The 72089-nt window shown below is 37.8% G+C and overlaps 1 protein-coding gene and 1 long non-coding RNA gene across 5 annotated transcripts; one reads left to right on the top strand and one right to left on the bottom strand.

Moving 5' to 3' along the window:
- Window positions 1–36072: 36072 nt before the first annotated feature.
- On the top strand, window positions 36073–38102 carry LOC145014964 (uncharacterized). Its single transcript, XM_078973411.1, has 3 exons — window positions 36073–36204; window positions 36531–36783; window positions 37617–38102. Exons 1-3 carry the CDS (start codon window positions 36118–36120, stop codon window positions 37781–37783), a joined length of 507 nt encoding a protein of 168 aa, XP_078829537.1. The 5' UTR covers window positions 36073–36117; the 3' UTR covers window positions 37784–38102.
- A 139-nt stretch (window positions 38103–38241) lies between these two features.
- LOC145014965 (uncharacterized) lies at window positions 38242–40960 on the bottom strand. 4 transcript variants are annotated; one of them, XR_013665686.1, is made up of 5 exons: window positions 40318–40960; window positions 40001–40175; window positions 39439–39554; window positions 39118–39175; window positions 38242–39003 (listed from the first exon to the last, which is right to left on the bottom strand). It is a non-coding gene; the product is annotated as an uncharacterized LOC145014965 (long non-coding RNA). The 4 variants fall into 4 exon arrangements; XR_013665684.1 differs by having other exon boundaries at window positions 40051–40175; window positions 40318–40957; XR_013665687.1 differs by lacking the exon at window positions 39439–39554 and having other exon boundaries at window positions 40318–40959.
- Between the last annotated feature and the right edge of the window lie 31129 nt (window positions 40961–72089).

Here is a 72089-nt window from a genome sequence, read left to right as displayed (position 1 = left end):
AACCACAACCGGTATCGAGGACCCAAGAAATAGCATGAGATGAATCATCATATTTAATTGTATAAATACCTGCGAAAGACGGCTTGATCTTTCCTTCCTTGATAGCTTGCAGGTACTCTGGGTATCTTCTCTTCCAATGCCCTATTTTGTGGCAATGGTGGCACTCTGCCTCCTTTGGGTTAGGGTTAGGCTTAGCGGGATCAACTTTGGTCCCACTAGAGGAGGAACCATCTCGGGACTTTCCCTTGCGGTGGATCTTAGACAAAGCCTTCCTCTTCTTGCCTCTTCTTTGCCCAATGGCCAAAACAGGAGCAGCGGGTGGATTGGGAGCTGGTGCAACAGACTTGTCCTTGAGGTTGCTCTCAGCAACCCTAAGGAGACCTTGGAGATTACTTAGGGTGACCTCTTCTTTGTTCATGTGGTAGGTCATCCTAAATTGGTTGTAACACGGAGGCAAGAAGTGAAGCACCATGTCGATCGCTAAGTCTTCCCCAAAGTCAACTTTCAACTTGCGAAGACGATCGACATACCTTTGCATCTTTTGCAGGTGCACGGTTAGAGATTCACCATGACCCATTTTGGCGGAGATCATGTTAGTGAAGATCTCGTAACGTTCCTGCCTCGCGTTTTGGTGGTATCTCTCCAACAAGTCTTGGTGCATTTTGTACAGATACATGTCCTCGTAGGGCTTTTGGAATTCGGAGTTCATAGTGGCTATCATGATGCAGTGAACCTTCGTTGCATCACGCTCATGAGTTTCAAAAGCGGTGATTTCATCCGGAGTAGCGATTTTTGGATTGATCTTCTCGAGCTTCTCATCGAGGACATACTCCTTGTCCTCGTAGCGAGCAATTGTGCGAATGTATCTTATCCATTCGCTAAATTTCGTCCCATCGGAAGTCACCTTTTGGCAAAGGCTCATCAATGTGAACAAGCTAGCAGCAGCGTTGTTCGCGTTCGACATCTACAAATAGAAAGGACAAAGATAGATTAGAATTTAAATCCCTAATTATTACCCAAGAAAAATTAGGGCTAGGATCCAACAACAATATTTACATATTAGAAAAGGGATGCTGTAATCTAACATGCAAACAATTTGAAGGTAAGTGAATGACGATTCACTAATTCTCCACCATAAAACATAACTTTAAGTCTAAATGTATTGAGAATTCCTAGGTTTAGATGAGATTCATTGAAACTTTTTAATGGCATGCTTAAATATCGATATGCCCCTCTCGTTTGTGATTGGGACACCGAGGATCACAAAGTGGGTGTGAATTACCATGCAAATTCACATGGTGCCTTCATTGTAACAATCATCTATTCGATGTGCCGGTAAACGACACACGCTCCATCGAACTATGATAAACAATGAATCACCCTTTGCCACCTTTGCTTAGAACCAATTAGTGTGTCGGAGTGTGCCGGTAAACCACACACGCTCCACTAACTTCTTAGCAAGGGTGCAAATTGTAATTTCATGGGATTGCATCAATTCACTTTTCCTAAAGTAACTAGGATTGGGAATTTTGAAAAACATGTAGTTACTTTGTATTTCATATTATACTTTTAATGAGGAGATGAGGTTGACCTATCCTACCCGTTCAGCTAACGACCCTCCACCGATCAAGCAAGCGGTGGGTGTGAGTGTACACCCATTAAGCGCCATTTTATAGGCAGCAACCTTATACCCACTTTATAGATCGGCTTCATGAATGAAGCCTACTAACGGTAAGACTAGCATTTTAATTATATATATATATATATATATATATATATATATATATATATATATATATATATATATTTATATATTAATCTTGTAATATTATATTAGTATAGGGTTGAATTTTAAACTTGTAAAATTCTAGGGTTTGAAATTTAAATTGTCTAAATTAAACTTTTAATCACAAAACATAAATTTCAAAACTTGAGGGCAAGTTTTAAACTTTTCAAAACATAGGGGATCAAATAACAAATAATCTAAATTAACATTTAATCACTTAATTATTCATATTTGATTTATTTAATTATTTCTTGCAAAACAATTTACCAATTTAACTAAAATAATTAATCAATTATCATAAGGAAACTAATATTTAATTAATTGATAAATATCTTCAATTAGGTCAAGAATATACTCAAATATATCTTAAAATCGGATTAATATTGACCTAAAATGATTAAGGTAAGTATCTAAAGGATAAACAACAAGAAGTCCCAAAATTAGCTATTTCTGACGCTCGAACTCACCGAGTACCACAATGGACTCGCCGAGTTGAGGCCTACTTGCCGAGTCCACTATGGAACTCCCGAGTTCATCAGGCAGGGTGACAAAATTCGAATTTTGCAAGCATCAAACAAGCAACCAATACATCAATTCAATAGAAACTAATCTAGGCTTTGATACCACTGATGGATTTTAGCCATATGAACATTCTTATGTGCACATACAAACCCTAATGCTTGGATCTAGGTTTCTCTAATTGAACATGCATTGAATCTAAGACTTTTGAACAATAGATCTAGGTAATAACATAAGAAAAACAGATCTAGAAGACTACCTTATGTTGCTTGCTTGAATCTTCTTGTCCTTGGAGCTTAGAGTCACAATTGTCACTCCTCTAATGGCTTACAAACACCAACTAGCAAGAGGATGATTATAGAGAGAGGAGAGGGGAGGAAGAAATCGGCCAGGGTTCCTTTAGTCACAAGGGTCCTGATTTTACATGACCCCTAGGGTCTATTTATACTTGTAAGGCTCCTAGGGTTTCACCCTTAAACCCTAATTGGATAACTTAGGCCCTAAGCAATCCAATACCCTAATGATAAGCCTTGGACGATTTCAAGGTCTATCCAAAGCCCCAAAACCGTCCACCCCTTATCCATAAGGGATTACAGCCCAAAGTACAACTATCATACACTTGACAGTTTATGCCCTTCTATTTAATTAATCTCTTTAAGTCACCAAATTAATTCCTAATTAATTTATTATTTATATTAATCAAATAACAATATTATTATTCCTTATAATATTTCTTCTCTCATTGTAAATCATCCTGCCAAGTTGTTATGGTGAAGGCAACCCAAAAGGACCATGCTCAATCGGGTCAAGTACTTACCAAATATAGTTGCAGCCTTAGACACTATTCCAACAAATAATATTGGTAGATGCACCAAATAGAGAATGTCATAATACTAGCAGACGCACTTCTAGGATAATCCTGGCAGATGCGCTTATAGGATAATGTCGGCAGATGCGCCCAAAAGAGAATGTCATAAACCTGGCAGTTGCGCCTCATAGTATATGACGTAATCCTGGCAGAGGCGCTTAAAGGATGATGTTGGTAGATGCGCCTTATGTAGCAATGGAATTTGTGTCAATCCTTAGGAACGAATGAATGAATGACAGTTGAATTCTTATGGTAAAACCTTGAGAAATAAAGAAGATAATGGGGATGGGTAATTGGGTTGATTGTTTGATGGTTGAATATAATAATTATATTATTGTGGGTCGAAAGCCCTATATGCTCACAAGACTCCCAAGCCTGACCCACTCAGTTTTCTTTGTATCACAGGTATCAATACGAAGACATATTTCACTGAGAGATTAAAGGAGATGTAAATCATTAGTGTAAATAAATGTAAGTTCTGTTTATGCTTATGTGTATCAGAACATGACATCCCGAGATTTTGTTATATAATGAAAATACTTTTCTTTAAGAAATGCTTTGATAAATTCTTATCATATTTTGTTTTGGAAACAAATTCCGCAACAATTTTCTTTAAACGATTACTCTGATTTTAAAAACAAAGCATAAACAAATCGGTCTTTTCTGGCCGTGAAATTGGGGATGTCACACATATGGGTAAGGGTTTAAAGGTTAAAGTATTAAGACACATGGGTTAAGGTTTAAGGATAAGTTACATGGGTTAGGGTATAAAGGGTATGACATTAATTCATATAGGCTAGGGTTTAAGGGTTAAGGCATTAAGTCACATGGGTTAGGGTTTAAGGATAAGTTACATGGGTTATGGCATAAGGGTTATAACATTAAGTCATATGGGTTAAGGTTTAAGGGTTAAGGGAGAAAGTCACATGGGTTAGGGTTTAAGGGTAAGTTACATGGGTTAGGGTATAAGGGTTATGATGTTAAGTCATATAGGCTAGGGTTTAAGGGTTAAGGAATTAAGTCACATAGGTTAGGGTTTATAGGTAAGTTACATGGGTTCTATGACATTAAGTCATATGGGTTAGGGTTTAAGGGTAATGGCATTAAATTTATAATCATATGTTAAATTTTAATTTTATGTTTTTCCACGTAATTAATAATTATAATAATTAGAAGTTCCCCCCATTAATTTCACCAATTTTGATTTCCCTCCTTTAATTTCAGCGATCTTGATTTCCTCACCACTCAAAGTAATCTACTTCTCTTTTTCTATCTTTCTTTAAAAAAAAATATTTTACTTTTACTTATCTTAACCTAATAGATTTTCCTCTTGGACTATTTGCTATATACAAACAGTGGATGACCCTTCTCCACGTCGTGTCTGTCAACAATATTTCAGCTCCAATCGGCGCCACCGTGTTTCTTAAATAGTAATTTCAATTTTCCTAATTTCTAATTTGTCTTTGACCTTCATTATTTCAGTATAAATCAAAATTGACTACTCTGTCATCTCGTCTCCTTTAATTCTCTGTAATATATATCTATGCTCAGGCTTCTATTCTAAGGATTTTGCTTCTATGAACATCGGAAAAAAAAAGGATTAAAATGGATAGACATCAAAAGTAATTTGTATTGATCTTATATGACCTTATTATAACTCATCACCTTGTTATGACCTACAATACCGACCTTAATATACTTCTAATTTAAAATGTTTATCTCTATCCACAAATTTTCTCCCAAATTATTCCCGCAATTTACGTGGATATCCTTCACCATTCTCCCCACATTCCCCATATTTCTAGGGTTGTTCACTATTCGGATAAAACCAAATTATCCAATTGGACAATTTGGATTGGACTATTTGGTTCGGATATTCGGATTTTTGGATTGGTTTTCAACAAAACCGAATTATTATTTTGGATTTCGGATTGGTTTTGGTTTATAAAATAAGAACCGAATAGTCCAAAAAACCGAATAAAGATTTATTTATTTATAATATATATATATATATATATATATATATATATATATATATATATATATATATATATATATATATATATATATATAGTTATTTATTAATTTTGTAATTTGTTTTTTCAAATAGGTTCAAAACGTTTCACCCGATAAAAAAACATTAATATGCATTTTCTCTCAAAAGTTTTGTATCTATAAATATTTAACTATAATATATCTTTTTATTAGTTGTTTATAAATTTCAAATCACAACTAAATTATTTGTTTTTTACTTCTTGTGTAAAGTTGGGTAATATTATAATTATATGTCGTTTTGAAATTTTTCTGTTTTGAAAACCGAATTGTAATTGGATCGGATCGGATCGGATTTGAATTTAGTTTGGACAATTCGGATCCATGTTTTGAAAACCGAAATCAAATTGGATTTACTTGATTGGATCAGATCAAACAAATCCATCCAAACGAACACCCCTACATATTTCTACTCTTTTCCTAAAGGGATAACTACAGTAAAGTCCTAATATTTTTGAAAAAGTTTAAATATGTTTTTATATGTATAAATATATTTTCAAAGTGTAAATATTTTTTCTATATAAAGTACAAAAAAAAAAAAAATTAAGGTCTAAAAACATATAAATATGTTTTTATATGTATTTATTACATTTATACGCATCTTTTATGTATAAATATGTTTTTAAACGTGTTTTTTTTTTTTAATTTACATATGTGTTTATTTAATAATATTCCTTAAAATGAATTTAATATATATATATATATATATATAATTTTGTTTTTAATGGTAACAATAATAGTAATAATAGTATTAAATCCTCGGAACGCTATACAATAATTACAATAGTAAATGACAAACATATGAAAATGCATCTAGATGAATCGGTAGGCTTTAGATTTTGGATGGTAAGGTCGTAAGTTCGACCCTTCCTAAGGTCATTCGGATCCTATTCGAAATCTTATTTTTATTAAGCAAAGAATTTTGGTATTATATATAATTGTTCAGCAAGAAAAACGTTAACAACTTTTAACCTAGTTGGTGAATACTTAAGTTTGGAATATTGAGGTCATGAGTTTGAACCCCGTCTAATCATTTTCTCAAAAATCCCATTTTTTAAGTATGCATGCATTTTGGCTGACATGACATGCCACATCAGCTGCCATGTAGCAATCCCTTCCAACTTGGTATGCTACATAGGTGTTTATTGCTAAAAAGGTTAAAAAAAAAAAAAAAAAAAAAAAAAAAAAAGAAAAAAAAAAAAAAGGGACTAAATTGAAGAAATTAACAGGTTTTCTGGATTTTTTTATATTTTTTTAAAAAAAAATTAGGACTTTTTTAAGTCATTTTAATAAACAATCATTATTCTATAAACATCAATTACACCCTTTACACTTGCATGAATAACTTTACTTAAGAATATAATCGTACTTTAAGTGGTTAAGTTATGTATATCGACTAATATCAAATTTAATGATAACTGGTTTTGCCCATTTTTGCTCTAAGTAATAGTCACATGAATATTTCACGATGTGACTATTATAAATATAATGGACATATATAACCACCAAAATTGTTAGTGATATGACTCTCCAAAATTGAAAACATTTTTACTTTAAAAAGTAGTTTTTTGCCGATACATATTTATACTCTTTCCCATATTATGTAGCTTTTTGCCGATAAATGTTTATACTTTTGCTCATATTATATTTTTCACACAAATATAAATGTAATTACCTGTATATGTACTTATATATGTACTGAATGTATGGTGGTTATTGTCCACATATAAGAAAGTTTTCACCAACGAATGTAGTAGTTTTTTTTTATTTGAACATAATATTCTTCAACAACACATATTTTACAATTCCGTAGCACAATTCCGTGGGTAAATAGCTATGCATGCTACTTCCAAAGCAAAGCAACTATGGAATGTTTTTCCGTTGAAACATTTCGTTGCAGATTAACAACGATTTTTAATTCCGCAGTAGAATTACGAAGGAAAGTATTTTCGTAACAAATTTCGTTGCAAAATTGCTATGAATGGTTTTTCCATAGAAATATTGGTAGCAATATAGCAACCGATTTCAAGGTGGTAACAGTTTCCGTAGCAATTCACATGTTTGCTATGGAAAATTAATTACGTAGAAATTGTGGTAGCAAATTAGCTATGGAACGACATTCCATAGCACGAACCATTGTAGAATAACAACGGAAATACGTTCCATAGAGCCCTTCCCTAGCAAACTCGTGTTTTTCTTGTAGTGACACAAACACATCCACTCCAATAGGTTTTGCGGGATACGAGGGCTACATGAACCTTCTCAACTCACAAAATTCACCACAACTTCCATATTCCGGCAATTTTTTCAGTCTCGCCTCACCCCCAATACAATTCTCTACCTCGCCTTGTATGCAACAAAATGCAAACATTCAACAAATCCTTTTTAACACATTTGGTCACATACAACAAACAATCACACAACTCCCACCCACACAAGAAACGGTTGTCGAGACGCAAGCCGGGGATAGTCAGAAAGCATCGGGAAAAAAAGGGAGATCAAAAAAGAAAGGGAAAGAGGTTGTGGTCGGGGCGGAGCGGAGCAAACGGAAGCACTCCAACATGGTGGACATCGGAGGAAGAGCATGCGTTGGCGGTGGCTTGGTGCGAGATTTCAAAACAACCAACTTTGGGGAACGATATGAGGAGAGTTGCTTTTTGGGAAGCCGTAACAAGAGTGAACATATCGCAATCATGATATGCTTAGTGGAAAATGGACTCAAATTAGCCGGAAGTGCACCAAATTCAATTTCATCTACAACAAACTTTCTTCGCAATGTCAAAGTAGTGCGAATGAATTTGATGTGTTCAAAGTTGCGAGGGAGGAATATCACGTGCAAATGGGTCACGTATTTGAGCACGAAAAAGTTTGGGAGATCACGAGGAAAGATCCAAAATGAATAAAAACACCAACATCATCTGAACAACAATCAAAGAGGTCTCATGGTTCGGATTCAGTTGACGTTTCCGACGAACACACGAACATCGACCTCAACGTGGACACCGATGAGCTCCCGGACGAGTTTGATGGCATCGAGGAAATCTCTCCGCCATGACAATCGATGGGGGGGGGGGGGGGGGAGGGGACAAAGCGAAGCGCGCTCAACGACATGCGAATGAGAATGAAAGTCGGCTTCGGGAGCACAGGGAAATGAAAAAAAATCAACGTTCACACGGAAATCGCAAATAAAAGATATGAATTGCAACGGGAGCATTTGGAGTTCCTTCGTCAAGAAGCCGAACAAGATCGCATATCAAAGAATTTTGGCAATTCTTACGACAAACGAAGAAAATATGTCATCGAGACGAGCTGAAGTGATATCGAATATGAAGGAAAAGATCAACACCAAACACTTGGACAATGAATAGTTTATCGGTGTTTTTTGTTAAATTATCGTGTGTTTTTAGGACTATTATGTGCTTTTTGGTCATTTTTTTGTAATGTTTTTTTTTTAAGTTTGTATGATATTTTTAATTTACTAGTTTAATGAAATTATGTTTTGTTAATCTGTATGTTTTTTTAGATATATGACATAAATAAAAAAATAAAACAAATTATAAATATATGAAGTAAAAAAATTAGAATAATGGAAATTAAAAACATACAAAAAAGAAAAAAAAGAAATAGAAAATAGTAGGTGTTATCACATGTTATTTGGTGTTGCCCATTTCTACATTGGGTATTATAACACCGAATTGTGATTAGGATGCTGAGGTTGACAATTTTGGTGTGATAACATGTAATAACATATTACCTACACCTAGTAGTCTTATATATGTAAAGTATCAAATGCAATAAATATTATACTAAATTACAATTAATATGCTTCTTCATTCCTTATTTCAAAATTTTATTTTAAAAAATAGAGTAAATTACATGAATGGTCCTTATGGTTTGGGGTAATTTGCACGTTTGGTCTCTAACTAATTTTTTTAACTCGGAAGGTCCCTATTGTTTGTTTTTGTTACGCGCTTGGTCCATACTATTTATTTTTGTTACACGTTTGATCTTTATGTTACCTAAAAAGACTATTATTTAAATAAGAAAAAATGGTGAGGTATGTAAGGTAAGGTGAGGGAGTTGGGATTGAGGGTGTGTTTATTTAAATAAATAAATAAATAAGGGAAAATAGTCTTTTTAGGTAAGACAAGGACCAAACGTGTAACAAAAACAAACAGTAGAAACCTTTCGAGCTAAAAAAATAAATTAGGGACCAAACACGTAAATTACCCTAAACCATAGGGACTATTCGTGTAATTTACTCTAAAAAATACTTATTATTTATATTTTAATATTTTATTTTCTTTGTAATACACAAGTTTTACACCGAATAGATTATTAACATGGTATCATGCCTTTTGTTCTAAACCCTACCCCTACTAATCCTTGTGTCTTTTCTCTTCCCGTCGATATCTTCCTCCGTCTATCTTCTTCTATTATTTTCTTCTCCATTGCCAATGACAAGATATATGGAATCACCAATATTAAATCCTATGCTCCCCTTATTTTGGATTTAGATCAGTTGAACTACGACTCTTGGAGAGAGCTTTTCAAAACCCAATGCATCGAGTATTCCATCTTTGATCATCTCGATGACACAAATTACAAACTCGTTGATGAAGAATGGTGCAAAGTGGATTGTATTGTTAAACAATGTTATATGGTACATTATCTCAAACCCTTCTCCAAACGATATTGAAAAACGACTCTACTGCTCTCTACTCATGAGGTTTGGCAAACCATTGAAGATCTTTTCCGGGAAAATAAAGAAGCAAAAGTGTTGGAACTTGATAACGAACTTCGCAATATAGTTATCATTAACTCCACTATCATGGCATATTGTTCTCGTATCAAATATTTCTGAATTGCTCACCAACATCGGGGACCCTGTTACAGAAAGAAATCTTGTCACCTATGCTATCAACAGACTGTCCCTTAAGTACGATGTTATTGCTACTACCCTTTGCCACTGATCTCCAATCTCGTCGTTTATAGAGATGTGCTCTATCCTCACCCTTGAAGAACAATACATGATTCAAAATCAAAATCGATTGGTTCATGTTCCTCATTCTAACTTATCTTTTTCCGCTACTGTTCTTAATGCCAATCATAATTTCTGGGATCAAAATTCAAATCGTGGAAATTTTAATTCTCATACCGGTCACAACAGTGGTAGAGGAGGTGGACGACATGGCAACGAAGGTGGCAGAGGCAACAGTCGGAAGCAACGTGGCGGAGCTGTTTTTCCTCCGGTGATTAATGACAGCGGATGGGGATTTCAGCCGGCGATGTTTCCTTCTTCAACTCTACAACAACGAAATAATATTCATGCTGTTCTTCTTCCAGCGCCAAGTCAAACGACCCAATGGCCCAGTCAAAGTCAACAATAGCGACAACCTCATAATCTATGGGATTTTCCTGTTCCAGTAGCCCAACAACTTTTTTCTGTCCCATCGGCCCAACAACAACAAGCATTATTTGCTGGGCAACCCAATGCTTCACAGTGGTTTAATTTTCCTATTACAACCGATCAAGCTATGAATCTTCTGTAAAATTTTAGTACCATGACTTTCCAAGACCGTGACAATGCTGATTGGTACATGGATACCATCCAACAATACATCTTCATGCTGACTCAGGTATTCTAAATTGTTTTAGCGATAAGTGCAATTATTTTTCAGTTTTAGTACGAAATGGATCTCGTATTCACGTCACTCACACGGGTACAACCACTCTTAGCCAAAATACTTACCACACTTTATCATTAAAATGTTCTTATTACACCTCAGATTATTAAAAGTCTTATCTTTGTACGACAATTTACTCGTGATAATAAATGCACTATTGGATTTGACGAGATTGGATTTTTTTTAAGGATTACCGGACCCGCCAAATCCTCCTTCGATGTGATAGCACAGACGATCTATATCCCTTGACAACCCCATCTCCTCAAGCGTTCTTATCTATTAGCTCTTCTATTTGGCATCAAAGACTTGGTCATACTGGATCTCAAGTCTTTAATCATTTAGTTTCCAAAAAAAATATTTCATGTAATAAAAAGGATTCACCTTTACTTTGTCATGTGTGTCAACTTGGCAAGCATGTTCGTTTGTCTTTTAATTTATCTCAAACTATTGCTAGTCATCCTTTTCATGCTATTCATTCGGATGTTTGAACTTCTCCATTACAAAGTCATAGTGGTATTAAATATTATGTCATATTCCTTGATCCATTCTCTCACTTTGTTTGGGTTTAACCGTTATGACACAAATCTAAGGTGTTGTAACGTCTCGGAAATCCAATGTAATTTTTTTTTTCATTTTTAAAACAATAAATCATACAAACGAGTTGTTCCAAAACCGATCAAAGTGAATATATCATTTAAACATCAGTGTAATATCAATAATTGCTAATGCGGAAAACTCTGGGGGATGCTGTGCAATCACGTCAAGCCCTTCCCTTTTGAATCGAAGTACCTAAAACGATAAATATGAAACCTTAAGTACAAAGCTTAGTGAATTCCCCAAAATACCACATACCAAAACATACAAGTGTCATAGGCTACCACATGGTCTTTGCTTGTAATGTTGGGCCAAATCCCGGTCTTATATACAAGTGTCAGGGTACAGATCCTGGTCTTTCACACAACTGCTAGGGGCCAGATCCTAGTCTTTCGTACAATTGTCAGGGGCCAGATCCCGGTCTTTCGTACAATTATCAAGGGCCAGATCCTGGTCTTTCATGCAAGCATCATAGAGACAACTAGCATTCTACATAACAAGTAATAGGTTGACATTTGTGCCTTCGACCCATGGATATAAGGAGAAAACCCAACTTACAGTCTGAAAGAATAGTTGTACCGATCACTACTCTAAAAGTAATCTCTATCGGTCACCTATACAATTAATAAGAACCCAAATCTCAAACTATAAATCAAATTACCCAAATTACCCTTAGGTCAAACTTGGTCAACCCTGGTCAAAGTCAAAGTCAACAGTCAAGGTACAAAAGTCAATATTTCTTCCTAGCGGAGTACGCAGGTACAAAAGTCAATATTTCTTCCAAGCGGAGTACACCCTGCGTACTAAGAGAGTATGCCAAGTGTACTCTGATGTTGACCAAAAGTAGGGTACTGACCATGTACGCGCATCGTACCACCAGGTACGCCCAACGTACTCAACCTAGTCCCAAAAATCCATTAAGAGCTTATTCCATTAAGCCCTTAAGTTCTAAACTCAAATCCAAGCCCAAAATGATGTCTTAAGTCATAAATTTTCCAACTTTATGACTTTGCATGGCTATAAAGTACTTAATGTCCAAAACCCTAAGTTCTTAACCCAATAAGACATCACACCTCTTGTATGGAGGGGATAGAAGGGCCAAGATCACATTTTTATGGTTCATAGTAGAATGGTCCCAACATACAAGATCTAGTCTTTAAGTCTCAAAAGGACCCAAAAGTGCATCTTTTTCAACTTAATCCATTAAGTACAAGTCTCTAACGTTCAGATCTAAATCAAAATGATGTTTCGATAAATAACGTTTCCAACTATATCCATAAAAAGGTCACAAGCTTTCAAGATCTAAACTTTATGCACTTAAAGTGACCAAAAGCTCATAACACCCGAAACTAGCTAGATCTAACAATTTCATCATCAAGATTCAAACTTTATACCTCTAGAAGAAAGATCAAGGTGAACAAAGTATGGATCTACAGTCTCCAATGCAACCAACACTTCTTCAGTTAGTTCATTCTTCTCCAAGGTGACACCAAGAACACTCTAAAGCACTTAAAAACACATTCTTTTTGCTCACAAAGATCAATCTAGGGTTCAGGTTACAAGAGAGGGTGTTGAAGAGGTGGATGTTGAGAATGGATTAATGTAATGAGTTTGGGGGAGTTAAGGAGCTTAAATAGGGCCTTAAACCACGAAAATAGGGTTTGTGCACTGATCACATACGTCCAGCGTACTCAATTTACGCCCAACGTACTAGTGATGCCCTAGTACACCCAACGTATGCGAATCAACCCAAAACCACCCTAACTTCAAACGCTCATAACTTCTTCATTCCAACTCCATTTTCGAAGATCTTTATATCCACAAAAAGGTATTAAAGAGCTATACATTATTATCTAAATATATTGGACTAAAAATGTAACATCCCGAAATTTAAGGGCAAAATTTTCATTTTTAATATAAGAAAACCTTTAATATCTGTGTTCCAGACATTGAAAACATTTCAATTAAAAAACATATCATAGTCTAATCCCAAAGATCACATGATGCGGAATAACATGGGTAAATGCACTACAATCGTCCCGAGCTCCTTTTTCTTGAAACTGAAGATACCTGAAACCAAAACTGTAAACCGTAAGCACGAAGCTTAGTGGGTTCCCCAAATCCCACATACCATACATACCAACTAGGCCATACATGCCATACATACTGTGAGCCATACATATCAAACGTATCCATAATCAAGTAAGGTGATATGTGTTAAGCACGAAGCTTAGTGAGTTCCCCAAATACCACATACAATACATACCAATTGGGCCATACATACTGTGCGCCATACATATCAAACGTATCCATAATCAAGTAAGGTGCTATGTGCCAAACATAGTTTTGTTGTTATGTCATGGGCCGCACGTGGTCTTTCTTGCTAAGCTTGCCCCCCCCCCCCCCCCCCATCGGTCTTACAGACAAGTGCCAAGAGTCACCTCCTGATCTTTCATGCAAGCGTCACAAAGACAACTAACATACATACTACTCTACTTATCTAATCAAGATACAGTATGCTAGGAGCCACCTACTGGTCTTTCATACATAATAACATATAGTGTGCCAAGAGCCACCCCCAGGTCTTTCATACATATTGCCTAGGGCTAACCCCCGGGTCCTGTGATAATAGTCAATTTCGGGACAAGTCAAAGTCAAAAAAAGTCAACGAGTCAAACCCGTCGACTCAATTAAACCTTGTATATTAGGGTTTACATTATGTAATTACTGTACAACTTGCTATTTTAATGAGAAAACATCACTTGGAAAATTTGTGTGTTTAATTTTCCTTAGCCTTAGTGCTAAACAATGAACCAAACTGATAAAACAATGTTGCATACTCATCTGGAGTGTCTAAGATCCTAAAACATGGCTTAATGGGGTTTACGGAACTTGCATTGCGAAGACGGACACTCAGAAATGTCACAAACGAAACCTCACCCAATCGAATTCACTCAATCATTCCCAAATCTCTCTCCGTATGTGAAATATCTCTAATTATGTCAAATCTCTCCCAAATCTCTCCAATAATGTGTAATCTCTCCCACATCTCTCTCCGTATGTGAAATCTCTCTAAGTATGTCAAATCTCTCCAAAAATGTGTAATCTCTCCCAAATCTCTCTCTGTATGTGAAATCTCTCTAAGTATGTAAAATCTCTCCCAAATCTCTCCAAGAATATAGAATCTCTCCCAAATCTCTCTAAAATCACTCGGGGCATCCTGACCCTTAATTTAGTCGAAAACCGCTCGAAAACGGAAGTCTACGCGAAAAAACAACCTTTAGGAGCCGAAACCCCTCTTAGAACCGAACCTCCTGAGAACGGAGACCCTCTCAACCGAAATGGACCGAGCCATCTGTCTATTTCGGTCCCCTGATCATTCAAAACTGAGACCTGACTTTCGGCTCTACCCTTCTTACTTTCGGTCCGAGGACTTAAGCTTCTGTCCGAGGAGCGAGCCTGCGCAGCCAAGACCGAGCCTCACCCTCTGTTCTTCTCCTCGCGCTCTCGGTTCCTCTTCCCCTCCTCTCGGCTCCCATTTACCTTCGGTTCTAAGCATCAGCAACCGAACCTTCGGCCCAGGACTTCGGATTTTGACAGTTTTCACCCGGTTTTTAATATCTTTAGCGTTTTGAGCCGTTTTTCGTGATTTTAACGCGGGATTTTCTCCAAAAATCATATTTTTACACATAAGACCCTAAATAATCATAATTTAAACATATTTTTATGGAAATATTTATTTAAGAATAAAATCTAGTGGGTGAAGTACAAAGGTTGAGTGTTGACTTTTCCTTGTATTATGACACAAGCAACCACCATACCCACTCTATGACCAACCCACACCCCTCTCCACCATACCTTATCACCTCCTTGTACTTTTTCCCTCTCTTATAAGTCATCCCCACGTTTTTAGAGCTGGACACTCATCCTCTCTCCTCATTTTCACTCACTTGCTCTCATTTCACCAAAAATCAAACACAACTTTTCTCTCAAACTTTTTCTCTCTATTTCGAGACTACAAGGATGATCATAAAGCCTTATTATACTCTTGGTAAGTATACTTCATCCTCATTGTGATTATTACATTTCATTCTACTCCAATCATCGATTGCTTACACAAACTCCATCACTTTGATGTTAGATTCTCGAAAATCTTCAAGGCATCTTCAAGTGTTCTTGAGTTGAACACTTCCATTCCCCAACATTTATCTACTGAAATCACATAAGGTGAGTTCATAACCCCTACATTTTCATGTTTTCTTATGTTTTTAAGGGAGGGAATACAAGTTAAAACTCCAAAAATACAACTAAATTCTTCTAACAGCTTTCATTAGAAAAGTTGGACTTCATTCACGGATTGTTTTGGTCAACCTAAACATTTTAGTTTTCAAAACGGTACAAGGTGCAAGTATTTCAAGTCCTTATCTTTAAAATGGCTACTTGCACATCACGATACGATTTTTCTACAATTTATGGTGATTTTTACAAAACTGCCTATCATTTCAAACATCAATCCGGACCAGTCTGTGATTATGGACTTGCTCACACAAGTTAGAGGTCACTAAAAATCATGAGAGAAATTATAAAGAAACTAAAATTATTTTCCAAACTCTAAAAAATTTATGGATTCTGATTTTGACATCTGATGATTTTTGTACAAATTTTCTAAGAACAGTGAGAAAATGTTATCAACAGAAAAATACTATCAATTTCATTTCACTTTGTAACATGTTGAGCAAGGTGTATATCTTTATGTGATTATACGTTATTGAAATATATGACCTTATTATCTTAGCACATAGACATACATCAGTTAACAAATGGATTTTGCTAGATAAAGCATAGAAATAATAATTTGTTATAATCAAAGTACATCTATTACATACAAACATTTGAATAAACTATGTTAAGTATAGTTTACGTACATTACCACTTTTACACTTGTTTTGATAAACTATAATAGGTATAGTTTAAGATCCATCACATAACACACTCATACAAAAAGGGTACATTTATACAAAAAGGGTACATTTATACAAAAAGGGATTTTCATTACATTACACGTGAATTCGTTAATAACTTTTGTGAGACATTCGCTTCACTTTACCAATAAGTCTTGTATTGTAAAAAGAGTCTCCTGGAGAGAGTGCGTGATAGTTGTATATAGATCTATATTGGGATTGACAAAACCACACCTGAGCTGCTTGCAACAGCTAGACCGGCAGGTCTGAGGTGACAAATGTGATAACAATTCCGACGCCTGAAGGGCGTCGTTTCAGGCCAACTAGGTCATAGCATGGTTATAATAGCTCACATTAAGTATTAACAAACATAGAATTTATAGGGAATTCATTTAATTCAAACGAGTTTATGTAGATTTAAACTTGCATCATTTTATCATAAGTATAGTAAATTACTTGTACACTTCGGTGTTTGGGTTTTATGACTACTTTTACATATTAAGGAAAATATTGGATTTTTTTTCTGGAACAAACACTACTTTTACAAGAAAAATATTTTCATAAACTATCTACAAATGCTTATGAACTCACCAACCCTTGTGTTGACACTTTTTCAAAATAACTTGTATTTTCAGGAAATCACTAAACAGGTAACCAAGTGCTTTTGAGGATGGGACGTTAAGGCGTCAAACATTTCACATTTTGTCAACATATTGTAATTGATTTGGAAACATGTAATTCATACAATGACGTAACTCTTTCAATTATATATATGTTGGTTGTGTTTTCTTAAATCACTATTGCAATTTGTTGTTATGATGCTATACATGAAGTCCTCCACCCCCGGGGGTGTGACAGATTGGTATCAGAGCACGATTTATAGTGAATTAAGTATATCAAACCACATAAGATATACAAACTATAAACACAATTGGGACTAAAAGTCTCTGATTTAAAAACATTTTAACGGGTTATACTTTTAGAAAATAAATAGTTTTCTCGTTTACAAGTATACCTACATGCATTACATGCTCGCGTAGTGTCATAACTAGGAGAACATAAAGTAAAAGAAGAGGAGTTTTACACCATAAGTATGCCTTGGTATATGTGAATCAAGTCTGGGAGGGTTATAGCCTAATCAACTATATTTGTCCGAGAAGTGACTTACATATACCAGGATATAGTCATAGTGGGCAACAAATCTAATAACCTAACTTCACTCTACAAAGAATGCTCTAAGAACCAAATCTAAACATTTAAAAATACAATAGGACCGGCTGACAGAGCCTTCCCCATCATGGTCCAACATATCACGAATTTGGGGAACCAGAGTGGGGAAATGGCAGATCAGGTTCGAAATCTCAGCGCTGTTACGACAGCCACCGATGCACACACCAGGGATTTGGAGAGGGACTTCTATCCAGTGGACCAACTTATCGAGGACCTTACCACTGCTCGAGTGGAGGTAAGGGAGTACCAGGAGAGGCACGCAGCTCTCGAGGGGAGAGTGATCGCGGCCGAGCGCCGGATTGCGGAGCTTCAGGGAGCCTCGACCTCATCTCAGGGCCACCAGGGACCAGATGCCACCCGCCGCGAGTAGTGTTCACACTGCTCATGTTTTGCTATAAAACTAGGATTTTGAGTATGCGTTGGTGCTACTCTTTCTTGCGAATAGGTTGACCCCGCGATTAAGTGATTACACTAGTCAAAGGGCTTTTGTTCGGTCAAAACTATCTTTTGCATTGATGTAATGTAGACCCTTATGAGGTCAAATTTTCTCAAAGCAATATGTACTAAAAGTTTATCAATGAATTTGGCATGCATTTTATTTCAATTGATGTTGACATGAGATTTTACTAAGTAATATTACAAACAATTTACAACTAATAACTCTAAGATTTTAAGTGTACCTTGTTGTTATGTGTAATTAAAGAAGTAATCGACCTAGAAATGGTGAGTCCGCCTTAGGACCTGTTCCTTGTTTGGTTGTGGACTTAGGGTAGACTCATTAGTATCAACAGCTTATTAAAAATTTTAATTACACGTAACTGGGGCACATCGAGCGAATCTTAGGAGTGGGTCAGACACCGAACCGAACACATGACTCCGTTTGAGTCACCACTATTTAATTCATAAGTTTAAGTGCATAAACTTTTTGTATGAATTACTTGCTAATGCAAACACATGGAAGTCGGGAAGTACTATACATGGAAACCAATGAACTAATTTCATGACACTCGACTTATATCCAATTACTAAAAGACTTATGACCCTTTCATCTTTGAAAATTCTATGACAGAAAATGCCACCTCGTAGATCTGCTAGACGCACTGAGGGAACGCAAACAAATTCACCCCTGCCGCCTCCCCAGTATGATCCTGTTATGTTCCAGGCTGTGGTTACAGCCGCAGTGGCAGCTGCTATGTCCCAAATCAGCACTGATGGTTCCAGGAGGACAGGGAGCGGTATTAACATCTCTACTCAAGGGGATAGCCAAGGGCGTTCGAAAGAATGTTCCTATAAAGACTTCACAAATGGCAAACCCAATTCTTTCAATGGAAGCGGGGGCGTCATCGCTTTGATGCAGTAGTTCGAGAAGACTGAATCTGTCTTCGAGATCTGCGCATGCCCCAAAATAGACAAAGTCAAATTTGCGGCTTGCACTTTCTTCGGCAGGGCCTTCACTTGGTGGAACGGCCACGTAAAATCGCTGACACTCTCCGTGGCTAACTCGTTAAGTTGGCAAGATTTGAAAACTATGATGCTGAAGGAATATTGCCTAAGGGGTGAGGTGCAAAAATTAGAATAGGAACTGTAGAACCTCAAGATGACGGGCTCTGACCTTGCAGCTTACACCGCCCGATTCAATGATCTAGCACTCCTCTGTCCGACAATGGTTACACCGGAAGACAAGAAGGTGGAACGATATCTATGGGGCCTATCACCCCAGATTCAAGATAGCGTGTTGGCCTCAAGACCAACCACTTTTGATAGTGCCAAGGAGGTGGCACCACAACTCATTGATCATCAAGCTAGCCGTGTCGCAGTGCCAACCACCTCTGATCAAGCAAAAGGAGGAAACAACAAGAGGAAGTTCTGGAACAATAAAAAGAAGCAACCAATGTAGGACCCCGCAAAGAAACAACAAAATGTTGTTGTCCGTGTTGCCACTACTGCTACCACTCCAGCACCACCGAAGCAATATGCTGGAAATCTCCCTAAGTGCAACAAGTGCAACTTCCACCACAATGGTGCTTGTCGGGAAATGCACTGCAAAAACTGCGACAGGAAATGGCATACCGCTCGTTTCTCTAAAGCACCAGCACGACCGATCAACCAAGTCGCCAATGCAGGGTTAAGGCAAACCTGCTATGGATGTGGTGATGCAGGACACTTCAAGAGAAACTTCCCCAAGGCACAAGCTTCTAATGTTGGGGTTGTAGGGAGAGTCTTGGCAATAGGACACGGGGAAGCAGTCAAAGATCCTACAGTGGTTACCGATATGCTTCTCCTCAATAACTCTTATGCATGTGTACTTTTCGATTGTGGGGCAGAAAGGAGTTTCGTGGGCCACCAATTTAAACATTTACTTAAACAAAATCCCCAACCATTAAAAGATTCATACGCCGTAGAAATGGAAAACGGAAAGGTTGAGCGCACTAATGATATTTACATAGGGTGTACCCTCACTCTAGATAACCATTCGTTCAAAATCGATTTAATGCCAGTCACCATAAAAACTTTCGACATTATCAATGGTATGGATTGGTTAAGTTCTCATCGTGCCAAAATTCTATGTTATGAAAGGGTCGTTCACCTTAATCTGCCAAATGACGAAACCCTTCTCCTCTATGGCAATAAACCTAGTGCAAATTTGCAAATCATCTCTTGCGTCAAGGCTCAAAAGTACCTCCGAAAGGAATACCACGCCTTCTTAGCCCACATCGTAGATAAGAATCAAGGGGTGATGGATATCAAAGACATTCCAAAAGTGTGCAACTTCCCTGACGTATTCCCAGAAGATCTGCCAGGTGTACCACTCGCACGACAAGTCGAATTCCGAATCGACTTGGTTCCCGGTGCTACCCCCGTAGCCAAAGCGCCATATCACCTCGCACCGGCAGAAATGCAAGAACTGTCTAGTCAGTTGAACGAACTACTGAGCAAGGGATTCATCAGACCAAGCTTTTCACCCTGGGGAGCACCAGTCCTATTTGTGAAAAAGAAGGACAGATCCTTTCGCATGTGCATCGACTACCAGGAGTTAAATAAACTTACTGTCAAGAATCGATATCCCCTACCCCGAATCGACGATCTCTTTGAACAACTTCAGGGAGCAAGCTACTTTTCGAAAATCGACCTGAGGTCGGGTTACCATCAACCGCGAGTTTAAGAGGATGATATTCCCAAGACAGCTTTGAGAACGCGCTATGGCCATTACAAATTTGTTGTAATGCCCTTTGGACTGAAAAATGCACCTGCGGTGTTCATGGATCTGATGAACCGAGTGTGTCGACCCTTCTTAGACAAATTCGTGATCGTATTCATCGACGACATCCTGGTCTATTCGTGAAGCAAGGAAGAGCACAGCCAACATCTACGACTAGTATTGGAGACTCTAAGAGCCGAGAAGCTTTACGCTAAGTTTTCAGAGTGCGAATTTTAGCTTCGAGAAGTGGGATTCCTAGGCCACGTGGTTAGCGAGAAAGGGATACATGTGGATCCCTCAAAAATCAAAGCAATCAAAAACTAGTCAGCACCTACAACGCCGACAGAAATTCGACAATTTTTAGGAATCGCCGGCTACTACCGAAGATTCATACAGAACTTCTCCAAGATCACTAAACCACTCACCACCTTGACTCAAAAAGGCGTGATGTTCAAGTGGGGAGATAAACAAGAAACCGCCTTCCAAAAGTTAAAACAAGCCCTGTGCAGCGCACCGGTCTTGTCTCTTCCAGAAGGAACTGATGACTTCGTGGTATATTGTGATGCTTCAAATCAAGGCCTCGGATGCGTGCTCATGCAGAGAGGGAAGGTCATCGCTTACGCGTCAAGGAAACTTAAGACACACGAAGTTAATTATACTACCCACTACCTTGAACTGGGAGCGGTAGTGTTCGCTTTAAAGATCTGGAGACACTACCTCTACAGAACAAAGTGCACTATTTTCACCGATCACAAAAGTCTTCAGCATATCCTCAATCAAAAATAGCTCAACATGCGGCAAAGAAGATGGGTAGAGCTGCTGAATGACTACGAGTGTGAAATCCACTATCATCCGGGCAAAGCCAATGTTGTAGCTGATGCCTTGAGCAGAAAGGAATATTCGGGTCACCTGGTAAATTCATTGACTATGACCATCCATTCTCACCTGTTCACACAAATCAAGGAAGCTCAACTTGAAGCCTTGAAAACAGAAAACGTGACAGGTGAGGCATTGAGAGGGATGGATAAAAACCTAGAAGTCAAGGAGGACGGAGCTCGCTACCTCATGAACCTGATCTGGACACCGAAGTTCAGTGGGTTCCGAGACGTTGTCATGAATGAAGCACACAAGACTCGATATTTCATCCATCTAGTTCGGATAAGATGTATCTAGACCTCAAGAAGTCATACAGGTGACCGAACATGAAAGCCGAGATTGCTACTTATGTGGGCAAGTGTCTGACTTGCGCTAAAGTCAAGGTAGAATACCAGAAACCCTCAGGACTACTACAACAGCCCGATATACCTGAGTGGAAGTGGGAACAAATAACCATGGACTTCATAACCAAGTTCCCTAAGATGTCAGGCGGGCTTGATACCATATGGGTAATAGTAGACATATTGACCAAGTCTGTGCACTTCCTATCGATAAAGGAAATCGACAAGATGGAGAAGTTAACCAGGGCGTACATCAAGGAGATTGTGCGACTGCATGGTGTACCAATATCCACTATCTCCGACCAAGATAGTAGATTCACCTCACGATTTTGGCAGTCTCTACAGAAATCTGTGTGAACTAGGCTTGACATGAGTACGGCCTACCACCCACAAACCGACGGGCAGAGTGAGCGAACCATACAGACATTAGAAGACATGTTGAGAGCCTGTGTGATAGACTTTGGTAAGGCATGGGATACCCATTTACCGCTGATTGAATTCTCCTATAATAACAGCTATCACACTAGAATTAAAGTCGCTCCATTCGAAGCTCTCTATGGTCGCAAGTGCAGATCACCCCTGTGTTGGGCCGAAGTGGGGGATACCCAGCTAGCTAGGAGGCAAGTCCCTAATAGTACCCTTACTGGTCCTGAAACCAGAAAGGAGACCACATAAAAGATTGTTCAAATTCGGAAAAGACTGAAGGCGTCTCGTGATCGACAAAAGAGTTACGCAGACAAGCGACGTCAACCCTTGGAATTCTAGGTCGGAGATTGGGTACTGTTGAAAGTTTCCCCTTGGAAAGGAATGATATGTTTTGGTAAACGTGGGAAACTAAACCCGAGGTACATCAGACCGTTTGAAATCCTTGCCAGGATTGGTCCTGTGGCATACAAACTCCGATTACCACAAGAACTTAATAACGTACACCCTACTTTCCACGTATCTAACTTAAAAAAGTGCCTATACGATGAGACTCTCGTGATACCCGTCGACGAAAATGAAGTAAATGAGAGTCTCCATTTCGTGGAAGAACCAGTTGAGATTATGGATTGGGAGGTCAAAAGAACGAAACAAAGTCGTATTCCCATAGTGAAGGTTCGTTGGAACGCGAAACGAGGACCTGAGTTCACCTGGGAACGCGATGATCAAATGAAACAAAAACACCCGCGTCTCTTCCCAAACTCTTGAAGTCCGAGTCAGAATGTAAATTTCGGGACGAAATTCCCTCTAACGGGGGGGTGATGTGACGATAGTCAATTTCAGGTCAAGTCAAAGTCAAACAAAGTCAACGAGTCACACCCGTCGACTCAATTAAACCTTGTATATTAGGGTTTACATTATGTAATTATTGTACAACTCGCTATTTTAATGAGAAAACATCACTTGGAAAATTTGTGTGTTTAATTTTCCTTAGCCTTAGTGCTAAACAATGAACCAAACCGATAAAACAATGTTGCATACTCATCTGGAGTGTGTAATCATAAAACATGGCTTAATGGGGTTTACGGAACTTGCATTGCGAAGCCGGACACTCAGAAATGTGACAAACGAAACCTCACCCAATCGAATTCACTCAATCATTCCCAACTCTCTCTCCGTATGTGAAATCTCTCTAAGTATGTCAAATCTCTCCAAGAATGTGTAATCTCTCCCAAATCTCTCTCCGTATGTGAAATCTCTCTAAGTATGTCAAATCTCTCCAAGAATGTGTAATATCTCCTAAATCTCTCCCCGTATGTGAAATCTCTCTAAGTATGTCAAATCTCTCCCAAATCTCTCCAAGAATGTGGAATTTCTCCCAAATCTCTCTAAAATCACTCGGGGCATCCTAGCCCTTAATTTAGTCGAAAACCGCTCGAAAACGGAAGTCTACGCGAAAAAACAGCCTTTAGGAGCCGAAACCCCTCTTAGAGCCGAACCTCCGGAGAACCGAGACCCTCTTAACCGAAATGGACTGAGCCATCTGTCTATTTCGGTCCCCTGATCATTCAAAACCGAGACCTGACTTTCGGCTCTACCCTTCTTACTTTCGGTCCGAGGACTTAAGCTTCTGTCCGAGGAGTGAGCCTGCGCAGCCAAGACCGAGCCTCACCCTCTGTTCTTCTCCTCGCGCTCTCGGTTCCTCTTCCCCTCCTCTCGGCTCCCATTTACCTTCGGTTCTAAGCATCAGCAACCGAACCTTCGGCCCAGGACTTCGGATTTTGACAGTTTTCACCCGGTTTTTAATATCTTTAGCGTTTTGAGCCGTTTTTCGTGATTTTAACGCGGGATTTTCTCCAAAAATCATTTTTTCACACATAAGACCCTAAATAATCATAATTTAAACATATTTTTATGGAAATATTTATTTAAGAATAAAATCTAGTGGGTGAAGTACAAAGGTTGAGTGTTGACTTTTCCTTGTATTATGACACAAGCAACCACCATACCCACTCTATGACCAACCCACACCCTCTCCACCATACCTTATCACCTCCTTGTACTTTTTCCCTCTCTCATAAGTCATCCCCACCTTTTTTAGAGCTGGAAACTCATCCTCTCTCCTCATTTTCACTCACTTGCTCTCATTTCACCAAAAATCAAACACAACTTTTCTCTCAAACTTTTTCTCTCTATTTCGAGACTACAAGACTGATCATAAAGCCTTATTATACTCTTGGTAAGTATACTTCATCCTCATTGTGATTATTACACTTCATTCTACTCCAATCATCGATTGCTTGCACAAACTCCATCACTTTGATGTTAGATTCTCGAAAATCTTCAAGGCATCTTCAAGTGTTCTTGAGTTGAACACTTCCATTCCCCAACATTTATCTACTGAAATCACATAAGGTGAGTTCATAACCCCTACATTTTCATGTTTTCTTATGTTTTTAAGGGAGGGAATACAAGTTAAAACTCCAAAAATACAACTAAATTCTTCTAACAGCTTTCATTAGAAAAGTTGGACTTCATTCACGGATTGTTTTGGTCAACCTAAACATTTTAGTTTTCAAAACGGTACAAGGTGCAAGTATTTCAATTCCTTATCTTTAAAATGGCTACTTGCACATCACCATACAATTTTTCTACAATTTATGGTGATTTTTACAAAACTGCCTATCATTTCAAACATCAATCCGGACCAGTCTGTGATTATGGACTTGCTCACACAAGTTAGAGGTCACTAAAAATCATGAGAGAAATTATAAAGAAACTAAAATTATTTTCCAAACTCTAAAAAATTTATGGATTCTGATTTTGACATCTAATGATTTTTGTACAAATTTTCTAAGAACAGTGAGAAAATGTTATCAACAGAAAAATACTATCAATTTCATTTCACTTTGTAACATGTTGAGCAAGGTGTATATCTTTATGTGATTATACATTATTGAAATATATGACCTTATTATCTTAGCACATAGACGTACATCAGTTAACAAATGGATTTTGCTAGATAAAGCATAGAAATAATAATTTGTTATAATCAAAGTACATCTATTACATACAAACATTTGAATAAACTATGTTAAGTATAGTTTACATACATTACCACTTTTACACTTGTTTTGATAAACTATAATAGGTATAGTTTAAGATCCATCACATAACACACTCATACAAAAAGGGTACATTTATACAAAAAGGGTACATTTATACAAAAAGGGATTTTCATTACATTACACGTGAATTCGTTAATAACTTTTGTGAGACATTCGCTTCACTTTACCAATAAGTCTTGTATTGTAAAAAGAGTCTCCTGGAGAGAGTGCGTGATAGTTGTATATAGATCTATATTGGGATTGACAAAACCACACCTGAGCTGCTTGCAACAGCTAGACCGGCAGGTCTGAGGTGACAAATGTGATAACAATTCCGACGCCTGAAGGGCGTCGTTTCAGGCCAACTAGGTCATAGCATGGTTATAATAGCTCACATTAAGTATTAACAAACATAGAATTTATAGGGAATTCATTTAATTCAAACGAGTTTATGTAGATTTAAACTTGCATCATTTTATCATAAGTATAGCAAATTACTTGTACACTTCGGTGTTTGGGTTTTAAGACTACTTTTACATATTAAGGAAAATATTGGATTTTTTTCCGGAACAAACACTACTTTTACAAGAAAAATATTTTCATAAACTATCTACAAATGCTTATGAACTCACCAACCCTTGTGTTGACACTTTTTCAAAATAACTTGTATTCTCAGGAAATCACTAAACTGGTAACCAAGTGCTTTTGAGGATGGGACGTTAAGGCGTCAAACATTTCACATTTTGTCAACATATTGTAATTGATTTGGAAACATGTAATTCATACAATGATGTAACTCTTTCAATTATATATATGTTGGTTGTGTTTGCTTAAATCACTATTGCAATTGTTGTTATGATGTTATACATGAAGTCCTCCACCCCCGTACGTTTCCGCCATCCTTGGTTTGGGGGTGTGACAGGTCCTCCTACCATACATAATAACATACTATGTGCCAGGAGCCGCCCCCTGTTCTTTCATGCATAATGCCTAGGGCTAACCCCCGGGTCTTCCTATCATACATAAACTAAATGGGCCGACATTGGTGCATTAGACCCATACAAACAGTGAGGAGACTCACCTCGCACAATTGAAATCCTGCATATAATCCTCTAGCCGCTAACTGGCAGTTCCCCGAACTACTGCTCCTTCGGCTCCTCGAGCTATCAGTACCAAGATAATACTTAGTCCAAAAACTATTAATCCTCCTTAGGGTAAAATGACAATTTTACCCCTGATCTAATTTGGTCCATGACCTAGGCCCAAATCCATCACATGAAAGGCTTAATCCCATATAGTCTTTCCAAGCCCACTAACAACCCACGTATGGCCCAATTTCTAAATTGGGCCCAACTTCTCAAATGGGCCTTCCCTCAAACCCATCATATAATATAGTCCATTAAGGCCCATAATCAACTAATCCAAGGAAATGGCCCAAAAAGGCCCACTGACTTACGAATGCAAGGCATTCCCTTGTGGAATGCTGGGCGTTTCTTCACAATCCTAGTCGCGAGTCACAGCCGGAACGCGGTGCGTTCCCGAGCCCTACGCAGCGCGTTCATGTCCAGATTCCAAAAACTAGCCATTAAGCACTTAATGCTTAAGCCATGCTATCCAAACATAGATCCAAGCTATTTAAGACCTCTAAAATCATAAAGTCATGGACTTGATGACTTTTCATGCACCCAAAAGTCCCAATCTCAAGAAATAGCAATCAACTTCCATAAAGATCCCCAAAACTCTTGCATGATCCCATTAGGACCTTAAAGATGGCAACTTTCCTGCCTAAGGGACTCAAGTAGCTTCATGGGTGGAAACCCTAAGTCTAGAAATGGATTTGAACCCTAAAAATCCATTCTTGAAACCAAAAAGGGACAAAATCCAAGAGAACTTTATACCTTCAATAGGTTGGAAATGATGTAAAACCTCTGGATCTACAAGCTCTCTTCAATCTCTTGCTTCTTCTCTAAATACCTTCTTATTCAAATCACCCAAATAACACCAAAATGCTCAAGGTAATGCAAGCAAGAGCCTTAAGGTTTTGTTATTAGGGTTAGATAGGATGGAGGCTGAAGGAAAATGAGGGTTAAAGGTGAGTTCAGGTGTTTAAAGAGGGTCCAAGACCCGAAAATTAGGGTTTAGTATGCCCAGACGAACGCAACGCATTCCCTTGGGGAACGCAGGGTGTTCCCATGTGCATTCGCGCCCAAAACAACCAAGTACGCCATGTGTACATATATCGTACGCCCCGCGTACCCGGTTTGGCCCAAACCCTTCTAACTTCAAATAACCATAACTTCTTCGTTATAACTCCGGTTTTGACGTTCTTTATATCCACGAAAAGCTAACGAGAAGCCCTACACATCTATCAACTTTATTTAGCCTAAAAGCCAACCAAACTTAAATCCGAAATCTATAAATGGCCCAAACCAATGCCTTTACCGATACCTTTGGGCCTCAAAACAAAAACCGAATAATTGGATCATTCAAACTACATCATCCACCTCCAAATGAGCCCAAACTCAACTCTTCAATGGTTCTAACTCAAATAATATCCACTCTCGGATCACCACCCCTAAACAGAAACGATTCGAAATGGGGCGTTACAAAAAACTTCTTGAACAAAAATCCATATTTCATGAAAGAACCCGACCTATGACTTTTCCCGTTTTGCCCTTTGACTCCAAAACACAATTCAAAGGTTTATATCTCATAACCATCATTACTTCCTTCCAAAAGGTCTAAACATCGCTTGCTTAAGACCCAAAATCCTTTACACAATCTACTTTCGGCCCTCGGCCTTGAATAACAGTATGATCCCGAACAGGATGTTACAGGTGTTTTCCAAATTTCTATATTTTCGTTTCTATGTAAAAACGCAAATCACAACCGAAATTAAAACCTTTTAATGTGACAACAGAAAAGAATTTGACAACCATCACTTTCATCAACTATATGACACCCATTGTAACATCCCAAAAATACAGTCTAAGATTTTCATTCTCATATCATTAATAAAACTATAGTAATCCAAATATCATATAAAAACCATAAATCGCGTATCTCAAATTATCATAACATTTGTCAAAATATATCAGAGTATAAACATCCTAGGCTAAACAAATGGTGTGTGCACTGCAATCATCCCGAGCTCTTCCCCTTGCTACCGAAAGTACCTGAAACCAAAACTGAAAACTGTAAGCACGAAGCTTAGTGAGTCTCCCCAAACTACCACATACCATTCACATAATTACATACTGCAAACATTGGGCCTAGCCCGTTGCATTGTTCCCCGCCCGGCATCGGACGAATCTGGCATCAGGTCCCGCCTGACATTCATCAGAATACACATCAATATCGAGGGATCACAAATGTACTACAATTTTCCTGGTTTTATCTCAACCCTCCTTGACTCGAGTACAGATCCTCTGCTTTCAGTAGTACGGGCATGTACTACATTCCACATCTATCCGTACTTTCCTCAAGGATTTCCTCGACTCCACCAAGTCCCTTACTACTGAAAGCAGTATGAGACTTGGTGGAGCCGAGGAAGTTCTTGAGGAAAGTACGGATAGATGTAGAAGGTAGTATGGGCCCATACTACTAAAAGTAGAGGATCCATACTCGAGTCAAGGAAGTCTAAGATGAATCCAGGGAACTTGTAGTGCATGTGATTCCCTCGAGTTATGTTAGCATTCTGATGTTTGTTATTATGTGTATTTCAAAATGGCGGTTTTACTCCCTAGACCAGCAGTTGGCAGTTCAGGTGAGGGATCAGATTCAGGCTCTAGAGCTGAGCAGCTAAATGAGCAGACTAGGGAGTTCATCTCCTCAGAGATCACGCACAACATACTAGACCAGACTCTTGTGATCTTCGGCATGATCAAGGAGGGCATTCTTGAGCTTTTGGACAAGAGATTGAGTGCTTTCCGCACTGAGGTAGCGGCCATGATAGGGTCGCGTACATTGAACTTCAGATAGTCTAGAGCTTGTGGAGCTTCCGACTACAATGGGGCTCGAGACCCTATTGTGAGCACCAGGTGGTTGGTGGATGTCGCCAATGCATTCCGCACTAGCAGATGTCCCAAGGGGGACAAGGTTCGACTTGCGTCTTGTCTTCTGAAGGACAGGGTACATGACTGGTGGGAGGAGGTTGGACATGCCATTAGTGATGATGCAACTCTTGATGCTATAACTTGGGGAGATTTTTCAGCTAGGTTTAGAGTCGAGTTTGCACCTGTGATAAAGGTGCAACAGCTTGCTAGGGAGTTCCAGGATTTACAGCAGACTACTGAGACAGTGATGGAGATCACCACTAAGTTTAGGGAGAGGGCCCTTCTTGTTCCGCAGTATATGGCAGAAGAGGAGATGAAGTAGGCCCGATATCATGAGATGTTGAGGAGTGATATTTGATAGTTTGTGAGTTGATCCAACTGCAAAACACTGGAGGATATGATTGCCAGAGCTAGAAAGAAAGAGATTGACTTAAAGATGGAGAGGAAGAGGAAACCGGATGTGGCATCTGGTATGGAGGGTTCGGGCAAAAATCCTAAGACGGATTCCTGAAGGAAAGTCCAACAGGGCCGAGGCCACTGCGAAAAGTGTGGCAGGGGGCACGATGGGCCGTGTAGGGCGGGTAGTTTGGGCTGTTTTAAGTGCGGCCGAATGGGTCATGTGAGCAGGGACTGTATAGCCACCACCACCACCACTATAGCATCTGGTTTGATTTGCTTCCAGTGCAATCAAAAGCACCACAAGCAGTCTCAGTGTCCGAGCTTGGCATCCGTAGGATAGGTGGCAGCACCCGATCCTACTACATTGAGGATTAGAAATGGCCAACAGGGCCGTGCTGAGGCGCCAGTGGCGAAGCGTAGAGCCTTCTAGCTGATAGAAGAGGAGGCACGCGCAACACCTGATGTTGTTACGAGTATGTATCTTCTCATTATATCTTTATTTACTTTGATTGTTACTTATGTTTATATGTTTGGTATAGGATCATTCTTAGTGAATGGTATATTAGCGTTGGTATTGTTTGATTCGGGTGCCACCCTATCTTTTGTGTCGCTCACGCTCAACAAGCGATTTATAGGAGCTCCGCGGAAGCTGGAGGGCCCTCTTGATGTTGAGATAGCAGATGATAGGATTGTCAGGGTTGCTAGGTTTCACCGAGGATGTACTCTTCAATTATTCGATCAACACTTTTTCTAGTAGATTTGGTTCCTATTCCCCTTTATGGGAATAAGGTTATAGTGGGCTTGAATTTGTTGAGCCCCAATGAGACAACAATTGATTGTGAGTAGAAGCTAGTGACGGTTCACACTCCTAGTGGGGGAGGGTTAGTGATCTAGGGCGAGAGGCCACAATGCAGATCGTTTCTCTGTTTAGCAGCAAGGGCGAGGCGCCACCTTCAGCAGGGTTGCACGGGATACGTCGCCTATTTCACGGATACCCGGGATAAGGGTAAGGCGACAATTGATGATGTACCGGTAGTGCGAGAGTACCCGAATGTATCCTTGGAGGATTTACCTGGGATACCTCCAGAGAGACAGGTTGAGTTTAGGATTAACCAGGTCCCTGGTGCGGCTCAGATAGCCAAGGCACAATATCGGTTGGCTCCTCACGAGATGCAGGAGTTGCCTATGCAGCCACAAGAGCTGATAGACAAGGGTTTTATCAGGCTGAGAAGTTCACCATGGGGAGCCCCAATCCTGTTTGTGAAGAAGAAGGACATGTCACATCGCATGTGAACAAGGGAACAGTGAAGAACCGTTACCCACTTCCGAGGATAGATGATTTGTTTGACCAATTTCAGGGATCATCTTGGTTCTCCAAGATTGATTTACGGTCAGGGTATAACCAGATGTGAGTCAGGGACGATGATGTGCAGAAGGCCGCCTTTAGGACTCGCTATGGTCAATATCAGTTTGTGGTGATGCCGTTTGGGCTCACCAATGCTCCAACCGCATCCGTGGACCTCATGAACCACATGTGTAGAACGATGTTGGATCGGTCTTAATAGTCTTCATTGATGATATCTTGGTTTACTCCAAGACTCAGGACCAACATGAGGAGCACCTGAGAGAGGTGCTGGAGATACTGAGGAGGGAGAAACTTTTTGCAAAGTTCTCCAAGTGTGAGTTCTGGTTGCGCGAGGTGAGGTTCCTTGGGCATCTCTTTAACCAAAAGGGTATTCTGGTCGATCCCGCCAAGATAGAGGTCGTGATGCAGCGGGAGATTCCGAGGTCTCCAACTGTGATTCAGAGTTTCCTGAGTCTGGCAGGGTATTACAGGAGATTTATTTAGGACTTCTCCAAGATTGCAGTTCCGTTGACCTGACTGACCAAGAAGTCAGTGGTTTTTCGCTGGGAACCTGAGCAACAAGCAGCTTTTGAGACGCTCAGGAAACGATTGTGTGAGGCACCGATTCTCACTCTGCCAGAGAGTGTAGATGACTCTGTAGTCTACTATGATGCTTCGATCATAGGCATGGGAGCAGACAAGCAGTGTTGCTACAGCGGGGTCATGTGATAGCTTATGCCTCGAGACAGCTGAAGCCTCACGAGGCCAACTATCCGACGCACAACTTAGAGCTGGGGGCTGTGGTATTCACCCTCAATATTTGACGACAATACCTCTATAGGGTCCGTTGTACCATTTACACGGACCACAAGAGTTTGAGGTGCCTCATGGATCAGCCAAATATGAACATGAGGCAGCGTCGTTGGTTAGATGTGGTGAAGGAATACGATTGTGAGATCTTTTACCACCCAGACAAGGCCAACGTAGGGGTTGATGCCCTGAGCCGCAAGGCGGTAGCAGCCTCGATCCGATACATCTGTCTGAGGATGACAATGATTACTCCATTGCTAGAGCAGATCTGAGAGGCGTAGGTCGAAGGTCTCAAGGAGGAGCATTGGAAGTGCGAATGGGTTATAGGCCAATTGGCCTCTTTTGATTATGACAACCGTGGGTTTTTTACCCTGCATGGGAGGGTCTGCGTACCGTACTAGGGTGGAGTACGGTAGATACTGATGGATGATGCCCACAAGCCTAGGTATATCAGTCCCTTTAAAGTCATAGCCCGGTTGGGCAAGGTAGCGTACAGACTGGATCTTCTCGCCGAGCCCAACCAGATCCACAACATTTTCCATGTTTTCCGGGTACGGAAGTGCTTAATGGATGACACGACAGTTGTACCCTTAAAGGACATTCAGGTTGATAACAGCCTGAATTACATCGAGAGACCGGTGGCGATTCTGGATCGTAAGACGAAGGAGCTAAGGAATAAGAGGGTCGAGCTAGTGAAGGTGTAGTGGCAGCACCGCAATGGCTCAGAGTGGACTTGGGAGCCCGAGGAGGAGATGAAGGAGCACTACCTAGAGTTGTTTTCAGATGCATCAAACTTCGAGGATGAATTCTAAGACAAGTGGGGGAGAATTGTAACGTCACGTTCCTGGTATGCATTTAATCTATTTAAGTATTTTTTTTAAAGAGCTACTAGACGAGTTGGTAGCCCTAACTCGTCGAGTAGATGCCAGATTGGAAGCGGGTTTTAAGTTGGTAGGTCCGTCAGGAGGAAACCCTAATCTATAGGGTTTGCACCATATTTAAGCATCATAACAGGTCTCCACCCCAGCTTCCATCACCTCCACATCCCAATCTCAAAACCCTAATCTACCTTGAGTGATCTTGAGCTATTTCTTGCCATTTTGAGTGTTATTTATGCCTTTGAAGCTTGTGCAAGAAGAAGAAGAAGGAAGAATCCTCAAGGGGGAAATAGTAGATCCAGGAACTACACTCCATTAGCTACATTTTCTGGTAATCAAGTCTCTAACTTGATCCTTCTCCTCTTAGATCTATTTGTTTCCATTTTATGAAGGTTTTGGTTCAAGAACCTTGATCCTTGGGATTAGGATGTCCCAAGTGACTTATATCTTAGATCTGGAGTCTAGGAAGGGTTCCATGGCATAAAGGTGCAAACTTTATGACCATGGAAGCCCCATGCAAGCTTGTATGCAAGAACATGACCTTTTTAGCCCTAAAGACCATGCATGGAAGGACAGCTCGGAACTTTACGTGTCCAACAGATGATATCAGCCTAGATCTAATATATTGTGCCTTGGTTTAGAGAGTTATGACTTAGGGATCAAGATTTATGTCTTAAAGAAGTCATGGTTTGGGTTAAACCCATTAAGAAGGACTAAGGACGGGTAAAGTTAGAAGCTTTACCATTATGAGTGTATTCCCAGTATGTAGAAGAAGTTTGGAGCATAGATCTGAAAGATAGGAGCTTAATCCTTCAGGATGGCTCATTCAAACAGGGGAACTCGGTGAGTCCAGGGAAGGACTTAACGAGTTGAAGCAGGCTGTCCCGATTATTAAGACAGGAAGAACTCAACGAGTCTATAAGGGACTCGACGATTTGACTTAGTCAACCACGAGTTTAAGCGTTACAGGGACTTGCCGAGTTAGGAGATAGCTCGACTAGTTGGGTTGACTGGGAGTTGACCTTGACTTTGACTTTGACCAGGGCGTTGACTTTTACCAGGGGTAAAATGGTCATTTTACCCTAAAGAGGATTATCAGATTTTGATTAAGTGTTGTTATGGAATTGATAGCCGGAGAGTCGCCGAAGCAGCAGATAGGGATTCCTCACTCGAGTTTTCAGCAGTCAGTCTTGTGAGGTAAGTTTCCTTTCAGTAGGAACGGGTTAAAGACACCAAGGCCGACCCGTATATGTGATATGTTAGTAGCTGAGTGTGGGAGGGACCCGAATCTCCTAAACAGCAGAGTGTGGGTGGGGCCTGAATCTCCTAGACAACGGAGTATGGGCGGGGCCCGAATCTCCATGAGAGTGGTCGGGGCCCGTATCTCCTAGTTGTATGTTATTTGTATGGTATGTGGTAGTTTGGGAGAGCTCACTAAGCTTTGTGTTTACAGTTTTCTGTTTGGTTTCAGGTACTTCAGCTAGCAAAGGGAAGGGCTCGGGATGATCGCATGACACACATCATAGTCTTCAGCTTGGGATATTTTAGACTTTAGTATTTGATACATGATTTGATACATTTTTCTGGTTATGATGTTTGAGATACATGACATGTGATTTTATTATGATGTTTTTTGAGTCATGGGTTTTACTTTAATGATTTAAAAACGAAAATTTTGGACTGTAGTTTTGGGATGTTTCATTTTTATTCATGCATGATCCCCGAGAGCCACACTTCACAACCCTCAAGCGTATTTTGAGATATATATGTGGTACTCTTGACCACGGATTGCAGATCTATGCTTCTCTTCCCTTGGTCTAGTTGCTTATTTTGATGTTGACTGGGCAGGTTACCCTACCACTAGACAATCCACTTCTGGTTACTGTGTCTTTCTTGGTCAAAATCTTATTTCATGGTCATCCAAGTGTCAAGACTCAATCTCTCGGTCTAGTACCGAAGTTGAGTATCAGGGAGTCGTGAATACCATTGTTGAGACATGTTGGCTTTGCAACTTACTTCATGAGCTATACTATCCACCACTGTCCGCAACTCTATCTACTATGATAATGCTAGTACGATATATTTATCCTTAAATCCTGTTCAACATGAATGCACTAAACACACTGGGATTGATATTCACTTTGTTCGTGACAAAGTTGCTATGGGTCAGATTCGTGTTTTTCATGTTCCATTATCATCTCAATGTGCTGATATATTCACCAAAGGGCTTACGTAATCTTTATTCCTGATTTTAAATCCAATCTAAACATCCGTGCTAGATCTCTGATTGTGACGGCAAGTGGCTGTTAGACATATATTTTATATATATGCATTTAGTTATGTTGTATTGGATTGATTTCTTTGTAATGGCCCATATGGCTCCTATAATCTAAGTACCATAACTTTCCTATTATTTCTTGTATCTTTTATATTTGTACGGTGAGAAGGCAATCAAAGTTTTTATGGGAAAATAGATTATTAACACCATTAATCATATTTGTGGACTATTAAGACTCAAAACTATCTTAAAATATGTTTTTTTACCAACTTAAAATTTATATAGAATTGATACAAATAAATGGACATAAGTAAATACCTTTGCCCCTTTGCTCATGGCATGGTCATCAGGAAATATAGGGTCTCATATCACTGATACTTTATTGGCACATAAGACCATTAAAAATTGATATACCTACCGGTTTATTTCATTATATCCCTCTTCTTATTTGATTATTTAAGTATATATATTTTTAATTATTTAAAATGTAAAGAGTTATAGAGAAAAAAAAAAAAACAAAAAAACCATGCCCTGACAACCACTACCGACCCTGAATTAAACTTTAGTCCCATCAACCACAGCAGTGGAACACGTGTACGGCGGAAATTTAAGTTAGACAAGAAAACCTACCTCTACTTGCCTCTTATATATCTTCCTCGTGCGCCTACCTCTTCAGTTGCAGCCCTCAATCTCTCATCTGACTCAATCGATGTGCGTTGTAGACTACCAAGGAAAACATTATCAACGATCCAGTAGCTCTTTGCTTTGTTGCATCGTAAACCCGAGATCCGAAACGGTAAGTTTAATCTTGTGATTTGTGATTTCAATTTATGAGCTTTTCGAAATATTTGGAATTTTGCTTGAATTCACTAGAGTTTTAGTGTTATGTCCGTAGTATAAAAGAACTCTTAGTGAACCTGTTGATACGAATAATAAATTTTATCGAATGTTCCATTGACTCATCCAAAAATGCATGTTTGGTCCCATGTCTTTGCTTAAAAAGGGACGACTTAAATTGTTGTTTAAAAAGAACAACACAAGATTAAAATTAAAATATATGGGAATGAACCTTTTGTGAACATCCCTGGTTAATAATGACTATTACTGTTTCCTTTTATTTAGGAGAAAGTGAAGTCTAAGAAGCTCATTTGGCTGAATCATTGTTGGACATTTGAATTTGTGGGAAAGTGGACGAGTATGCTTTTCTGTTTTGATTTTTTCAATTATGAGCTTATGGCCTGGAAGAAGAGAAAGAAGCGTATTTGTGTTCTTTTCATCAACTTGGATAAGATGGGATTTGATCTTGATTATCTTCGGTTGATTGGAATGGGTGATCTCGGAATTATTTTTGTGGATGGGGACGAGGATCTTCAAGGTATCATGTCATTCCTTGAACTTAATTGCAATTTAATATTGTTATTTAGTTATTTGCAAAACAAACTAATTGAAGAATTTATAACATAAATAGGATACATTAACTTAATTGCAACTTAATATTGTTATTTAGTTATTTGCAAAGCAAATTAATTGAAGAATTTATAACATTTCATTATTATTTTACAAGGTTTATACCAAAGCTATGATTATATAGGGGTGTTTGCCTAAGCGTTTTTTAAACAACTTATTAGCTTATTAGAGGTTCTAACTTTTTTATAACTTAAAAAAGTGTTTTGATGAAAAATAACTTATTCCGGTAGGAGATCTTTAATAAGTTATTTTTTTATGTTACCCTATATTATTTATTAGCTTTTATATATATATATATATATATATATATATATATATATATATATATATATATATATAAGAACTTGCAAACCATCCGTCCGCAGTTGAAAAACTACGCATTTTGATTGCAGACGTAGATATGCATGTATGCATCAATAATCATATACAATGTGGATGCAGATATGCATCAACATTGCATATATATGAACATTTAAAAAAAAACTTCGTCAAATCTTTTTGAGCCTAGATATCGCTTAGACATTGCATTCGTTAATATTTTTGGTTTTGATTTTGAAAAATGACGTTTGGATAAGTAGTTATCTTAAGTTTTTGAAAACCATTTCTTATTTTGAAAACCATTTTTTAAGGTTTTAAACGATATAATTCATGGCTAAATGCAAAAATTAACAATGTTTTTTTTTATTACCACATTTTATTTTCATTCTTCCTTAAATAAAGTTAATGATCTAATTTCTTTAGGTAAATTTGATTCCATGAAGGCATCCAACTCTACACCAGTAGCCGATCACAATGAAAATCGGGTCAAGAGAGCAGATTTTTACGAAAACATCCGAACTAAACCACAAATCCTACATAATAATCTTATAGGGAGAAAATGGTCAATTTTATTGTTGAGGCGGTTATAGGGGAAAAGACAGACCCCATTACCATCACTTTAGTATAAGGCTAAGTATTGAAAACACTTCAGTAAAATCATATGTGTTATGTGATAGCTTTATCGGGGATTGATGGAGTGGGGAAAACCACAATGATGTAAAAAAACGTCCCTATTGTTATTACATTAACTCTACACGATAGCTTTATCGAGGATGGATGAAGTGGGGAAGACCACAATGATGTGGAATTTATAAAATAAAAAACATATACTAAATTTTATTGTTGAGACGGTTATAAGGTAAAAAATGGATCCATCGCCATTTTTGAAATCAGTGTGATTGTTATTTATGATTTTAATTGTAGATTTCAATAAGAGAATTTACTTATAAGGCATGTTCTTATAATTATATTAATTTTATTCATAAATCGAGGGAAGTATCTCTGCTTTGTAGGGGTAATTCTAGATTCTTAAACAATTTCAGAATCCTCCATTAATCTATAATCTACTTTCATCCTGGTAAACACATGTGGCACAACCGAGTTTAAATAAACATCCAACTACATAGAAAGAAAACCTCAAACTTAGTTGTTTTTGTCATAGTCTTTAATCTGTTAACTTTTCATTTGCTCTATAATTTACCATAATGTGGCACAAATTAATGATTTGCAAAAAAATCAAACTGATTGAGAAAAAAAAAACAAATATGTTAGAAGCCTCAAATGAAATTAATAACAAAAGTATAGACTTGTAAACGAGTCAAAATAGAAACATGCATTTCATTTCAATTTTCATATTATTTCTCTAAATAAAGCATTTGTTTATAAAATCTTAATATTAAAAACATTTTTCAAAGTTAATACGAATTAACGTTAATTATCAACATGTAAAATATTCATTTTCTCTCAATTTAAAACCATGCAAATTTATAACATGATACTTATACCTGAAAGGGCAGTTGCTCTATTGCTCCAACATATCTCCAAGATTTAAGTAGAGTCAAAATAGAAACATGCATTTTATTTCAATTTTAATATTATTTATCTAAATAAAGCATCTGTTTTTAAAATCATAATATTAAAAACACTTTTCAAACATAATAAAAATTAACGTTAATTATCAACATGTAAAATATTCATTTTCTCTCAATTTAAAACCATGCAAATTTATAACATGATACTTATACCTGAAAGGACAGTTGCTCCATCGCTCCAACATATCTCCAGGATTTACGCAAGGCCAATATGTGATCTGTAAATGCAAAAAAAAAAAAAAACACATAATTTGTCATCTTAGTATATCAATCTTCTTATCCAATGGTGTAAAGAGTCAACTGTTGTTTTCATTTTGACTTAATGGTCTTACCTTGTAACGGTTCAATAGATTGATACACCTGGGGTTTAACATCTTTTCCCTTGCATATCTTTAAAAACAAAAAAATTAAGATTAAAATTAAAACTTTCAAAAGAAAAACATGTATGTATCGCTAATATCAAATTTCCTTACTTAGACTCCAAAAATACCATCGGTTGCCAAGAGAGTTGTAAAATTTACAATCTTATCAAATTTACAGTTAAAGCAAAGGAAAACCCTACCAAAACATACTTAAGCATCTATATTTTATAAACCATCCTTTGTAATTTCAATCAAAACAATCTAAATTTGTTTTATAACATAGCCACAAACCTCACAAAATAAATTTATTTATTTCTTCCCTAAATCCTTCAACCAATGAACCGATTAACATGCATGTGAAGTAGAGTAAGATGTCAAACGCAATACAAACCAACTGTCAAATCCAACTGAAAAAACGAAGATGAAAATAAAAAAACTTACATTAGCCATCTTGGATGAAGAAATTAAAACCATTAAACAAAATCCAAATCGACTGGTAAAAAGATTACACTAATATAAATTATTAACTTTGAAGAGAACTTATAGCATTACATGCATAACAGTAAGCAATTTACTGTTATGAGTGAACTTGTTGCCACCATCATTTTGATCTAACCATGCCGAGGTGTTGGCAGTGAAAGAAATGATATGTATTAGCTCATGAAAAACTAATCTAGCTATTTTTGAGGCGGGTTTTAGTAAAATAATTGAAACTATAAAGAACTAACATACAACTTGAAGAGAAAATGCATGGATGATGTATGTTTGTTTCCATGTTTCCTACGAAAAGCAACCTAGAATCAAACGTACAAAAGCAGAGTTCAAGAAAGCAAAAAAGTTGTTACCAGGATACCTAGATTCATTACAAAGTAATAGGTTACATGCTTATCTTTGTAACCATACGTTTGGCTTTGTCAAGTCGGGTTGGATGAGTGAGTCAGACAATTGAAGGAAGTTGGCAGTACTCCTAGCAACTCATCCTCTGCATAAATCTCATCACATCCAATTGTTTTTTTCCTCCAAAGATCCTACATATATGTATAAGCATTTGTTACCACCAGCAAATGAAATATTATATCAAATAATTAAGTATAAACTGTAACTCTAACTAGAAGAAAGCATAGAAACTAAAATAGATGGTGCATTAAATTGGGGAAGAAAGCAAGACACCCTAAGTTTCTTTAATTGAAATTTTGGTGGGTCTATGTGTGTCAATCGCCATTTGTTGTCGCCTCATTCTCCGGCCTCCATCAATAACTTCTTTGAAGATTATGTCATTTTACTATGGGGTCTGCTATTGATGCACTTCCTTTGCTTTGACCTTAGAACAGAAAACACAACAAACCTCGAAAATATGATTGTAAGAAAGCACATTCAGAAGAACAATGCCACCTTAGAACAGGAAACACAGAAGTACATATGAGTAGTGGTTGCTATCGTTAGCACAAATCAAGAGAATGGTGGGGATGGCGGTGGTATACAATTTATGGTTTCTGAAGGCGATGATTGTTGGGTTTTGGTGAGATGCTTTAATGGTGCGCCGATGGTGGTGTCGATCTTAACAGGTAAGCCAAACAAAAACCCTAGAAAATCAGAAAGAAGTAGGAAAAACCCTTGTCGATGGACCGCTGAAACCATAGCAGTCGCGAAGCAGGGGGTATTGAATAAAAGGTACAGGCGGTGATAAGAAGATTTGTGTGAAACATATGTGAAGCGGTGGAAGATCTGTGGAAGTCATTCATTTATTGGGTAACGGTAAAATTCCACATACATACATGTGTCCAGAACACTAATTTGCAACCACCGAAGGAAAACAAAAAGAAAAAAGAAAAAACAGAAGTGGTTTAATAGGAACAGATCACTGTTATATATATATATATATATATATATATATATATATATATATATATATATATATATATATATATATATATATAGTCTATAACCCGTGAGAACCACGGTTATTAAATTAGTTAAACTTTCATTGTAAAAACTTAAAATTATTAGTCAATTATTTCAAATAAATTATTAAATAAGAGATATTTTTTTAGTTATATAAAATTATAATGTAACGACCCAATCTTCACGTCCGAAAATTTCGTTTTAAAAACATTACTTTAGAAAACATTAACAATTAAAAACATTGTGTGATCAAACCATAACACAACGTGAACCATGTCTAAAAGCCAAACCATACAACCCATCAAAATATCAGAGTACAAATCCCAGTGAATCTCGTAAATGCGGAAACCAGAGTGTGTGCATGATGTGCCACTACCGCGCCAGCTCCTTCCCCTTCGAAGAAGAGGTACCTGAAACCAAAACTGTAAAACGTAAGCACAAAGCTTAGTGAGTTCCCCCATCGTACCACATACCTTACGAACACATAACATACATACTGCCAGGCTATTCTGGGGTGCCTGACTACCCGGTACGGCCATTCTGGGGTGCCGACCTACCCATACGGCCATTATGGGGTGCCGTCCTGGTCCCCTCCTACTACCTCTATCGCATAACATAACAGGCCAGCATACAAACATATCATCACATACTGTCAGACATTTCTGGGGTGTCTGACTACCCTTCGGTCCTAACAACCGAACTCTACTAATATCACATATAACGTATCATGCTAACATATAACATAACAAGTAGTAGCAACCAAGATGATATCACAAAGACAATCATCTAACATACGACTCCTACTGGTGGGCCGGCATTGTGGCTGTAGACCCACCGCTACTGGAAGGTAACTCACCTCAAAGTAGCTGCTGAACTGATCGGGAACTGATTGACTGCTGCTGCTCCGAAAATCCTCCGGCTGCAATTCCCACAACATACTCAATCAAACACTGCTAACTGTCCTTTGGGTAAAATGACCATTTTACCCCTGGTCAAGCCCTAAATCAAAGTCAGAGTTAACTTTCAATTGACCCGACTCGCCGAGTCCCTATCCAGACGATTGTCCTGAGTCCCGTTTCTACTCGTCGAGTTAGGCTATGACTCGACGAGTTCTTCTTCTAAACTGATATTCAAGTCCTTCTTCCTACTCGCCGAGTTGTATGAACAACTCGTCGAGTTCATCTTCATCCGATGAACACTTATGCGGAGACTCGCCGAGTTGTATGAACAACTCGCCAAGTCTGTTCTTGATCTAAGGAGATTGCCTTGAACTCGCCGAGTCAGGGAATCGACTCGCCGAGTTCCTCTATAGATGAGTTCAGCTTCCAACTCACTGAGTCACACCTCGTGACTCACTACACACTCGACACTACGAAAAGGGGACAAATTCGGAGACTCGCGAGCAGACTCGCCGAGTCACATGAACGACTCGCCAAGTCGTTGCCATACACCTACAAAATACACAGATTTGCTCGATTCCAGTCCATGCCATTCACAGATCTGGACTCCTAGAACACGAATCACATGTAAAGTTTCCAACTTTACGTGTAGATATTCACCCATGAGGGTTTTAGGGTTCAAAATGTACTCAAGAGGGTAGATCTAGGGTCTTCATGCAATGAGGGTCCATAAAGGCAACAGATCTGAGCTCCTGGAGCTCAACCATGCCTAGATCTAAGGGCCAATCAGCCTATTACGAGATAATTTGCACGTACAAACTTGGGGATTGGTTCAAGAATGACTTTCATGAAGTAATAAGCATAGAAACAGGGGAAAAACGGATTATACCTCAAAGAAACTGCTGAAAGAGTGCAAAGATGTCTGGATTCCTTTCCTTCCTCTTGATCTACTTCCCCTTCTTGCCTCAAAACCTTCAAGAACACACACAATAGCCTCAAACTCTCAAGGAACAAGCTTAGAACGAGGGTTGGGAGCTCTGGGGGTGAATGGGGGCTGGCATGGGGCGAATATGATGTTTAAATAGGGTGCAAACCCCTGAAACTTAGGGTTTCATCCAACAGCGGTGACTCGCCGAGTCTAGGATATGGACTCGCCGAGTCGCCAACTTAAACGTGTCCCGAGTCCCGTCTCTACTCGGCGAGTCGGATCTATGACTCGCCGAGTCCAAGGCTAAAAATGGAAAATACTCAAATAAGATTTACATACCAGGAACCAGGTGCTACATATAACTGTTGATTTATATAAACACATGAAATTATATAACCTTATAATATATATTAATTTTAATTTATTTTTATTCTAATGTTATCAATTTAATGTAATTATTAGAGTGTTACATTTAAAATTTAAAATTTTAAGTGAAGAATCAATTATTATTTTCATGTAATTTGAATGAGAAGTTTAAAATTTAAAATTTAAAATAGATAATTAATAGATTGACATGTGATATGATAGGTATATATAATATTAATGATGATTTTTAATATTATGACACTTGTCATTAGGAGAATAAACTTATTTATTTATTAGAGTAGGGATATATATATATATATATATATATATATATATATATATATATATATATATATATATATATTACAATTGAGTTGTTATTTTTTTCATTAAATATTCTTAGAAATTTAGAGATGCAAATTTATGGGTCGTTTGATAGTTGCTGATTGAGAAAATATTGATTGAGAAAGGTCTGTGGGAGTAATAAATTCTGACTGAGGAAGAACCTATGCTGTTTGATTGTACATCTGACTGGATGTGGTGACTGATGCAAAATGACCATTTTACCCTGGTTCTCTTTATAATAATAATAATAATAATAATAATAATAATAATAATAATAATAATAATAATAATAATAATAATAATAATGTATATAAAAACTTCCAGCATAATAGACATTAAATATATTATTTTAGAGATTAAAACACAAAAAACCTTTTAGCTTGCTACCTTGCTGGTAAACGTCATTGTGTGTTCAAGGGAGACTTGAGTTCAACTCCCATAACCGTTGATTTCACTTGTTGAGCTGCAAATTTTTATCCAAGGGCAGAGGTATTATTGGAAAGCCATGCTCTCTTTCTCAATCAGCCTTCTGTCAACTCCTTACTCAGTCAACTCCTTATTCAGACATTTCTTACCGAATTAGATGGACAAAATTGGATTATCATACACATTTTGCTAACCGAGTCAGCCAAAAACGTCTGAATTGACTGGTCAGACGCATATCAAATGGGACCTTAGTCTATTTTAGTATTTTAATCGTTTCAAATTAAATGGTTGAGGGTTTAAATTACATCGTAAACAAAAAATGTAGTTTATAAATAAGATCTAAGTGTGCTGACCATTAGTTATAATTCGTTAATAACATGTTAGAAATTTTATTTAATAATTTTTTAGGAACCATTATTTTTCTATATTATGATATGATTATAAAATCTTTGTTTTTTTTCCTAGAGAATCACTTGTATTTTTGAAAATTTTCAAAACCATTTATAGATATTTAAAAAAAAAATACATTCTTTTACGAAATACCTCTTTTTAAAAGTATAACGTGATTTCCGATTCTTTAATAAAATTTGTTAACAATTAGAGTTAATAATAACTAGAAACGTTACCCCTGCTACGCGGGGGCCAGAAACTTTTAATGTTGTTTCCGAATCGATAAATATGACAGACGTATAAAGTGGAAGGATGAATAGCCCGGGCTTTGCCACAGACTGTTTTTTTCATATTTTTATGAAAAAATGTAAAAGTTTTGACTACAAATACCAGAAGTGTCAAAATAACTAAACAATTAAAGGTGTAGCAATTAGCAACTTTTTCGAAAAGACATCAAAGTTGTCAAACCATTAAAGTTTTGTGACCAAACTTTAAATATTAAAAGGTTCTTAAAAAGTATAGAATTATTGATTGCAATGATCAAAAGTGACAAAATGACCAAAGAATAAGGAGCAAAGTTACCAAAGTTTATTATTCCTAAGATCCATTTATTTAATATATATATATATATATATATATATATATATATATATATATATATATATATATATATATATATATATTAATTTGTTTTTTTTATTAAAATCAAAGCTAAACTGATTTTGCAATTTAATTAAGAAAATTCAAACTATCTAGTTATTTTGTTTTGGTTTTGTATTTTTTTTGTATTTTTTGTATTTTTATTTTTAAAGGTTTATTTCTATTTTCATCCATGTCTTTATGCAAAATTGTTGCTAAAATTTTAACAAAAATAGATAATGTTCCAAAACATAATACAAGGCCAGACTAATATATATATATATATATATATATATATATATATATATATATATATATATATATATATATATATATATATATATATATATATATATATATAAAAGTTAGGAATAGTAAAATTCCTGAGTGTTTGGCAAGATTGATTACTAAGTATGTTTGCTCCTTTTTTTGTCAATTTTTTGTCACTTTTGGTCCTCCAACTTATGTTGGTTTCAAAAACAACTTAGACCCTTCACCTTTATACTTTTGTTCACAAACAGCTCTTTCACTTTCGTTTAATTTTTTCATAACCCTCGCCTTTTGTTACATATTATTAGTATTTAGTCTTTTGGCATAAATGGTCCCTCATTATTATTATTATTAGACAAAATTACACGATTGGTCCCTGTGGTTTACCAGATTTAACACATTGAGGACAACGATAGAAACCGAAATCACTCTTTTACTCCTAATCCTATTTTTTTTATTAATTTTTATTTCTCTTTTTGGTTTTAAATTAATGTTTTATTTATTAGAAAATACCCACCCAATATCATAAAACCACCCACCAGTTGCCATCACAACCACCACCACCACCGCCAAATTACATAAATGGTCCATATGGTTTACCCGTCGTCACATATTCAGTTCCTACTACCTTAAAAGACCAAATTACCCTCACATTAACGGACAAAAAACAACGGTCTATATTTTCCAGATTGGTTTTCCGGCCGCTGCCATACATGCCAATAAAGTTCAATTTGTGAGACCATTTCTTTATTTTCCTCATTTATTGCAAGAAATAATGGTTTAGATTTCTTTACTTATCTAATTAGATAACATTGCTTATCTTCCTTTACTAGATTATCTCAATGCAATTCAACATGCTACTTTACTTTACAAAGCAATACTTTCCGACCCCGGCAACGCCGGGGAATCTTTTCTAGTTATTACTTTGACTAGAAAAGTTACCCCCGCTACGCGGGGGCTAAAAGTTTTTAATATTGTTTCCAAATTGATAAATATGACAGACGTAGAAAGTGCAAGGATGAAAAGCCTGGACTTTTCCTCGGATGTTTTTTTTTCATGTTTTTATGAAAAAATGTAAAAGTTTTGACTACAAGGATCAGAAGTTTCAAAACGGTTAAAGAATTAAAGGGGTATGAATTAACAAATTTTTAGAAAAGAGATCAAAGTTGTCAAACCGTTAAAGTTTTGTAGCCAAACTTTAAATATTAAAAGGTTCATAAAAAGTGTAAAAATATTGATTGCAAGGACCAAAAATGTCAAAATAGGTAAAGAATGAGGAGCAAAGTGTAGGGACCATTTCTGCCAAAAAATGTCTAGTTTACTATTCCTAGGCTTCATATGTTTAAGATATATATATATATATATATATATATATATATATATATATATATATATATATATATATATATATATATATATAGGAGGGTTCAATTGAGAAAAAAAAAGGTTGAGAATAGAGGAATCATTCTCAGCCAATCATTTACTTTTGCCGCAAAAGCCTCTAACGTACCGGCGAAAATGAGAAATGAATGCACATGTATTTTCCAACAAAACACATTTCCTTAAACTATGCTAATTATTACCTTAATATATACAAAACATAGTTTTTTTCATTTTTTTTTTAATTTTTAGAAGCTATTTTTATCAAAAAATGATTTTAAATATACCAAAAATCATGATTTTTTATTCTCTACAAATAGACATCCATATTGATATAGTTTTAAGACAAAATAATTTTTTTTTTATATTTTCAGCTATCGTTATTCATAAGTAAATAAAAATGCATAGGTTTTATTACAGTACATCCGTTATTCACTTATGAATAAAAAGTATGATTTTTTTATACAATTTAAGTATCATTCATATATGAATATAACATATAATAAATATAGTATATTCATATTTTAATATTGGACGATGCATTCACTTGTGAATATTAACATAGTATATTTACTTGTGAATATTAGATGATATATTTACTTATGAGTATTAAATGATATATGTGAATATTAAATAATATATTCATTTGTGAATATTAAATGATATATTCACTTATGAATATTACACAGTATATTCACATATGAGTATTACAAGATATATTCACTTGTGAATATATTCAGTTATGAATATTTGAAGGTATTTTGACAAATATATATAATTTTTATATGTTATTCACATATGAATAACATACATACTTGCATATTTGTTTTGTGTTTTTAATAATCATATACTGATTCAGGTGAGAAAACATATTCATATGTGAATATAACGTGGTAATTTAGTTTATGCATTTCATCAAACAGTTGGAGTGCATACAAGTTAACTATTTTAAAAATGTTAAAAACATCAATTTATCAATTCCAAATCATCATATACTTCCGATTTCGACTTCAGATGCGACATCCTATGTTTGATCGATTTCTCATTTTGATTTTGATTTTCGAAAATCCGATTGGGAACCTGTGAGTACCGATTCTGAGTCCTTCAATGTCGACTGTGACTGCGAGTCCAGAACTCCGATTCCAATTTCATGAACAACGAAGAAATTCTGGTTTAGTTGAAGAAATATGGATGATTATTGAAGGTTAGAGGAAAAGTTTTGATAATGAACGAACTATTATTGAATTCTCTATAGCTACGTATTTGATATTGAATGTTAATAATATATTTACAAGCTTGTCACCGTATCTTTTTATGCTTAGATTAAATGAGTGGCTGAGAATGATTCCCTCATTCTCAACCTTTTTTATTTTTTCAATTGAACTCACCTCTCTCTCTTTATATATATATATATATATATATATATATATATATATATATATATATATATATATATATATATATATATATATAAACCATAAATGCATAATGCTTTCTTTTCAAAATCATTGGAGGATTATCATTTTTGTGAATACTTTATGTAGCATATTTGAACATAAATCTTTCAAATGTGCTTTAGGTTATCTTTCAAATAAAAAAAAACATTTTATATATATTATTTCCAACCACGATAATTCCATTTCATGAGGTATGTCGGTTGTATCGTGATTGACGGAAAAATGAATTTTGGTGATTAATAAGGGTTTGCAAAAAACTAAACCGTACAAAAAATAGAAAATTCAAAACCCAAAATGAAACCATTTTTTTGGTTTTTGGTTTTTAGAAAAATCGATTTTTTTTTGTTCAATTTGATTTTTGTAACAACATTAACCTAATCCCATAAAGATGAGATAAGGGGGAGGTAGGATGGTCGGCAACCACTACCATAGAACATCGCTTTCTTACAAGACATCCGACAAAATAAGAATATTAAAAAAAAAGACATAATTTTTCCTTTAGTTTTTAAATAAAGGATTACTACTAATTGTAGTACAAGACAATATCTATAACGACCCAAATTTCTCTCATCTAATTATCTACAGATTATCAGAGTTTTCTACAAATTGCGGAATTCTATAACTCTAAAACGTTACATCCCAAACTATATTCGGGTTACAATAAAATCATAAACAAAATTTTAAAGCAATAAGGAAAAATCAAAAGTAAACTACTTACGGTTTAAGTTCTTGTGGTCTTACTTCCTATTCTACAACAACTACTATCTACACCTGCAATACATATCTACACCTGCAATACATGAAAGAAATCTACAACATCAGACCACCACACCATAGTCTTTATAACTTATTCCAATTTCATGTGAACATACTCAATTACTCTTGTTCTTTCCTTCATTATTCATACTTTATATCAACTCATGTCTTCTCATCTCTTTTCACACTCGTCTCAAACTCTATCTCAGCCTCTTCCCGGCTCCTCTCATCCTTATTTTCACATCGTCTCTTTCCTTTTGTTCTATTTTATCTATATCTCTTCTCATTCCCTTCTCTATTACATCTCACTCTCTTCTCAATCCAGGGCATACTTTCTCCTATCTTTTCATCTCATCTCACATTTACTTCCATCTCTTCTTGCTTTCTTGCCTTCTATCACTCCATTCTATTTTAGACCCAGTCGGTCTAATAATCTATGATAGCTTCACCTATCATATAAGGGACAACACAATTCTAATTTACCGAAGTACAACCATTCGGGCTAAGTCCCCTCACTTTGATCTCACACAGATCCATTAACAGCTATTCTGTTATTGAATCCCTCACGCATTACATCAACTTTCTCTAAAGAAACTTCTTATCTTGTTTCACTCATGGAACCTTTTTCAAACTTGTCGAATCATACGTCATCTTATTCTCGCAAGAATAATCTATCTACATTCTCGAAGGAATCATCTATCTCATTCCCGAAGGAATCATCTTTTAGCCTTCTTATAATCATTCATGTCAATGTTATGGTCTCGCCATAGTCTTACACATCATATGTCCTATCTCAATCTATCGCATCATCTCTTTAACAAATCTCTACTACAACTCTCGTACTTAACATATTTAAGTACTTAATCTAAATCTTTATCTACTAACTCATAGGTATTTCACACAATACCCTTGACATCTATCCATATATCATTATTTTATCTCCATCTCATCTATGATGGTAATCCAACACAATACCATAAATATCTAACCACACTTACATACTTTATCTCAATCACATCTACATACTCTATTCTTAACCACACATACATACTATATTCTCAACCACACATGCGTACTTTATCTTCCATCACACATACATATTCTAAACATACATACATACTCATTTTCATGATTATACACATATAATCATAATCTATTTTTATCTAATATCTTGGAGGTATTCACATTCTATCTACATCTAACATATCTCGGTATTTACACAATACCTCTAACATCTACTCATAATTACATAATCATTTATAAGGTTATAATTCCTATAACAATGCATTTATCTTCATCTAATGAGTATTGGGTATTTAACAAAATACCACAAGCGTATAAACATATATACATATTAACATTAACATATAAGAATTCATACATAATGTGATAGAGTGAATTAAAACTCACCTTGTTAGTTAGTGAAAACTAACTACCCTTGGCTTTGATTCTTCAATTGATGCTTCTCGACCCTTCTTCTTTGCTCAAGATGTGACATCCCTATTTTCAAGGCTAGAAAAGACCGATTATGTTTATGCTTTATAAAAATCAGAGTACCCTTTTAATAAAAATGTTGCGTAATTTGTTCCCAGAAAAACATGATAAATATGTTATCAAAGCATTTCCGAATAAATGTATTTTTATTCATTTTCAAAACATTAGGATGTCATCGTAAATACAGAAACATAAGCATCAACAAAACTTACATTCATTTACACTAGTGATCTATATCTCTTTTAAATCTCTCAGTGTAAAGTACCTTCATATCGACACCTGTGATACAAATAAACTTGACTGGGTCAGGTTGGGAAACCTGGTGAGTGCATAGGGTTTTCAACCCACAATAATATAATTATTATGTTTTAACATCAAAAATCGACCTAATTACCCATCCCCATTATCTTCTTTACTCTTAAAGATCTACCCTAAGAATTAATTATCCCTCGTTCATTTATTTCTAAGGATTATCCTAAGGAACAGGCACGAAGCCCATTATCGCTAGGGTTTATACAACAGGCACTAAGTCCATAGTCATTGTCGGAGGGTGTCGAAGGCCTTCTGCTGCTTAAGGCCCCACCAGAAATCCACCCCCTTCCTCGTTAGATGAGTGAGGGGTACTGCAATCTTGAAGAAATCCTGTATGAATCTCCGGTAGTACCCATCTAAATCCAAGAAGCTCTTGATATCCGAGGGAGATTTCGGAACCTCCCACTGCATAACCGCCTCGATTTTGGCCGAATCAACCAAAATCCCCTCCTGGTTAACGAGGTGTCCAAGGAACTGAACCTACCATAACCAAAACTCACACTTCGATAACTTGGCATACAACCGCTCTCGTCTCAAAACTCCCAATAGCTCCTGAAGATGCTCCTCGTGCTGCTCTCGGGTCTTGGAGTACACAAAGATATCATATATAAATACGATAACTGAGCGATTGAGCACCGGTCGGAAGACCCAATTCATCAGGTCCATGAATATCGTCGACGCATTGGTGAGCCCAAATGACATCACCACAAACTCGTAATGTCTATAATGAGTCTGAAATGCGGTCTTCTCCACGCCCTCCTCCCTAACCCTGACCTGGTGATACCCAGACCTCAAATCTATCTTGGAGAACCAAGATGCTCCCTGTAACTGATCAAATAGGTCATCTATCCTTGGGAGTGGATAAAGGTTCTTCACCGTTAACTTGCTCAACTCCTGGTAGTCTATGCACATCTGGTGCGAACCATCATTCCTACAGCTGTGATGACAGCTCCTGCATCTCTGGTGGTGCCAATCGGTACGACGCCGTGGTGATAGGGGCCGCTCTTGGCACTAGATCGATCCTAAACTCGACTTGCCTCCCCAAAGGCACTCCGGGAAACTCCTCCGGAAACACGTAAGCAAAATCCCTAACCACTTGAACCTCTAATATTGAAACCTGATCCTTGTCCTGCCTATTAACCACATACGCAAGGTAAATCGCACACCCATGCTGAATGTACTGCTAAGCCATGGCAGGTGAGTAAAACCCTGATCCTAATTTGGTGCCCTCTCCATAGACGATCAGTTCTCCCCCACTTGGGGTTCGAACTACCACCCGTTGTCCCTCACAGTCGATCATGGCACCGAAGCGACTAATCCAATCCATACCCACAATCACATACACATCCCCCATGGGAATCAGAATCAAATCTATCGGAAAGGATACCCCAAATATCTCCAACACACAACCTCTATAAACCGAAGAAGCGGAAATCCCGTGTTCGTTGGCGATGGAGACTCACAACGGACACTTAACTCTCCTACTAGAAACCTGAACTCCCTAATGAAAGACTGAGAAAAAAAAGACCGACTCTCCCCCGAGTCGAATAATAGCAACGCAGGTAAGGAGTTCATTATAAACGTAGCTAACCACATGCACAAACAGGTAAGCATACAACAAATATAATTAGCAAGATAAGGGATAGAAACATACCAACAACCACATCTGGTTCTACCATAGCCTCCTCTGTTGTAAGCTGGAAGGCGCGTCCCTAAGCCCTCGATGGCGATGCTCTAACCTGACTCCCATTTGTAATCCTCAAAGTAGCCGGCGTTGGAGCCTGAGTCGGCTTGGCGGCTATTAGAGGACACTGGGCCTTCATATGGCCCACCTACTCACAATGGTAACAAATTTTGACTCCAGAAGCTGGAGTATGCTGCCTGCAATCCCTGGCATGATGACCTTGCCTGCCACATTTGTGGCACCCGCTCCCCAATCAACAAACCCCAGAATGAGCCTTTCCGCACTTCCCACAAGTGCGGCTTAGCTGTCCACCAGACCTAGTATCAGTGGTCTTAGAACATTTTGGCACCGGTTGCGACTGTATCGGGGCCTATCTCTACTCCCATAACTGTAGCTCAATATCCAACTCACGCCGCCTGGAGGCATCCTGTAACTCCAGCAGTGTATCACATCGTTGGGTAGCAACAAACTGATGGATATCGGTCTTGAGCATGCTCAGATAACGTATCGTCTGGTCCTGCTCAGAAGAGAACTCTAGGGAAAATATCGCCCTCTCAGTGAACATACGAGTGATCTCCGTCACCATCTCCGTACCCTATCGCAGGTCCAAAAACTCTTGTGACAGCCGCTTACGCTCGACCCGTGGAATGAAGCGAGCACGAAACATATCCCTGAACTGCTCCCAAGTAACAACAACTCTCTGATCATCAGTATACGATCCATTCATCAACCTCCACCAGTCCTTTACCCCAGACCTCAGCAAGTTCAGGGCACATCTAACCTTCTGGTCAGTAGGACACGAGCACGTGAAGAAACATTCCTCCACGTCAGACAGCCACCTCATGGCTATGATCGGGTCCTGAGTCCTGTTGAAAGTCGGGGGCTTCGTGTTATCGAAGTCCCGGTACTGAAAACCCCGACTGGATCCTCCCCCTGCCACTGTTACAGCCATGGTAGCTGCTGCGACAACCATCTCAACAAGAGCTGCATATATGTCGTCAAAATACTCTATCATGGCGGTCTTAATAGAACCCAAACATCACCGTAATCTTACCCCGGACAATCTGGAGCACCTCATGGCGGATGATCTCCCTAACCCGATCCTTTGTCAACACTGACCCACCCGGGCTGATACCCTCGGGTGCTGTAAGGTTTTTGAGCATTCTAACACTCCCATGGTGTAGTCATGATTCATACACTAATCCACTATGCTATAGGCTTTCGAATACCTAATACTAACCTAAGCCCTTCATCAAACAAGAACAAGAAATAAGGCCAAATCAAATATTCTCAGACTATAAAATCTTTATCATGTATAGACATGATGCATACACTAAGCCACTACAGTAATGATTTCAATCTCATATAAGGAAAACCCTAGGCTATCAGGCATCATAATGAAGGTTTTTGAGCATTCTAACACTCCTATGGTGTACATGCAACCCTAGAAACCTTGGATCTATGATTTCTCTATTATACATGCAAATTTGATTTTTCCAAGTTTCTCAACCTAACTAGCATGTTATGGGGTACTTGTAACATAAAATCTAGTGGATGAACATACCTTTTCTTGTGGTTGATTGCTTGGAACTTCAAGAGCCTAGCACCAATAATGTGGATGCCTCAAGTGGAATCACAAATCACCAAAACACCTTGGAAGACTTTGAGAGAATAATATGCACACTAGAAATCGGCCCACTCTTGTTCACTCACACACTAGTGCCATTTCATGTACCAAAGACCTCTTTATATAGTATGGTGGATTAGGGTTACATCCATGTAAACCCTAATACCCATGACCTTTCATTTCCATAAGATCCATGGGTTAAAAACTCCATGGACTATCCATGCAAGCTTAGCCCATCCTAAATGAACTTTGGTCCATATATATATATATATATATATATATATATATATATATATATATATATATATATATATAACAGTCCATATCGAATTAGTCTCTTTTGATCACTAAATTAATTCCAAATCAATTCATGATCAATACTAATTAAATAATATGATTTCATATTAATATATTATAACTTATAATATATTAATAAATCATAAATATACTATTCTCAAAAGATTATCCATACAAATTGTTTCGGTGAAGTGCAACCCAAATGGACCATGTCGGGTCGGGTCAAGTACATACCTAATATAGTTATGCACTTAGACACCTTATCCAACAGTCTCCTACTTGGATAAGTTTGATAACTATAGTTGCAAGTTTGACTTCAGGAACTGACCAGGAATCGTAGCTCTTAAAACTCTGTTGAACTACGAAATTCCATTATAGATAAGTGCTCATATAATCCTCTGTTCTAGATATCAGCCAAACAAATACATGGAACAAAGTCATACTTATTGTCTAGCAGTTTGTTTCCCGATTTTCGATTTGTTTGACATAGAATTAAACTGAACACATCAATTTTGTTTTGACCAGGCCCGACACATAGGTCAAAACAAAATCATCGAAGGGACCAAATATTGCTTTTAATCCTCCAAGGACTAAAAGGAACAGATAAACTTCGACTCATATGCTTATACTAACTACTTGTTGAATCATACACAAATGCATGTTTTATAACATCAAGTTACTGATGCGTTTTCGTTCAATCAATGCACAACCAACTCATGGTCAGCAACTCATATATCCCGGTTCCTTCTTCTATCTTGTGTCGTATGAAGTTCCTCAGCCATATCGCCTCCTTTTCCGCTTCACTCGCTGCTATGTACTCTTATTCACATGTCAAGTCAGCTACTGTCTCCTTCTTGGAACTTTTCCAAGTAATCGCTCCTCCATTCATGGTAAAGACCCAGCCTGAATGAGAGCGGAAATTATCCCTGTTAGTCTGAAAGCTAGCATCACTATACCCTACTACTCTCAAGTCATCACTCCCACCAAGGGTAAGAATCCAATCCTTAGTCCTTCGCAAGTACTTGAGAATGTTCTTCACCGCAGTCCACTGAGCCTTGCCACTGTTCCCCTGATATCTGTTGACCATGCTCAAAGCAAAGGCCACATCAGGGTAGGTACAAGTCATGGCATACATGACCGAGCCAACAGTAGAAGCATATGGTAATAGACTCATCTCAGCTATCTCAGCCTTTGTACTTGGACTCTGAGCCTTGCTCAGTTTGGCATTGCTTTGGATCGGTAAATCACCTTTCCTGGAATTCTGCATGTTGAACCTCTTCAATACCTTGTCCAAGTAGGTGCTCTGAATAAGTCCAATTAGTCTTTTACTACTTTCTCTCAATATCCTTATCCCTAGGATATAGGCAGCCTCTCTAAGTTCCTTCATAGCGAAACACTTCCCAATCCAGGACTTAGTCTCCTGCAAAAGTTGGGATGTCATTTCCTATGAGTAGTATGTCATCCACATACAATACCAAAAAGCTAACTATACTCCCACTAGCTCTGACATATACACATGACTCATGTTCGCTTCTCGAAAAACCAAACTCTTTGACTTTCTCATCAAAAAAAGATTCCAACTGCAAGATGTTTGTTTCAATCCATAAATGGAGTTGTCAAGCTTGCACACTCTATCAGGGTACTCTGCACTGATAAAACCCTCTGGCTAACTCATGTAAACATCATCAGCCAACTTTCCATTAAGGAAAGCGGTTTTGACATCCATTTTCCATATTTCAATTCATAATCATGAAATGCAAAAATGGATAGCATAACCCTAATAGATTTAATCTTCACTACTGGTCAGAAGATTTCATCATAATTAACTCCCTGAGTTTGAGTGAAACCCTTTGCAACCAGTCACGCCTTATAAGTATGCACTTTCCCATCCATGTCAGTCTTCTTCTTGAACATTCATTTGCACCCGACTGTCTTACGACCCGGTACATTGTCAACCAAGTTCCAAACTTGATTGTCATACATGGACTGAATCTCTTTTTCTATAGCCTCTTTCCATTTGGCTGACTCAGGGCCTCCCATGGCTTCCCTATAGCTATTAGGTTCATCCAAATTTACCAGTGTACTATTACTGAGAAATGTATCACCTTCCATAGTAATATGGAAACCATAGTAATGCTTTGGTAGATTCCTAACTCTAGTGGAACGCCTCAGAGGTACATACTCGTCAGTTGGTTCAACAATAGTTTCCTCCTCAGGTTAGGGTTTGAGGTTCCTTCACCACTTGACTCTTGAATCTCTTGAAGGTCAATTGCCTCCCACTATTTCCTTGGCTTATAAATTCTCTCCCGCGAAAGGCTCCTCTCCTTGCCACAAAGACCACATTATCACTGGGTCTATAGAAGAGGTAACCAAAAGATTTATGTAAGTAGCCGAAGAAAATACATTGCTCGCTTTGAGGTTTGAGCTTGTCATGAGTCTTGTGCCTCACGAAGTCCTCGCAACACCAAATCTTGTTGTGGTCTAAATTAGGAACTTTCCTAGTCCACATCTCGTGAGGTGTTTTGGCAACCTTCTTGGTAGGGACTAGATTAAGGATATGGGTGGCAGTCTCTAAGGCATACCCCCAAAATGAGATTGGTAATGAAGCTCAACTCATCATGGAACAAACCATGTATAACAAGGTTCGATTGCGCCTCTCAGCCACACCATTAAGTTGTGGTGTTCTGGGATGTGTCAACTCTGAAACAATTCTACATTCCTTAAGATAGTCAAGGAACTCTGTACTAAGATACTCTCCTCCTCGATCGGATCGAAGCTTCTTAATGTTCCTGCATTGATTCTCTACTTCCTGTTTAAACTCTTTGAACTTTTCAAAGGTTTCTAACTTATGCTTGATTAAGAAGACATAACCATATCTACTATAATCATCAGTAAAAGTCACATAGAAGCGGTTAGCATCCCTTGTGGCAGTTCTGAAGGGTCCACACACATTCGTGTGTATGAGGTCCAACAAACATTCACCCCTAGCACAAGTACCAGTGAAGGGTGACTTAGTCATTTTTCCTAGTAAACAAGATTCACAACTATCATCTGACCTTAAGTCAAATGACTCCAATACTCTAGCCTTTTGGAGTTGGCCTATGCGCTTCTTGTTGACATGTCCAAGATGACAATGCCACAAGGATGCCTTATCTAAACTAGTGGAAGAATCGATATATAATACATTATTTCCTAAGTTGTCTACAACCGACACAATTTCATATACACCATCACAAGGTAATGCTTTAAAATAAAGAACATTATTATAAAAAGCATTAATACCACCACATTCATTATCAAATGAAAAAGTAAATCCTTATTTGTACAAACCGTGAAAGGAAATAGTATTTCTCGCTATTTCTAATGAGTAACAACACTTATTCAAATCTAACATTAACCCACTACTTAACAACAAAGAATAAACTTCAATCTTGGTGACATGTGAAGTTTTCCTATTCCCCATGATCAAGTTTATCTTTCCGTGCTACACATCCTCACTTCTTCTTAGGCCCTACAAATCTGAACATATATGAATACCACAACCTGTATCAAGGACCCAAGAATTAGTATGCGGTGAGTTATTAGACAATATAGTGTAAATACCTACATGGGTTGGTTTGACCTTCCCATCCTTAACATCTTACAGGTACTTAGGGGAGTTTCGTTTCCAATGCCCCTTATCATGACAATAGAAGCATTCAACTTCCTTTGGGTTGGAAGAAGGAGTGACAAAACCACCTTTGGTTCCACTCAAAGAGGATCCATCAAGAGACTTTCCCATGGTACCCTTCGAAGGGGTCTTCCTCTTTTTCCCTCTACTTTTCCCGATTGCCAGAACAGGGGCGGTGTTAGGAGTAGGAGTAGTAACAACCGATTTACCTTTGAGACCACTTTTGGCGGTCTTCAAAAGTCCTTGAAGCTTGTTGAGTGTGACCTCCTCCTTGTGCATATGATAGGTCATTCGGAAATGATCATAACAAGTAGGTAAGGAGTGCAGTATGATGTCAATAGCCAACTCCTCAGGGAAGTTCACATTCAACTTCAGCAAACGGTCAACAAACCTTTGCATTTTCTGCATGTGGCTTGTGATGGGTTCACCATCCTTCATTCGGGTTGTTATCATGGAAGAGATGATTTCATACCTCTATTGACGAGCACTCTGATGGTAGCGACCCATCAGGTCCATGTACATCTCGAAGGGTAAAAGTCATCATAGGACTTCTAGAGTTCAACTGTCATTTTTGCCAACATGATACATGCTACCTTGGTGGCATCTCTCTCATGAGTCCTGGAGTCATTGATCTTCTGTGGAGTAGGAGTAGACTCATCAATATCTTTCAGCTCCTTGTCAAGTACATATTCCTTGTCCTCGTAACGTGTGACCATCCTGATGTTCCTGACCCAATCATTAAAATTTGAACCATCAAAGATAACTCTCCCACAAAGATTCATGAGAGAGGAGGAGCCTGTTGGGTTTGAGCTAGAAATAGCATTGTTGGAAGACATCTGAAAAAGAAGAAAGACAAGTTTAGATTAGATATAGAATCCTTAATAAGACACCCAAATGTAATATTAAGGCTAGGACCCAGCACAATATTTTATAACTTAGAATAGGGATGCCGTAATCCAAGCTATAAAGTATTTGAATGTAGGCGAATGACGATTCACGAATTTCCACCATGAAAAACGAAATAGGTATTAGGTTTTAATTGGATTTAAACTCCTAGATCTTTTGAGATTCATTGAACTTTTCAATGACATGTTTAAATCTCGATTGAACCCTCTCAAATTTGTGACTGGGATGTCGAGGATCAGAAACAAGGTGTAAATAACCATGCAAATTAACTTGATACCCTTTAATTTTATCACCTAATCGATGTGCCGGTTAACCACACGCCCTCCACCGATCTATGATAAACATTAAGTTACCCTTTGCCACTGTTACTAGTCCATGTTAGTGTGCCGGTTAACCACACACGCTCCACCAACGACTTGGTAATGTACAAAGTGTAATTTCATGGGTTAGCACCAAATTCACATTTTCCTAAACTAACTAAGATTGAGAATTTATAAAAGGTTTAGTTACTTTATCATTATCATTATACTTTTAATGAGAACTATAGTCCTTGTCCTACCCGTTTGGCTAACGACCCTCCACCAGTCAAGGAAGCGGTGGGTGGGAGTGGACACCCATTAAGCTGCCATTTTATAGGCAACAACCTTATACCCCCCCCCCCCCCCTTATAAACCGACTTCGTGAATGAGGCCTACTAACGGTAAGACTGACTTGATCTTATACATATAAATATATATATATATATATATATATATATATATATATATATATATATATATATATATATATATATATATATTATTAACTTATAATACTATAAAGTATAAGGGTTGAATTTTAACTTTTAAAACTCTAGGGTTTGGTATTAAAGTGTGTGTTAGACTTTACAAATTCCAAAACTTGAGAGAAAGTTTTGAAACTATTCAAAAACTTTTCTATTCTATAACTTATGAGTTTTAATGGTTTTAAAGAAAAGACTTTTGGAATTCCATAACTTGAGGACAAATTATGGAGTCCATTAATTGGCATTTAGATCAAGAATTACACTAACAAACAATTTGCAAATAATTCATATGATCTACTAAAACTCATAAGCATGAATATTCATATCAACAATTTCAAGAATCATATAAAAATATATAAAACTTGAAACTTTGAAAATAACCTTTGAAAATGGATTAGCATAATCATTACCACATCAAAAACAGATTTTATAAGTCCAAAACATTTTAGGGTAATGATTCTAGTCCATTTCCAGCAGCAAAACTTGAAAATCAGCACTCTGGGCCTCCTAGTGCAAGAACCTACTCGACGAGTAGGATGAGTTTTCACTTAGACTCGTCGATTCCCCCCATGGACTCGGCGAGTCCACTGAGTAGTGAGCAGATTTCCGACTTTTTTCAGCAATTTGCATCAAGTATAATGAAAACAAGCCTTGGCTCTGATATCACTGAAGGGATTTGAGCATTCTAACACTCCTATGGTGTACATGCAACCCTAGAAACCTTGGATCTACATTTTCTCTATTATACATGCAAATTTGATTTTTCCAAGCTTCTTAACCTAACTAGCATGTTATGGGGTACTTGTAACATAGAATCTAGTGGAAGAACATACCGTTTCTTGTGGTTGATTGCTTGGAACTTCAAGAGCCTAGCACCAATAATGTGGATGCCTCAAGTGGAATCACAAATTACCAAAACACCTTGGAAGAATTTAAGAGAATAGCATGCACACTAGAAATCGGCCCACTCTTGTTCACTCACACACTAGTGCCATTTCATGTGCCAAAGACCTCGTTATATAGTATGGTGGATTAGGGTTACATCCATGTAAACCCTAATACCCATGACCTTTCATTTCCATAGGATCCATGGGTTACAAACTCCATGGACTATCCGTGCAAGCTTAGCCCATCCTAAATGAACTTTGGCCCATTTTATATATATAAGAGTCCATATCTAATTAGTCTCTTTTGATCACTAAATCAATTCCAAATCAATTCTTGATCAATACTAATTAAATAATATGATTTCATATTAATATATCATAACTTATAATATATTAATAAATCATAAATAAACTATTCTCAAAAGATTATCCATACAAATTGTTTCGGTGAAGTGCAACCCAAATGGACGATGTCGGGTCGGTTCAAGTACATACCAAATATAGTTACGGACTTAGACACCTTATCCAACACATACAGTCAGGTAATTCTATCATGCAATTCCTGAAGATCCCTAGCCTAGTACTAGCATGCTGTTTAACATATTATAATATCATAAAATCAGATAATTGTATGGTATTTTGAGGTCTACTTACTAGCTCCGGCTGATCATACATATCGCATCCTCTTTTAGTGTTTTGAAAATCATTTGGAAAAATCTTTTCCTAGATTTGAGACTGGATTCACACGAGTATTCCTCCAATTCACTCAAACCAAGCCTCTGATACCAACTTGTAACATTCATGAAATTTACCAAAAATTTAAACTTTTCAAAACCAATTTGAGTGTATAAAAATTATTCAAACAAGCGTGTTTCACAAATTGTTTTCAAAACAGTTCCATATCAGAGTTCCTAAAAATCCCAAGTCAGAAAATGTGAGGATGTGTATGTCACGCCTGTGCCTTCCCTTGATCTGCAGAAGTACCTGAAACAAAACTCATAAATGTAAGCTCAAAGGCTTAGTGAGTTACCCCCAAAATTCCCATACACACAACAATATACCTATACTCACAAACAACATACTATGGGTCCAATCATCCTCGGGATGGAATACCCCAGGCCCACAACCATCAAGTTGTAATGCACATATACTACGAGTCCAATCATCCTCGGGATGGAATACTCACGGCCCACAACTATCGGGTTGGAATGCCCAGGTCTATTGGCTCTCGCACAAAGCAGATAAGCCTCAACCACTAATCAAACATGTGCACATATATCATCTAATTCACATAACAGTTTATAAACAAGCAAACCGATCTAACTGATCATAACATCAAAATAACATCGTATCAACTAAGATACTGATCTAACGGGTCATAATAACATAATATCATCCTATCTACCAGGATGTTGATCTAACAGATCATACTAGCATAACATATCAGGATAACAATCCAAAAAGGGTCGACCTTGGTGCCTTAGAACCTTGAGTATAGTGAGGATAACTGTAACACTTGGTTCAGGTGTTGGTTAGAAAGTTGCCAAATTTGGGAGGTTTTATGCATGGACTCGGCGAGTTGGGAGATCAGCTCGTCGAGTATAGTCAAGATGTTTTGGACGCGGGTCACAACTGACTTGGCGAGTCGGAAGGCCCGACTCGGCGAGTGAGAGCTGTTTAGAGAAAACCCTAGTTTCGGGGTTTGCCCCCTATATAAACATCATTATACGCCTGTGTAGCCTTCCTTAACATCATACGGCCGCAAACACTTGGGTGTGTGAAGTAAGAGCATCGGGAGCTTAAACTTTGGGATTGGGGAAGGGATTCCAAGCATGAAGAAGAGGTATCCAGGGGAAAACACTAGATCTAGCATGTATTTCATCTTGGGCATCGAATTGAGTTATGAATATGTTATCTTAAGCCTAGATTCTATTTGAGATTTTATGACCAACTTTGAGGAAATGGAAGCAATCTTAGATTTGTACCTATCAAAAGGATATGGTTCCAGATCTGGACCTTCTTAGGCCCCAAATATCATAAAGTTGCACCTTTTTTTAAGCTCATTCCCTCTCCATGCATGAAAACCTTGTTTGAATGTTAGTTTTGGTGTTATGGCCATGTGAGGCCTTGCATGCACGTAAAGTTTGCAACTTTACGTGTTATCCACACTAGTAGAGTATAGATCTGAAGTTTGGGACCTTGAGTTCCACTGGAAAGGGCCGTAAACATAAGGGACTAAGAGGACTCATCGAGTTGAGAGGGTTTTCTCGTTCACGTTCAAGGGTTTACGGTCAAGGGTTCACGGCCAAGGGTTTACGGTCAAGGGTGTTTGGTTGGTGGTTTACAGCCGTGAACATCAAGGAACTCGACGAGTGTCTCCGGTGACTCGGCGAGTTGACAAGTTAAGCAAGGAACCTGACGAGTGGCTAATTGTACTCGCCAAGTCGAGATCAATATAGATTGTTGACCTTGACTACAGAAATAGACTTTGACTAGGGTTGACCTAAGGGTATTTATAGGTTTGTGTCAAGTTAATCACCTGATGATTATGGGCGGTTGATAAGGAGCAGCGTGTGGGATATGTCTGATTTCAGCTTATCATTTCAGCAGTCGAGAGGTGAGTCTTCTCACCATACCAATGGGTCTAAGGCACCAAGGCTGAACCTTTTATTATAGTTGGTATACTTTCTATGTAGATGTGTGTGATATGTATATATGCGTGATAGGCGGTAGAGATAGCCTTGTGGCTCCTGGTAGATACATCCTTAATGGCTAGTGGTAGAGACAACCTATATGGCTAATGGTAGAGATAGCCTTGTGGCTAATGGTAGAGATAGCCTTTGTGGCTAACAGTAGAGATAGCTTATATAGCTAATTGATATGTGCTAATGGTAGAGAGAGCTTTTATAGCTATTTGATATGTGATACGTGGTGGAGTAACTTTTATAGCTGATTGATATGTGATAACGGTAGAGATAGCTTTTACAGCTAATATGATATGTGGATTGTGGATTGTGTGTGGGGTATGATCTGGGGGACTCACTAAGCTTTGTGCTTAAGGTTTACAATTTTGGTTTCAGGTTTCATCGATTTGGAAATGAAGGGCTCGGATTGATCGCAGTGCACACACCTATGATTTCCGCAATGAATGATTTGGGACGAACGCTGATAAATGTTTCTAATTAACAATGTTTGGAATGTTTGGAATAAATAGTAATTATAGTTGGGTTATATAAAAATGAAAATTTTTTACCCCTGATTTTGGGTCGTTACAATAACTCACCTCACAACTGTCGAATAGAAGTGATAAAGTCAAACTCTAATATCACAACCACAAACTCCACCACCTATATTCATCACAAAGCCACTTCCATAAATCCCGAAATTACTAAAATACCCTCCGAAGCCAAACGGGTCAACGCTTGGTCAAGATCAAAAACAACGGTCAAGGTCAAGAGTCCAAGTTGACCCAACTCGCTGAGTGAAGCTTGTTGACTCTTCGAGTCCTTCCAGAACTCAAAAGATCGCAAAACCCTAGTTGGATCGCCGAGTTTCCAGACAACTTGTCGAGTCCAGGCGTGTCCAAACATTGGAAAACCCTAACTGACTCATCGAGTCGTCCTACTGACTCGTGTAGTCCATGCAGAAACTAACCAAGGCCATCTTCATCCGACCCGTCGAGTTGACCATGCAACTCATCGAGTCCCTTCAGTCCCATTTTCATTCAGACGTTTTTAGGCTCTTCCAACGCTCCAAATTGCAAATCTATCATCCTAAGGCATGTTTACCACATAAAGTTGCAAACTTTACATGCATGCAAGGTCTTAAGAGTTTAAGATACCAAAAGCAAGTCTATAATGATTTTTAAGGCAAGGTGAGGGGTTCAGATGAGATGAAGTTGATAGCTTTAAGGGTTTGAGATCGGGAGGAGTCCAGATCTTAAGTTGCAACTTCAGATCATGGCTAAATATTCGAAATGACTCGCATACAAACCATAAGTGGCCCTAAGTCTAAGCATGGGGAGATTTTAACTAGAGATAAGCCAAGGTAACGACTTATTACGTTCAAATTGATGACAAGAAGTAGTAGAGTTGGATTCCCAAGCTCCTATTTGCTCCAATATTCTAACACTTCACACATTCTTCACAAAATGTAACAAAATCACTCTTTAAGCTTCATAATCACTCAAGAACAAGGATACTATCGATTAGGGTTTCTTCTGGCTGTCAAGAGATGATAAGGTACAAGTGGCAAGGGCTTAAGGTCCTTTTAAATAGAGTGCAAACCCTAAACTTTAGGGTTTCACCTCACAACTCCTACTCGTCGAGTAACCTCAATAATCCGCACGGGCTAACCCTCCTCTACACGACGAGTTGGGGCAACCAACTCGCCGAGTGGGACCATAGTCATGTACATAAACCCTTAAAGCTTATACCTGGGAGTCGGGGTGTTACACATATTGTCTCTTAATTGACTAGGCCGAATCTACATGCGTTATAATTATCTCCCCCTTAGGATGATTACATCCCAAAATCATCAACGAAACAGGGCTTGTATAATGATTCCATATGTTATCTCTTCATCCTAGGTAATAACCGTGACTTCTATGTTTCTTCGAATGAGTATCTAACTCTTGGACTTCTTGACTTCAGGCGGTGCTTGATCTTGCACCCGCTCTCTATCTTATGTTAGACTCCAAATTATGACCTTCAAGTCACAATCTCGGTCCTTATTGGAGACTCCTTATTCTTCTTAACAAACTTAAGATAAGTTATTTGATTTCCACAATAGACTGATGGGCCACATTTTAATGACCTTTCATTGTATGTTGCAATGCTTAGACTCGGGTCTCTTAGAGTCAAGTTATACCTTCCTTCTTGTTCTAATGTGATATGATCACATCTTAACAAGTAGCATTTCTAGCTACTAGCTTGCTTAACGACTATCGCGATGCTTCTACTGATCACTTTGATTATCTTTTATTTCAATATTCTAGTTTAAGTCAGATGTAACATCGAACTTTGTTCTCTGAACCACGTAATATACTCATCTTAGTTGGAATCGATTTGATATGACCACTAGGTTCGAAATGACAATCATCTTCTTAATCATTACTGAAATAAGGGTAATGACATACATGAACAAAACGGAATCAATTACTAGCTTCTTGGTAACCATGTGACTTTCCCTGATCCAAGCGTGAGTCTTTTACTTTCGGTAGTATAGGCCTCTACTACCATTCACACTTACTGATACTCGTCCCAAGTATTGTCTCGTAGTTTTTCCAAGTCACCATACAAGAAAATCACATAACAACTTAACACACCAGATAATAAAAACAAAAGTTTTATATTATTCCTTGAAATGATTACATAGGTGTTAAAGTTCACCATAGACTATGCCTCTAATAGGGTATACCATATGACACTATCCCTATGGCAACTTCATAACTTGATCTTTGGATATGAAGTCCTCATCCCCGATTCCTCGCGTTGTTATCTGCTTCGTCGAGGATCATGTGGAATACCCTTGTCCTTAGTGGTGTATCTAGCCTTGCTACCTCGTTTTTCTTTGGGCAATCTCTATAAATATGCCCTTCTTTGTTACATCCGTAGCACACCCTCTTGTTGGATGAACACTTGCTGGCGTAATGCCCTGTCTTTCCACATTCGTAGCAAGTCACCTAATCACTACATTTCCCAAAGTGTTTCTTTTTACACTTCTCGCACCACTTAGCTTCACCGCCTCCTCATCCCAACTTTGAGAATTTTCTATCCTTGTTGGACCTTGAAGATCCTTCATACTTCCTCTTCTCGCCTACTTCAGCTTTCTCCAGACCCTTTTCCCTTATTTGGGTCTCGACATTCTTGGCTGCCCAGATGGTGAATTCTAAAGTGGTTGGTTGTTTAACCATTGTACTAAAGTCTGCTGATAATCTATTGTCAAACTTGTTGAACTTGGAGAGTTCGGTTGGAACTAGGAAGGGAACAAGCTTCATCTTCTCCATAAAACTTGCAGCATACTCGGTGACACTCATCCTTCCCTTCTTCAGATTTTGGAACTCATTGTTGATCTCCAGAAGATCCTGCTCAGAGCAATACTACATTTTCAGTTGTACCAGGAAATCTTCCCAAGACATCTTGCTTGCTTCTCCCTTGGGCATTGTGTTGGCTAGTAGCTTCCACCAGCTCAGCACTCCTGAATTTAACTAGGTAACCGTGAGGGTAGTCTTTTGTTTGTTGTTGTAGTCGCAACTCTCAAACATCATCTCCATTTCGGAGGTCCAATCCATGACTTCTATCAGTTTTGGGCTTATAGAAAGACTCGGTGGTTTAGATGCCTTGAAATCCTTATACTTGCATCCCCATCCGTCGTTTCCTCCATCTTGGATATTCCTTCTAACTATTGGTTGTTCATCTTGACCAACGATCCTACTATAGTTTCCTTCCTCTGACTGTCTATCATTCAACTCGAGCTATTCAATAGGTATTGTATGGGCTATTCAATAGGTATTGTTGGTTTGTCCCTATTTTCATGAAACATTTTCCTCATCTCTTCTCCTTGCTCAGCCAGCATAGCCCGAATCATGGCTTGTACTCCAGCCATTGTGATTGGCTCAGGTGCAACTGCTGCTCCTGGTATTTTCGTAATCACTTGGGTTGAGGCTGTTGATTCCTATTACCGTTCGTATTTCCGACTCCACTTCAGGTTCTTGACATTTCAATCTATACACCAAATCAGACGTTTGGTGTGTAATTATGAGAATTAAGATGGGAAAGATTTTATTTACGATAGATGTATAAATCTCCTTATTATTCTGAAGATTAATATACCAGTTCTAATCCCGTAATCAAATGCTTAGAAATATGAACACATAAATTTTCCATATTCGGTCGGCAATAGACCATAGATTTAATCAGATGATAGCAACATAAAACATCACAAGTCATTTAGCATATAAAAGCATGTTAGGCATTTTCGCTAAATTTGCAAGTGCTTGTGTCTATTCAGGTGTATTACCTAAAATTTATTAGACACACTCCTCATGATAATTGCTTAGCATTCAAAGTTTAAGTCTAGAAATAAATCCTTATTCCTAATTCGTTTAAACTAATGCTTTGATACTAACTGTGACATCCCTATTTTCACGGCCAAAAAAGACCGATTATGTTTATGCTTGATAAAAATCAGAGTACCCTTTTAATAAAAATGTTGCGGAATTTGTTCCCAGAAAAACATGATAAATATGTTATCAAAGCATTTTTGAAGAAATGTATTTTTATTCATTTTCAAAACATTGGGATGTCATCGTCAATACAGAAACATAAGCATAAACAGATTTTACATTCATTTACACTAGTGATCTATATATCTTTTAAATCTCTCAGTGTAAAGTAGCTTCATATCGACACCTGTGATACAAATAAACTTGAGTGGGTCAGGTTGGGAAACCTAGTGAGTACATAGGGTTTTCAACCCATAATAATATAATAATTATGTTTTAACATCAAACAACCAACCGAATTACCGATCCCCATTATCTTCTTTACTCTTAAGGATCTACCCTAAGAATCAGCTATTCCTCGTTCATTCATTCCTAAGGATTATCCTAAGGAATAGGCATGAAGTCCATCGTCGCTAGGGTTTATACAACAAACAATAAGTCCATAGTCGCTAGGGTTTGTACAATAGGCACTAACTCCATAGTTGCCAAGGTTCATACATCAAGCACTAAGTCCATAGTCACCAAGGGTTATACGATAGGCACTAAGTCCATAGTCGCCAGGGTTTATACCATAGGCACTAAGTCCATAGTCTCCAGGGTTTATATGATAGGTACTAACTCCATAGTCGTCAGGGTTTATATGATAGGCACTAAGTCCATAGTCTCCAGGGTTTATACGATAGAAACTAAGTCCATAGTCGCCAACATTCCTTTATATCAGCTTTCATACCTCATCATTCATCTACCCATGTTTTACCCAACAAATTTGGTATATATAAAATACATATACAGTTTAAATCATTTAAAACATGTATAAAATTGTTCATCCAGCATAGATGGCAAGTATACCGAGAATATTCACACATAACACGTAATTTATATCAAATACTTCATATTTATGTGTAAGATTAAGGTAACTACGCACTCACCTGATAAGGTAGTGATTCCGAACTCAGACAACGCTTCGCTTCTTAAAAACATTTTCCTTTGACGAAACCTAGTATTATTACCACTAGAGTTTAGTCTAATATTCATCGTGACTAATTAATAGTCTTAGCATTATTAGTATTATATAAGCATTAAACAATACTTCTCAAGTAGTATGTACATACAGGGGCCATACATGAAACACTATAGGGTAGGACCATTTTGGCATATAGCACTTCTGAAATCCAACAACCCAAGCGACCCTTCAAAACAGATTCCTCGTACCGTGGGTCGTTAAAAATATATTATAACGACACTTATATAACTCATAATAATAGCCCAAATATTTATTATAAGGTCCTAATAACATTACTATATTTAAATAAAAGCTATATTTAAAGTAAGGTATGCGTATGTCACTTACAATGAGTTTTTCTCAAAAATCGGGCTTCTCTGAAGTAGAGTTTCCGAGCCGAAAAGCTCTTTTTCTCGGAACCGTCGGGCATTTCGGGGCTTCCTTCTAGTGCTAGGGGTTTCCCTAGGCTTGGGGGTGTTTTGGAGGCTAGAGAGAGAGAGAGAGAGAGAGAGATAGTGAAAGAAGGCTGCACCTCACACCCTTTTATAGGTGCAGCTCCTCGTCTACGCAGGGCGTACCTACGGAGGTATGTTGGGCGTACTTCGGTACGCAGGGCGCTCCTTCGAACGCTGGGCGTAAGACGAATTTCGTACAACACGTATATGAAGCAACTTGGTGCAACGTGACTTCTCTTGGACTGAGTATACAAGACCGCAGGGCGTACATGACTCGTATGTGGAGTGTACGCTGTACCCTCTCAACAGCTTCACAAATAACACACTCGACTTCTAAAATTCGTAACTTTCGTATACGAGCTCCGTTTTCGACGTTCTTTATATCCACGCGTAGGTGGGAACGTAACTTTCGTCTAGACTCCATCGGCTAATTTTGACTTTGTTTTTTAAGTTATATTTTTAACAGACCGGGATAGGAAAAGTTTGTTAAAAATTCATAACTTCTTCATTATAACTCGGATTTCGGGGTTCTTTATATGTTCGGAACCCTTGTAACATATGCTATGTGACAACCCGAAATTTATTCCGTTATTGTAACCCACTTCTGTTAATAAAATTTAATCTTTATTAAAATTTTCCGTCAACTTCTTGGGTTAAGTAAATCAACTAGGGTTATTGTCATAAATACATATGTGTCGGAAAACGAAAAATCGCGCGAAAAACTCACGATTCCCTCGAAAAGCCACGAGTTCACGACCAAGGCGAGTTTACGGCCGTAATCTCGTGTACGGCCGTAAACTCTGTTTGCGGTCAGTGCCAGGTGGATCCCACACCCCTGGCCATAAACTCACCCTATATAAGGGCTGAGTGGCCTCCATTTCAGCCTTTTCACACTCTAAGAAGCTTTCTCTCTCTACTCTCTCTCTCTCTATAATTTCGATTTTGATCAAGAACCATCAAGAATGTAAGTGATTCATCAGCTTTCTTGTGTTTTAATCCCTTCTAAGTGATGAATCCATGTTTTCATTCCATATAATTTCATCATTGCTAGATATCCTCTCTCACCAAGAACACACACTTGTGTTTGGTGGCTAAAAACCATATTCCAAGCCTCTCTCAGTAAGTAACAACCCTCCATGCTTAATGTTTATTGGAAACCACTGATTTTTGACCTAGAATCGACCCAAATCATAAACTCGGAATGGGTTTACGGCCGTACACCCTTCAATGGCCGTAAACTCCATTTTAGGTCGATTATTGGCCTTTAAACCCAACTTTGAGCTTTGCCACAAGGCTTAGACTAATTCCAAGAGGCTAGACAGGACCTTGAAACACTGAAAATCCCACATTCCGTCCAGTGTTTACGACTGTAAACCCTTGGGCCATAAACCCTTAGACTACAAACCCATGGGTCGTAAACCCATGGACCACAAACCCAGTTTACGGCCGTAAACAGCTCATTCGTTGGAAAAAGCCTTTTTTCCTCGATCCAACCAATTCCCGATGACACTCCTTAGCCAAAAACCAAGTGCTTATCTAACACCTATCTAACTAAATCGCTAATTTAAATACACATATGTATTATTTGATATTAGGATCCCGTTAAGTGCAACATACACCAAATCAAGGGTCGCCCAGTTCAATCCTCTGCATCCAACCAACTGTGAGTTCATACCCCTACACTTTTCCGAGTTTTTCATGTTTTCAGGGGGGAGGGGGGATACAAGCTAAACATAAAGGTTTCCATAACCTAAAAACTGATGCAATTACAAAGATTTTCTATCAAACATTTAGATATAATTACCCCTTTTGTAATATGCGGAGCATAAGGGACGTTTTCTAATCATAATTGCATAGTTTTCAAAAGAGTACATGAACGTAACTAACCATTCAAAACTATAATGGGTATAGTTTGGGATTTCATTACCAGTCTTACAAATTCAAACTTCACGCAAAATCAAACGTATAAACTATATCAGATTTAGTTTATCCATTACTACGAATACAAAACTAGAGTATTTTCCTAATAATTATTTTGTGTATAATTATTTATACTCTGCACCGTTACAAACGATTTCGAACTCAAGAACGACCGAACAACATGTAAACTAGTTAATACAAGATTGTGAGACTTATCTTCGTTATGCCCCTTCGGGTACCAATAAATCCTCTCCGGTAGTATAACCACAGTCTCCTGAAGGGAGAGCGTGAAATTTGTGAATAGATCTATTTAGGACCGACAATCCCACACCTGAACTGCTAGCTACGGTTAAGCGGGCACGCCTGGGGTGACAAATTTTGGAAATCATGCGACGCCTGAAGAAATGTCAAGGAGGTCACCGGTCATATTAGTATGGTTATACGACTCACAATATGTATAAACTAACCTTTGTTTACGTGATTTCTTTCTTCTATGGTTTTATTTTAAGTAATAAAACTACTTATCTACTTACTGGAGGGTATTCCACGGACACAACTTTTGGTTTTATTTTAAGTAATAGAACTAATATACTCACTGGTGATAGCCAGGGTTTTTTAACAGATCTTACATACTGGTGGTAACCAGGGTTTTCGAACGGAACGATACTTTTCATACAGAAATCAATAAACATGTTAGAAAATATGGGATTTTCTTGGTAAACCTACATTCATATTCAAAGCTTGATAACAATGGTTTCCAATACAAATGACCTTTTACTTATACTGAAAAGAAACCATCTGTACAAATTCGGTGACTAGCTCTCATTACAAAAACATGCTTATGAACTCACCAGCTTTATGCTGATACATTTTCAAAACCGCTTTTATTCTCAGGGCAACGATAGACAGGTACAATCGCC

This window comes from Lactuca saligna, chromosome 9 (genome assembly GCF_052625555.1).
Source record: "Lactuca saligna cultivar CGN05327 chromosome 9, ASM5262555v1, whole genome shotgun sequence".
NCBI classification, from domain to species: Eukaryota; Viridiplantae; Streptophyta; class Magnoliopsida; order Asterales; family Asteraceae; genus Lactuca; species Lactuca saligna.
This window is presented reverse-complemented; position numbering and strand designations above follow the sequence as displayed.

Excerpts from the sequence above, each read along its gene's own strand:
- LOC145014964 (XM_078973411.1), top strand. The coding sequence starts at position 36,118 with ATGTGCGTTGTAGACTACCAAGGAAAACATTATCAACGATCCAGTAGC. Across the intron at positions 36,205-36,530 it reads TAAACCCGAGATCCGAAACG|GAGAAAGTGAAGTCTAAGAA; the intron begins GTAAGTTTAATC and ends CCTTTTATTTAG. Across the intron at positions 36,784-37,616 it reads TGGGGACGAGGATCTTCAAG|GTAAATTTGATTCCATGAAG; the intron begins GTATCATGTCAT and ends TAATTTCTTTAG.